The sequence below is a fragment of the Loxodonta africana genome, chromosome 3, assembly GCF_030014295.1.
Source record: "Loxodonta africana isolate mLoxAfr1 chromosome 3, mLoxAfr1.hap2, whole genome shotgun sequence".
Classification (NCBI taxonomy): domain Eukaryota; kingdom Metazoa; phylum Chordata; class Mammalia; order Proboscidea; family Elephantidae; genus Loxodonta; species Loxodonta africana.
The window spans coordinates 121,471,563-121,543,651 of record NC_087344.1 but is presented as its reverse complement, the minus strand read 5'-3'; the positions used below and the strand labels follow the sequence as shown (position 1 = coordinate 121,543,651).

The 72,089-nt window shown below is 38.6% G+C and overlaps 1 protein-coding gene across 2 annotated transcripts; it reads right to left on the bottom strand.

The window, feature by feature from the left end:
* Positions 1-14,417: 14,417 nt before the first annotated feature.
* On the bottom strand, positions 14,418-61,897 carry PTGFR (prostaglandin F receptor). 2 transcript variants are annotated; one of them, XM_003411219.4, is made up of 3 exons: positions 61,763-61,897; positions 59,359-60,228; positions 14,418-18,931 (listed from the first exon to the last, which is right to left on the bottom strand). In XM_003411219.4, exons 2-3 carry the CDS (start codon positions 60,154-60,156, stop codon positions 18,629-18,631), a joined length of 1,101 nt encoding a protein of 366 aa, XP_003411267.1. In that variant the 5' UTR covers positions 60,157-60,228; positions 61,763-61,897; the 3' UTR covers positions 14,418-18,628. The 2 variants fall into 2 exon arrangements, with proteins under 2 accessions (XP_003411267.1, XP_023405214.1); XM_023549446.2 differs by lacking the exon at positions 61,763-61,897 and having other exon boundaries at positions 59,359-60,347.
* Positions 61,898-72,089: the final 10,192 nt, after the last annotated feature.

The following is a 72,089-nucleotide window of genomic DNA, read 5'->3' as shown; positions in this document are numbered from 1 at the left end:
AGGTATTTCGTAACATAGGAAAGGGTGGAATACTTCCAAACTCATTTTATGAAGCCAGCATATCCCTGATACCAAAACCAGGTAAAGACACTACAAAAGAAGAAAATTATAGATGTATATCCCTCGTGAACTTAGATGCAAAAACCCTCAACAAAATTCTGGCCAATAGAATTCAACAACATATCAAAGAAATAAATTAACCATGACCAAGTGGGATTCATACCAGGTATGCAGGGATGGTTCAATAATACAAGAACAATTAATGGAATTCATCATATAAATAAAAGACAAGAACCACATGATCTACTGATGCAGAAAAGGCATTTGACAAAGTTTAACACCCATTCATGATAAAAACTCTCAGCAAAATAAGAATTGAAGGAAAATTCTTCAACATAATAAAGGACATTTATACAAAGCCAAAAGCCAACATCATCCTAAATGGAAAGTATGAAAGGATTCCCCTTGAGAACGGGAACCAGACAAGGATGCCATTTATCACCACTCTTATTCAACATTGTGGTGGAGGTCCTAGCCAGAGAAATTAGGCAAGATAAAGAAATAAGGGGCATCCAGATTGGTAAGGAAGAAGTAAAATTATCTCCATTTGCAGATGACATGATCTTACACACAGAAAACACTAAGGAATCCTCAAGAAAACTACTGAAACTAATAAAAGAGTTCAGCAGAGTATCGGGATGCAAGATAAACATACAAAAATCTGTTGGATTCCTCTACACCAACAAAAAGAACATCAAAGAGGAAATCACCAAATCAATAACAATTACAGTAGCCCCCAAGAAGATAATATACTTAGGAATAAATCTTACCAGAGATGTAAAAGACCTATACAAAGAAAACTGTAAGACACTACTGCAAGAAACCAAATGAGACCTACATAAGTGGAAAAACATACCTTACTCATGGAAAGGAAGGCTTAACATTGTAAAAATGTCTATTCTACCAAAACCATCTATAGATACAATGAAATTCTGATCCAAATTCCAACACCATTTTTTAATGAGGTGCAGAAAGAAATCACCAACTTCATATGGAAGGGAAAGAGGCCCCAGATAAGTGAAGCATTACTGAAAAAGGAGAACAAAGTGGGATGCCTCACTCTATCTGATTTTAGAATCTATTATACTGCCACAGTAGTCAAAACAGCCTGGTACTGGCACAACAACAGGCACATAGACCAATGGAACAGAATTGAGAATCAAGACATAAATTCATCCACATATGAGCAGTTGATATTTGACAAAGTCCCCAAAACAGTTAAATGGGGAAAAGACAATCTTTTTAACAAACAGTGTTGGCATAACTCGATATTCATCTGCAAAAAAATGAAACAAGACCCATACTTCACACCATGCACAAAAACTAAAACAAAATGGATCAAAGACCTAAATATAAAATCTAAGAGGATAAAGGTCATGGAAGAAAAAATAGAGACAATGTTAGGATCCTTAATACATGGCATAAACAGTATACAAAACGTTACTAACAATGCAGAAGAGAAACCAGATAACTGGGAGCTCCTAAAAATCAAACACCTATGCCCATCCAAATACTTCACCAGAAGAGTAATAAGATTACCTACAGAATGGGAAAAAGTTTTTAGCTATGACATTTCTGATCAGCATCTATCTCTAAAATCTACACAATACTGCAAAAACTCAACTACAAAAAACAACCCAATTGAGGCGGAGCCAAGATGGCGGACTAGGCAGACCCTACCTCGGATCACTCTTACAACAAAGACATGGAAAAACAAGTGAATCGATCACATACATAACAATCTACAAACCCTGAACAACAAACACAGATTTAGAGACGGAGAACGAACTAGTACGGGGAAGCAGCAATTGTTTCCAGAGCCTGGAGCCAGCGCACCAGTCAGGTATGGCACAAGCACAGAGACCTGCTCCACCCCCCTGAACTAACCCCGGGAGGGGGACCAGCCGGTTCCACGGGCGGCGTGGGACGCAGCCGGTAGGAGAAGTCCCCGGGAGGCAGTGACTGGTCTTGGAGCAGAAAGAGCAGCATCCGAGCCGGGGAACCGTCCCACAGGGATTTGGACTGGACGCAGGTACGCCATAAACACGGAGAGTTGCTCCACCCCCCTGAACTAACCCCGGGAAGGGGACCAGCCGGGTCGCGCGGGCGGCGTGGGACGCAGCCAGTAGGAGAAGTCCCCGGGAGGCAGCGACTGGTATTGGAGTGGGGAGAACAGCGTCCCAGCCGGGACACTCGGTCACGGCACAAGCACGGGGAGCTGCTCCACCCATCTGAACTAACCCCGGGAGGAGGCCCAACTGGTTCTCGAGAGTGGCACGGCCACGCGGCTGGAGGGACGAGAAGTCCCCGGGAGGCAGCGACTGATTTTGGAGTCGAGAGTGCACCGTCCCAGTAGGGGAGCCTTGACGCTGGGCTTGGGGCTGGAAGCAGAGGATCTGACCGTGACTCCAGTGCGCCAGACCCCCCGGGGGCAATCTCCACACAGCCAGCACACATAGGCGACGCGCCCGCAGGAATCTCAGATATAATAGTCATTCCAAGCAAGACAAGCAACTCTGGCTATATTCTGAGGTGCTACTCTCCTATCTCTCTGTTCCCTCCCCCACCTTCCCCAGGCGGCTTCATTAACATCTGAATAGCCTGAGCCAGAGGGAGAACTCTGATAGGGATCTGACTGCATTTTTTTTTTTAGCGGATTTTCTGGAAAAACTAGTTTCCCAGTGATGGCTCGGAGACAACAATCCATATCAAACCACTTAAAGAAGCAGACCGTGACAGCTTCTCCAACCCCCCAAACAAAAGAATCAAAACCTTTCCCAAATGAAGATACAATCTTGGAATTATCAGATACAGAATATAAAAAACTAATTTACAGAATGCTTAATGATATCACAAATGAAATTAGGATAACTGCAGAAAAAGCCAAGGAACACACTGATAAAACTGTTGAAGAACTCAAAAAGATTATTCAAGAACATACTGGAAAAATTAATAAGTTGCAAGAATCCATAGAGAGACAACATGTAGAAATCCAAAAGATTAACAATAAAATAACAGAATTAGACAACGCACTAGGAAGTCAGAGGAGCAGACTTGAGCAATTAGAATGCAGACTGGGACATCTGGAGGACCAGGGAATCAATACCAACATAGCTGAAAAAAAATCAGATAAAAGAATTAAAAAAAATGAAGAAACCCTAAGAATTATGTGGGACTCTATCAAGAAGGATAACCTGCGGGTGATTGGAGTCCCAGAACAGGGAGGGGGGACAGAAAACACAGAGAAAATAGTTGAAGAACTCCTGACAGAAAACTTCCCTGTCATCATGAAAGACAAACGGATAGCTATCCAAGATGCTCATCAAACCCCATTTAAGACTGATACAAAAAGAAAAACACCAAGACATATTATCATCAAACTCACCAAAACCAAAGATAAACAGAAAATTTTAAAAGCAGCCAGGGAGAAAAGAAAGGTTTCCTTCAAGGGAGAATCAATAAAAATATGTTCTGACTACTCAGCAGAAACCATGCAGGCAAGAAGGGAATGGGACGACATATACAGAACACTGAAGGAGAAAAACTGCCAGCCAAGGATCATATATTCAGCAAAACTCTCTCTGAAATATGAAGGCGAAATTAAGATATTTACAGACAAACACAAGTTTAGAGAATTTGCAAAAACCAAACCAAAGCTACAAGAAATACTAAAGGATATTGTTTGGTCAGAGAACCAATAATATCAGATATCAGCACAACACAAGGTCACAAAACAGAACGTCCTGATATCAACTCAAATAGGGAAATCACAAAAACAAAGAAATTAAGATTAATTAAAAAAAAAATACACATAACAGGGAATCATGGAAGTCAACAGGTAAAAGCTCACAATAATCAAAAAGAGGGACTAAATACAGGAGGCATTGAACTGCCAGATGGAGAGTGATACAAGGCGATATAGAACAATACAAGTTAGGTTTTTACTTAGAAAAATAGGGGTAAATAATAAGGTAACCACAAAAAGGTATAACAACTCTATAACTCAAGATAAAAACCAAGAAAAACGTAACGACTCAACTAACATAAAGTCAAACACTATGAAAATGAGGATCTCACAATTTACTAAGAAAAACGCCTCAGCACAAAAAAGTATGTGGAAAAATGAAATTGTCAACAACACACATAAAAAGGCATCAAAATGACAGCACTAAAGACTTATTTATCTATAATTACCTGAATGTAAATGGACTAAATGCACCAATAAAGAGACAGAGAGTCACAGACTGGATAAAGAAACACGATCCATCTATATGCTGCCTACAAGAGACACACCTTAGACTTAGAGACACAAACAAACTAAAACTCAAAGGATGGAAAAAAGTATATCAAGCAAACAATAAGCAAAAAAGAAGAGGAGTAGCAATATTAATTTCTGACAAAATAGACTTTAGACTTAAATCCACCACAAAGGATAAAGAAGGACACTATATAATGATAAAAGGGACAATTGATCAGGAAGACATAACCATATTAAATATTTATGCACCCAATGACAGGGCTGCAAGATACATAAATCAAATTTTAACAGAATTGAAAAGTGAGATAGACACCTCCACATATGTAGTAGGAGACTTCAACACACCACTTTCGGAGAAGGACAGGACATCCAGTAAGAAGCTCAACAGAGACACGGAAGATCTAATTACAACAATCAACCAACTTGACCTCATTGACTTATACAGAACTCTCCACCCAACTGCTGCAAAATATACTTTTTTTTCTAGCGCACATGGAACATTCTCTAGAATAGACCACATATTAGGTCATAAAACAAACCTTTGCAGAGTCCAAAACATCGAAATATTACAAAGCATCTTCTCAGACCCCAAGGCAATAAAACTAGAGATCAATAACAGAAAAACTAGGGAAAAGAAATCAAATACTTGGAAAATGAACAATACCCTCCTGAAAAAAGACTGGGTTATAGAAGACATCAAGGAGGGAATAAGGAAATTCATAGAAAGCAACGAGAATGAAAATACTTCCTATCAAAACCTCTGGGACACAGCAAAAGCAGTGCTCAGAGGCCAATTTATATCAATAAATGCACACATACAAAAAGAAGAAAGAGCCAAAATCAGAGAACTGTCCCTACAACTTGAACAAATAGAAAGTGAGCAACAAAAGAATCCATCAGGCACCAGAAGAAAACAAATAATAAAAATTAGAGCTGAACTAAATGAATTAGAGAACAGAAAAACAATTGAAAGAATTAACAAAGCCAAAAGCTGGTTCTTTGAAAAAATTAACAAAATTGATAAACCATTGGCTAGACTGACTAAAGAAATACAGGAAAGGAAACAAATAACCCGAATAAGAAATGAGAAGGACCACATCACAACAGAACCAAATGAAATTAAAAGAATCATTTCAGATTATTATAAAAAATTGTACTCTAACAAATTTGAAAACCTAGAAGAAATGGATGAATTCCTGGAAAAACACTACCTACCTAAACTAACACATTCAGAAGTAGAACAACTAAATAGACCCATAACAAAAAAAGAGATCGAAACGGTAATCAAAAAACTCCCAACAAAAAAAGCCCTGGCCCGGACGGCTTCACTGCAGAGTTCTACCAAACTTTCAGAGAAGAGTTAACACCACTACTACTAAAGGTATTCCAAAGCATAGAAAATGACGGAATACTACCCAACTCATTCTATGAAGCCACCATCTCCCTGATACCAAAACCAGGTAAAGACATTACAAAAAAAGAAAATTATAGACCTATATCCCTCATGAACATTGATGCAAAAATCCTCAACAAAATTCTAGCCAATAGAATCCAACAAGACATCAAAAAAATAATTCACCCTGATCAAGTGGGATTTATACCAGGTATGCAAGGCTGGTTTAATATCAGAAAAACCATTAGTGTAATCCATCACATAAATAAAACAAAAGACAAAAACCACATGATCTTATCAATTGATGCAGAAAAGGCATTTGACAAAGTCCAACACCCATTCATGATAAAAACTCTTACCAAAATAGGAATTGAAGGAAAATTCCTCAACATAATAAAGGGCATCTATGCAAAGCCAACAGCCAATATCACTCTAAATGGAGAGAACCTGAAAGCATTTCCCTTGAGAATGGGAACCAGACAAGGATGCCCTTTATCACCGCTCTTATTCAACATCGTGTTGGAAGTCTTAGCCAGGGCAATTAGGCTAGACAAAGAAATAAAAGGTATCCGGATTGGCAAGGAAGAAGTAAAGTTATCACTATTTGCAGATGACATGATTATATACACAGAAAACCCTAAGGAATCCTCCAGAAAACTACTGAAACTAATAGAAGAGTTTGGCAGAGTCTCAGGTTATAAAATAAACATACAAAAATCACTTGGATTCCTCTACATCAACAAAAAGAACACCGAAGAGGAAATAACCAAATCAATACCATTCACAGTAGCCCCCAAGAAGATAAGATACTTAGGAATAAATCTTACCAAGGATGTAAAAGACCTATACAAAGAAAACTACAAAGCTCTACTACAAGAACTTCAAAAGGACATACTTAAGTGGAAAAACATACCTTGCTCATGGATAGGAAGACTTAACATAGTAAAAATGTCTATTCTACCAAAAGCCATCTACACATTTAACGCACTTCCGATACAAAGTCCAATGTCATATTTTAAGGGGATAGAGAAACAAATCACCAATTTCATATGGAAGGGAAAGAAGCCCCGAATAAGCAAAGCACTACTGAAAAAGAAGAAGAAAGTGGGAGGCCTCACTCTACCTGACTTCAGAACCTATTATACAGCCACAGTAGTCAAAACAGCCTGGTATTGGTACAACAACAGACACACAGACCAATGGAACAGAATTGAGAACCCAGACATAGATCCATCCATGTATGAGCAGCTGATATTTGACAAAGGACCAGTGTCAATTAACTGGGGAAAAGATAGCCTTTTTAACAAATGGTGCTGGCATAACTGGATATCCATTTGCAAAAGAATGAAACAGGACCCATACCTCACACCATGCACAAAAACTAACTCCAAGTGGATCAAAGACCTAAACATAAAGACTAAAACGATAAAGATCATGGAAGAAAAAATTGGGACAACTCTAGGAGCCCTAATACAAGGTATAAACAGAATACAAAACATTACCAAAAATGATGAAGAGAAACCAGATAACTGGGAGCTCCTAAAAATCAAACACCTATGCTCATCTAAAGACTTCACCAAAAGAGTAAAAAGACCACCTACAGACTGGGAAAGAATTTTCAGCTATGACATCTCCGACCAGCACCTGATCTCTAAAATCTACATGATTCTGTCAAAACTCAACCACAAAAAGACAAACAACCCAATCAAGAAGTGGGCAAAGGATATGAACACACATTTCACTAAAGAAGATATTCAGGCAGCCAACAGATACATGAGAAAATGCTCTCGATCATTAGCCATTAGAGAAACGCAAATTAAAACTACGATGAGATTCCATCTCACACCAACTAGACTGGCATTAATCCAAAAAACACAAAATAATAAATGTTGGAGAGGCTGCGGAGAGATTGGAACTCTCATACACTGCTGGTGGGAATGTAAAATGGTACAACCACTTTGGAAATCTATCTGGCGTTATCTTAAACAGTTAGAAATAGAACTACCATACAACCCAGAAATCCCACTCCTCGGAATATACCCGAGAGATACAAGAGCCTTCATACAAACAGATATATGCACACCCATGTTTATTGCAGCTCTGTTTACAATAGCAAAAAGTTGGAAGCAACCAAGGTGTCCATCAACGGATGAATGGGTAAAGAAATTGTGGTATATTCACACAATGGAATACTACGTACGCATCGATAAAGAACAGTGACGAATCTGTGAAACATTTCATAACATGGAGGAACCTGGAAGGCATTATGCTGGGCAAAATTAGTCAGAGGCAAAAGGACAAATATTGTATAAGACCACTATTATAAGATCTTGAGAAATAGTAAACCTGAGAAGAACACATACTTTTGTGGTTACGAGGCAGGGAGGGAGGGAGGGTGGGAGAGGGTTTTTTGTTGATTAATCAGTAGATAAGAACTGCTTTAGGTGAAGGGAAAGACAACACTCAATACATGGAAGGTCAGCTCAATTGGACTGGACCAAAAGCAGAGAAGTTTCCGGGATAAAATGAATGTTTCAAAGCTCAGCGGAGCAAGCGCGGGGGTCTGGGGAACATGGTTTGCGGGGACTTCTAAGTCAATTGGCAAAATAATTCTATTATGAAATCATTCTGCATCCCACTTTGAAATGTGGCGTCTGGGGTCTTAAATGCTAACAAGCGGCCATCTAAGATGCATCAATTGGTCTCAACCCACCTGGAGCAAAGGAAAATGAAGAACACCAAGGCCACATGACAACTAAGAGCCCAAGAGACAGAAAGGGCCACATGAACCAGAGACCTACATCATCCTGAGACCAGAAGAACTAGTTGGTGCCCGGCCACAATCGATGACTGCCCTGACAGGGAGCACAGCAGAGGACCCCTGAGGGAGCAGGAGATCAGTGGGATGCAGACCCCAAATTCTCATAAAAAGACCAAACTTAATGGTCTGACTGAGACTAGAGGAATCCCGGCGGCCATGCTCCCCAGACCTTCTGTTGACACAGGACAGGAACCATCCCCGAAGACAACTCATCAGAAATGAAAGGGACTGGTCAGCTGGGAGAGAGACGCTGATGAAGAGTGAGCTAATTATATCAGGTGGACACTTGAGACTGTGTTGGCAACTCTTGTCTGGAGGGGGGATGGGAGGATAGAGAGAGAGGGAAGCCGGCAAAATTGTCAAGAAAGGGGAGACTGAAAGGGCTGACTCAAGAGGGGGAGAGTAAGTGGGAGTAGGGAGTGAGATGTATGTAAACTTATATGTGACAGACTGATTGGATTTGTAAACGTTCACTTGAAGCTCAATAAAAGTTATTAAAAAAAAAAAAACCCAATTAAAAAATGGGCAAAAGATATGAACAGGTGTTTCACTAAAGAAGACATTCAGATAGCTAACAGATACATTATTATTAGCCATTAGAGACATGCAAATCAAAACTACAATGAGATTCCATATCACTTCAACAAGGCTGGCATTAATCCAAAAAACACAAAATAATAAATGTTGGAGAGGCTGTGGAGAGATTGGAACACTTATACACTGCTGGTGGGAATGTAAAATGGTACAGCCACTTTGGAAATCGATTTGGCGCTTCCTTAAAAAGCTAGAAATAGAACTACCATAGGACCTAGCAATCCCACTCCTCGGAATATATCCTAGAGAAATAAGAGTCTTTACACGAACAGATATATGCACACCCATGTTTATTGCAGCACTGTTTATAATAGCAAAAAGATGGAAGCAATCAAGGTGCCCATCAAGGGATGAATGAATAAATAAATTTTGGTATATTCACACAATGGAATACTACACAACAAAAAAGAACAGTGAGGAATCTGTGAAAAGTTTCCTAACATGGAGGAACCTGGAAGGCATTATGCTGAGTGAAATTAGTTGCAAAAGGACAAATATTGTATAAGATGACTATTATAAGAACTTGAGAAATAGTTTAAACTGAGAAGAAAACACTCTTTTGTGGTTACGAGACGGGGGAGGGAGGGAGGATGGGAAAGGGGTATTCACTAATTAGATAGTAGAAAAGAACTACTTTAGGTGAAGGGAAAGACAACACACAATACAGGGGAGGTCAGCACAACAGGACTAAACCAAAAGCAAAAAAGTTTCCTGAATAAACTGAATGCTTCGAAGGCCAGTGTAGCAGGGGTTTGGGAACCATGGTTTCAGGGGACATCTAAGTAAATTGGCATAATAAAATCTATTAAGAAAACATTCTGCATCCCACTTTGAAGAGTGGCGTCTGGGGTCTTAAACGCTAGCAAGGAGCCATCTAAGACGCATCAATGAGTCTCAATCCACCTGGATCAAAGGAGAATGAAGAACACCAAGCACACAAGGTAATTAACAAGCCCAAGAGACAGAAAGGGCCACATGAACCAGAGACTACATCATCCTGAGACCAGAAGAACTAGATGGTGCCTGGCTACAACCGATGACTGCCCTGACAGGGAACACAACAGAGAACCCCTGAGGGAGCAGGACATCAGTGGGATGCAGACCCCAAATTCTCATAAAAAGACCAGACTTAATGGTCTGACTGAAACTAGAAGGGCCCCTGTGGTCATGGCCCCCAGGCCTTCTGTTGGCCCAGGAGAGGAACCATTCCGAAGCCAACTCTTCAGACATGGATTGGACTGGACAATGGGTTGGAGAGGGATGCTAGTGAGGAGTGAGCTTCTTGGATCAGGTGAACACTTGAGACTATGTTGGTATCTCTTGCCTGAGGGGAGATGAGAGGGTAGAGGGGGTTAGAAGCTGGTGAAATGGATACGAAAAGAGAGAGTGGAGGGAGAGAGCGGGCTGTTTCATTAGGGGGGAGAGTAACTGGGAGTACGTAGCGTGGTGTATATAAGTTTTTATGTGAGAGACTGACTTAATTTGTAAATCTTCACTTAAAGCACCATAAAAATTATTTTTAAAAAAATCGGGCAAAGGTCAAGAACAGGAAATTCACAGAGGAAATGCAAATGACTACTATGTGTATGAAAAGCCTCTCATCTTCATTTGCAATGGGAAATCAGATTGGTGAAGGTAAAGAGATGGCTAAAAACAGAATAGGTGAAATCAGGCATGGGGCATTTTCTCTCAGAAGTAAATGGGAGTACAAATTGCACAACTTAACAGTACTTCACGTTTGGTGAAGTAGCGGATTGCAAAAGTGAGATGGAGTGGCTCAAAAGCCACAACGATGAACTCAGAAGTCACAACAATCATGAAGATGGCACAGGACCAGCCACAGTTGCATTCCTTTATACATAAGATCACCATGAGTTAGAGCCAACTCAACAGCAACTAACAACATCGACATGGAAAATAAGCATGCCTTAATCCAGCAATTCCACAAGCCTCAAGGATAGACATATGAGGAGGTACATGTTCAGATGGGAGTATTTGAAAGGGGAAAATAACTGGAAACACGAAATTTAACTCTGTCAGTAGGAAAATTAAATTATGGTACATTTACATTATGTAATATTTAGCTGTTAAAAACAGTATTCTGACATGGACCCACTATGGAAATAGAAAAGTTGTATAACACAACAGTACGTCTACTATAATTTCACTTTTTAAAACTTAAACTACATAGGTAAATACCAGTGCAGGATTGGCTCATTTAACAGGGGACTCAACGACAGAATGCATCTTTGTCAATTTGGGTTTTACCAATAAGACAACGAAAATAACTCAAATGAAATTAAATATGGAACCCCAAGACCCTCCTTATCTAAGTGCAAATTTAAAGTGTACTTCAAATCCAAAATACAGTTCCTTTAGATTTCAATAATTCTGCTTCTATTATACCATGAAAAAAGATAAATATAAAAATCATATTTTTATTACTTTTTCATAAATCGTCTAGATTGTTGACTAAATATACTTTAACAAATGAGTTTTTGATTGTGTTAAAACTTTCAAAACGCTTCATCTTCATTGCATATCATATTTTTATCAGATTGTTTTTCAGATGATATACAGAGAGGACAGAAATACAGTTCTACTAGAAATTCTTTGCCATAACTCCCTGTAGCAACTTTGAAACAGAACACGTGGTATATATGAACTTACACCTCAAAATTGCACGATTTAATTTCAGCCAAATTTCTGATTTATTTCATGTGCTGCCATGTTTGGGTTCAAAATGTAGGGATGGGTTCCCATTCTGAGAAAATGAAAAGAAATGTAGCTTAACCTTGCTCCAGTGCTATTATACTTCTTCAGGTTGTCTGACAGTTCGATAGAATTCAGTGGCACAGGGGATATCAAGGTAAACATATTCTATCATAAGGAAACTGAAAGTACAAAAATACATTTCAGTCATTCTCATCTACTAGAAAACCAACTATTTCAGACCATGTGCAACTAGGTATGCTTGGGGATTGTCCAAAAATGTCTTTCTTCCTGTATTTTTAAGAACCACACTTTTCCCTTTTTATTCTACAGTGGTTTTTATTTTTTTAATCATGTAAGATTTCTGTCAATTACAAACAGCATACGTGGCATTCGTTCTTACTTATCTGTATGATTTCAAGAACCTGTTTCTCAGTGCTTACAAAGATGAGTCCTAAATGTTTTCATCCCATGATTTTTGTTAAGGGAGGGGTCTCAATGGTTCCCCTTTGAATGCTATTAGGAAGACAAGACTGAAAAATCTTCACCTAACGTGGAAGTCCTTAGTGCTGTCCACTAATTATTTTCTGTTCTTCACCTTCGTGTCTCAAAAGATTGCACTTACTGCCCCTCACTGAAGTTAGTAGGGCCTATCACCCTGGTGGCACAGTGGTTAAGAGCTCAGCTGCTAATTAAAAGGCCAGCAGTTCGAATCCACCAGCTGTTCTTTGGAAACCCTATAGAGCAGTTCTACTCTGTCCTATAGGGTCGCTATGAGTCGTAATCAACTTGACGAGGAGTTTATCACTTGCTTTGGCCCAGAACATGCGACCACAAGTGATGTGTATTATCTCAAGGTTCAAACTCTAAGAACACCAGAAAACCAAACCAGTAGCCTTCGAGTTGATTCTGACTCATGGCGACCTCACTTGTGTCAGAATAGAACTGCACCGCATAGGGTTTTCAGTGTCTGTGAGCTTTTGGCAAGTCATAGCAACGCTATAGGACAGAGTAGAACGTCCCCATAGAGTTTCCAAGGAGACGCCTGGCGGATTTGAACTGCCAACCTCTTGGTTAGCAGCCTTCGCACTTAACCCCAAAGCCACCAGGGTGTCCGATGAGTCAGAATCAACATTACAGCAGTGGGCTTGGGTTTGGGTTTGGGTGACCTTTTGGAAGTAAATCACCAGGGCTTTCTTCTAAGGTACCTCTGAGTGGGTTCAAACTTCCAACCTTTTGGCTAGTAGCCAAGTATGTATGCTCCAAGAGCCAGTGCATAATTCACTATGCTCTTTTTTTTCCATCCAGAAACATACAAGATTGTGGCTGCTTTGTCATTCAAGGTCTCTGAGTGACCACAATAAGTAGAGCTCCCCATCTGAGTGGACAAGTACCATCCAAACCAAAACCTGTTCCTATCGGGTCAATTCTGACTCATAGTGACCCTATAGGTCAGAGTAGAACCACCCCATAGGGTTTCGAAGGCTGTAATCTTTACAGAAGCAGGCTGCCACATCTTTCTCTCACAGAATGCCTAATGGGTTCAAACTGCCAGCCTTGTGGTTATCAGCTGAGTGCTTAACCACTGCACCACCAGGCTCCTTACAAGTACCATACCCAACCAGTACCATAAGTGAGATATACAACTTTGTGAATTAAAAGCATGAAGATTTTGGGGTTGTATGTTAACACAAACATAACTCATATCCTGACCAGCACGTGTAAACTGCCACATTTCGGAAATTATTAGATTCATCTGAATTATGACCTGCTTAAATTTTTTTTTAGATAATGTGAAAGGAGCCCCGGTAGCACAATGGTTAAGTGCTCAGCTAACTGAGAGGTCAGTGGTTAGCTCTGCGGGAGGAAAGACCTGGCAATCTGCTCCCATAATGATTACAGCCTAAGAAACCCTATTTCTACTCTGTCACATGGGATCGCTATGAGTCAGAATCAATGCGATGGCACAAAACAACAACAGATAATGTAAGACACAAGAAAAAGAGAGACCAGATAGAACAAAGTATGGACAAGGAAGGGCTAGTGTTATGAACTGATTCATGTCCCCCAAAAAAGATATGCTCAAATCCTAAGTCCAAGTACCTGAGAATGTGACCAAATTTGGAAATAACATCTTCGGAAATGAGATTGGTTAAACTCACATGAGAAATTTACTGAAGTAGTAGGGTGGGCCCTAATCCCATCTGACGTGTGTCCTTATAAGAAGAGACACACAAAGAAACAGAAAAGACACAGAAAGGACAGCCATGGAAGACAGAGGTAGAGTTTGGAGTCATGGTGTCACAAACCAAGGAACACCAAGGATCGTTGGCTGCCATCTGAAGCTAGAGAGGCATGGAACAGATTCCTCTTCAGAACCTCAAAAGGAATCTACATTGCCAACACCCTATATTCAGGTTTCTATTAAGCCACCCAGTTTGAGGTATTTTGTTACAGCAAACCTAGAAGACAAATACAGGTAGCAAAAGGTAATGATGCAAAGCAATTTAAGATTCTTCCCATCTAATAAATAAAGCTGGGAGTTTAGGTTCAAGAATCCCAAGTTTTTAGATGACCTTCATAAAAATAACCACTCTTGATAAACACTAGTCCAACTTTATTACAAAATCATTTGAAGTTTTATTCTTATCAAAGCACTAATATTACATGAGTTGCATACGGATGCAAGCAACAAAATATACATATCACCATTTAATCTCTTATACAATCCAAGAAGTACAAAGAGCACAGAATGTATTTATTCACATGACAAAGAAAAGCAGGTTTCATCAACTATATTAAAATGTGTCAGTAGCAAGTTGAAGTCCAACATTATTTAGTAGGTGGTAAAATACCTGACACCCAGATGAAGATGAAGAAGGAAATGTAACGATCCCATGCCTCATGTCCTGACCTTAGACAGTTTATTAATGCGAGCAATGATGGTGATACAGGTGAAACTGGCAACAGGTCTCACAAAAAGCCCACTCTCCATGTTTAAAAATTGCTCTATTGTTTGGGTTCTAAACTCAGACGACGCACAAAACTAAAGCAGCTTTTTCTTTGTAAGTCTGAAAGTGAGCAAACGAGACTGTTTGTTACATAACACACACATATATATGTTAACTTTTAGGCATTTTCCACTTCAGCGATACAGATAAGGAGAAGCAACTTTCTTCAATTAGAGAAAAATGAAAAGAGCCTATTTCTACTACCTAGCTAAGCCCATCAGCAAAATTCTAAACCTTTTTGGATATAATTATGAGTCAGCACTATCTGTCCCTGTCATCATTATCGTCAAAACCCAGGTGTTTTTTTTTTTTTTTTTAGTCTCATCTTTTAAAACTCTCACTTAGAAAAAAATCCAGTCTCCAGGAAGATTATGATGAAATATTATCTGAAGTTGCTTGAGGAATACTTTACCCAATAGAAGGGAAATTCAGTTTCTTTGACAGTCTGCTTATAAATTTAATGACAGAGCTTAAAACATGGCACACTGGTAAACTTGTGAAAAACTATTTGTACTATTTATTTCTAGAAGTCTGAACAAATATACTTTCACTTTGAACATTTATATAAAAGTTTTTGGTGGATGTTTTACCCTATTTTTCATTACACAATAACTTGCCAAACTACGCTGCTACCTATACAATAACAGAAATAAAATTCTTAAGTCACATGCACACATTGTTGTGCTCATTTTTTTTTTTTTTAATTTTCCTTGGAAGGAAAGCCTAAATGAAACAAGCTATATGCATATTCTTTTATAATTTTTTTTTTTTCCTACTCCTTGGGCTTAATATCACTACAGGGTCCCAATGAGTCAGAATTGAATCAACAACAATGGATTTGGTTTTTTGGAAGATGAATTCAGTTGCATTAAACCTATGCTCAGATAACATAATATCCCTTTCAGGATACAGAGTGACTCCCCTATTACTCCCCAAACCCTTCATACTCATGTGTTCACACATGTGGTCATGCCACAATCTCACAATGTGCAGATACATATGGCCACGGTGACATCATGGCAACAGAGCAACAATGCTGCCAACTGGTTGGAAGCCTCAAGAATAGGCCTGGAGCGTCAGAATGAGGGTTTCTTCTTCATGTCTCTCTCCAGTTGCTATACACAGAAATGTTCGCTGTAGCATTCTACTTAGTACAAAGAGAAAGGACAGAGCTTTGTTTCCTTGTGGCTCATTTTACAGGGACATCAACACCCTTAAGTAGTTGTGGGAAATAAATATCTCTTCTGAACCATCTAAATGTTCTTCTGGGCTTTAAGTGCTCTTGCAACACGTGACAACATTTAGGTAATATAACAGCAAACACAAATTACAATGACTTTTTTTTAAAGCAAGTACACTGGATACATATAGTCACACACATATGTGCATTATATATATATGTATATATATCCCACAATAATCAATATGTAACTAGAACTGTCAGTTTAAATTACAAATGCACAAAAATTTATAATTCTATATTCATTTTCACTAAGAAACTCTTGTCTACAATTAAATTTGGCAAGTATTTTTCAAGCATCTACGTGCTCTACACATGAGAGCGACCTAGATTTGTGTGATTAATCATTCACTGGTCTTAAATTAAGACTATCATGTGCCTCTGTGTGTGTGTGTGTGTGTGTGTGTGTTTCCCCTCTTTAAATTCACAGGCAAAGTTATTATCTTTAAATCTTCAGTGAGGTTATTTGCTCAATTTCTTTTGCTTTATTCATGAGAATATACTGAAATTCACAAAAGGTAACAACTACAAATGCAAATTACCAGTTACAAGCAGGAATTTAAGAACATAGTCATTTATGCCTACTTGAACTACACAAATTTCTTGGAGAATCTAGAATCAGTCTCACAGGAAGATTAGTTTTAAAATGGACCCAAATTAACAAAAGCAAAGGAATCATACAATAATGAACTTTCCTATTAAACAGCAGAACTACCTATCTTACCCACTAATGGACCCAGGATATTCTGAATGATTACTAAAATTCCCTGTGTTGAACTACACAAACAAGTGGAAAAAAAAAAAAAAGTTTGCATTATTAACGGGAAATTTGGAGAGATTTTTATCCTTTGGTCACCTGATTAACCATATTAACCCAAAAAACCAAATCCATTGCTGTTAAGTCGATTCTGATTCACAGTGACCCTACAGGACAGAGTAGAGCTGCCCCACAGGGTTTCCAAGGAGCGGATGGTGGATTCGAACTGCTGATCTTTCGGTTAGCAGTCGAGCTCTTAACCACTCCACCACCAGGGCTCCGATTAACCATAATAATGATCCGCAAATGCCTGGCTAATTATCAATCCTCCCCTTGACCCTGGTAAGACAGGCTTTAGAAGAGGCCATCCTACAGATCTAAGTAACCCACTAGCAACGGAAATTTCTGATGTCCTTGTGTGTTTGTGTATGTGTGTATAAAGCAGGAAGAAAGACACTAGGCCACAGACATTCTTTGGATATTATGTATAGATTGTGTTTCTTTTGTTCGCTGACACAGAAGTGACAGCTGAAGATAAAATGCCTTTTGCCATTATTCTTTGCACTTGACACTTGAGTTCAGGTTCTGTTTGTTTGCATTATCCATTACAGATGGTAGAGCTTTAGGAGCTGCTATAATGCAAGTCATCTGCGTATGTGCTGAGTTAGAGCGTTCATTTCTCTAAAAAGTATTTAATGTGCATCAGTGCATTAGAATTTTCAGAGGAAAAATGGATTATCTGAAAGCTGTGTAAATCTATGACTTTCCAAAAACCTTTCAAACAACAATTCGCTTTTGTTGTTAGTTGCTGCCAAGTCTATTCTGACTTATAGTGACCCCATGTGTTGCAGAATGGAACTGCCCCACAGGGTTTTCAAGGCTGTGACCTTTTCGAAGCAGATCATTAAGGCTGTCTTCCAAGGTGCCTCTGGGTGGGTTCGAACCACCAATCTTTCAGCTAGTAGTTGAGCACTTAACCATTTACACCACCCAGGCACTCCCAAACAATAATTTACCTACATAATAATAAATGCAGGCAGTCATAATTTAATTGTCAAACATAACAAGGATGGGCTAACTCTAAACAGGCTTGCAAGGTTAAGCCACAGTGAATCCCACGTGATGTGACTATGCATGTATCGATTGAGGCTACACAATGAGGGGTAAAACAGACCAGATGAAAAATTTCATTGTACCTGATCTATAAGGAACAGCTACAAAGCGGAGATCCCAAAGTGGCCATTTCAATGTACAGGTAGCATCAAGATGTTCTCTGGCAAACAGACCAAGTAAATGCTTTAGGCCTCAGATGCCCTCGTTCCAAAAGCACAGATAAGTTCACAAACAACACAGAGAAGCTCAATTTTTTTTCTGATTTAACTCTCATGGAATCATGTCATGTTTATGTCCAGTTGACACCAGTGGTGTATCTACGGAAAATAGCGCCTACAGCAATTAGTGTTAAATTGCTGAATCATCTCTCACAGCTGAAGATGGAAACTGTGATGGCCAACAGAAACTGCTTATCCCCTCTCGCCTAAGCAGAGCCCAGGGCATGCACCCTACATGTCTTGCCTTAGATACGCCTCTGGTAGACACAAAGCAAGTGGAAATATGCAATTATCCAGTTAATTTAACAAATTTGAACAGCCAAATCTGGCAAAAGTGCCCCCAAACTACATGCTGAGGTCTGAATTTTCCAGTTGGGCTATATATATATAAATCCAATTAACTGAAACATTGCCAATACTTTCCGTAGTTTTGTCCTAGACCTCCACTGACTCACTGTCCTATTAAACTAGGTTCTTGCTGATTTACTTTCTCTGCAAGTGGTGACTCAGAAATAGCAGCAACCTTTAAGGAACTTTTAAGGGAGCTAAGCTCCCAAATATGTAAGCTGATGACATGCACTCCACAGCAGCGTCTGGCAATCTTGTAGAGATTCTTAAGGACAGCCTTCCGCAGAAGAATATATACCCAAGGATCTAAGATCTGATTCCATGTAGCCATCCGGAGAGCAAAAATTGTTGTTTCACAGGTCTCCGAAGAGCGATTTCCATTAATTCCAATGTTGGCCATTGTCACCTGGAAAACAAAACAGGGAAATCAGTTGATAAAGACATGTTTTTGATCCTATGGTTTTGCTTTGTTTAATACTGAGGTGATATGCACAGATATAAGATTAACCATTTTAAAGTGGACAATTCAGTGGCATTGAGTACATTCACAATGCTGTGCAGTCACCATCTCTATCTAGAGTCCTAAAGTCTTTTAAGATAACTAGGTATCCTACATGGTATTTATTTCACTTTCTATAAAGTTTCTTTTGCAAAACACTGACCAAAAAAAAAAAAAGAATGATAGTTGAAACACTGATTACATATATTTGAATCCTTTGAATTCAAACTGACATCATAACTACAAAAATGATAACTTCTATAGTAAGTCAAATGCACACAAACAGAATGATCCAAGGAAAGGCAAAAACTAATACCAGTAACTGATCTTCTCTGACTTCTGGGAACTGTAAATTCAAAGCCAACATACATTTGTATATTTCAATTACAAAAAACTGGAAATATATTTAATTAAATAAAGTATAAATAAGTTAACACAGAGAGTTACAGAAATGAATTTAGAGTGTCTGATATTAATTTGCACATGGTACCTGACATTGTCTTGAAATGTTACTTTTTAGAATTTTCTGCTCAGCAATTACAATGATACAAATGTCTCAGATTTCATATTCCCTTTTCTATACCCATCACCTCAATCTTAACCTGTCTAATATATTCCAAAAAGTATCAATTGAATTTCTAGGGGTCTTGAGGGCTTCTATGAGCTTTGCTTTGTATGACTCCCTTTGTTTTGAACTATTCCCCCTTTCTCTCCGTGACAAAACTCCTACCCACCCTTCAAAACCTATGTTAAAATGGCTCTCATCTCCATGAAATTTTCCCTAGCTTCATCAAGATGAATTAAGTTGCTCCTTCCCCTATGTGCCCACAATACCCTGTTAATACCCAGTGATATCACTTATCTATTATATAATTATGCATTTATCTATATATCTATGAGTATGTCTCATTTTCTTTTTATTTGTAATACCCAGTACAAAGCCAAAAACTAAAATATGCACAGTAAGTGTTGGAAAGAATTGTTATGTGTTATGTTTATTCATTGAGACTATTTCTAGAAGCACAGAAGCTAATCATCGGAGAAACATCTGACCATCTATCACAAAAGCCTAGTATTCTGAGGTTTAAACATTTCTTAAAGTTTTAATGCAATAGCATCTACTACTGAAGGATTCCAGGGTTATTTATGCCTCTAAAAGGAACTGCATCTTGCAGTCCATGCAGATCCCTTGGGAAATGGTCCTTTCCCTCCAGGCTCTCTTCCTCGGAGCCTAAAATTCTGTAGGTATATAAGGCTGACCAGGTTTCCAATACAGAAAAAAACAGCAGTCCCTACACAACAGTACCTGGGTCAGGTACAGACTCTTGTACCACTACCTCCCAAATCCACTGGATTGAAGAAATAAGCCTATATGAGTCCAGTTCAGTTTAGGAGAAAGCAGGGCAAAGACTTGGTTGGCAGTTGGATTGAGATATTTTTACTTTATATTTTTTCTTTCCTCTCCACATAATCTATTGATTATCTCCTAGGTGCCAAGCAATGTGCTAGGTACTGAGAATACATTGATGAACCAAGCATACACTGTGCTGGATTTCTGTTTTGTTTTGTTTCAAGTATGAGTGAATAAATATTTCTTTTTTCTCACAGGTAATAAATGTATGCATGAGTAGACATATTCTTAGGGAGAAGACCCTGAGTGATGCAAATGGTTAAGCGCTTGACTACTAGACAAAACGTTGGCAGTTTGAACCCACCCCCAGAGGTGCCTCAGAAGACAGGCCTGGCACTCTGCTTCTGAAAGGTCACAGTCTTGAAAACCCTAGGAAGCAGTTCTACTGCGGACATATGCAGTCGCCGTGAGTAGGAATCGACTCGATGGCAACTAACAACAACAACTGTTCTTGGGGGTGTCATAGCCCAGCCAAGACACCACTGTGTTCAACTGAGAACAGCGTAATGGCACAAAACAGCTGGCCCTGGTTTAGAAATGTGCACATTAAAAAAATGCTTGAGTTATACAACCTGCACTTCTCTGACTCTCCTCCCTTCTCTGCAAACAGTTGGTCACCAGCCATAAATCGACACTGAGGCTTCTCTCCAGGACACGAGAGCAGTGCCCAGGCATCCACTCTCACTCTCCCTCCCAGCCTTCAAGAGAGGTTGCTCTAGGGCCTGACTGCAAACATACACTAACCTACTTCACCACCAATAAAGCTGTGGGAAGAGTTTTATGTAAAAGAAAGTTTGTGGGTATATTACTGATAATAGGGAAAATTCGGGACTACCTAAGTCTACACTAACAGATAAATTATTGTAATTTCGTATAATGAAGAAATATTCCAGTGTTAAAAGAGTATTTAATAACTTACGGAAAATGTTTGTGATTTAGTGTTAACTTAAAAAAAAAAAAGTTACCAAACTACACTGACTGTGTGATCCTTATTTTGAAACAAAACAGATAAGTAATTTCTGCTCTGAAAAAAGACTGGGCTATATATCAATGCTTTCAGTGGTTAAATCTAGACACTGGAACTACAGCAAATTTTTATTTTCTTCTTCGATTTACCACTAATTTACTGATTTTTTAGGTAGACTATGCACTGTTTTTATAATTTGTGCTATTTTTTCCAACTAATTTGTTGAAACTACTAAAAAATTAGAACTAATGGGGGAATTTGGTGTAGTGGTTAAGTGCTATGGCTGCTAACCAAGAGGTCAGCAGTTCGAATCCGCCAGGTGCTCCTGGGAAACTCTATGGGGCAGCTCTAATCTGTTCTATAGGGTCACTATGAGTCGGAATTGACTCAGCGGCAGTGGGTTTGGAGTGGGTATGTGTATATAGAAGACTGTGAAGATGGCACAGGACCAGGGAGTGTTTCCCTCTGTTGTACATGGGGTCACTATGAGTCAGAACCTAAGAACAACAACAACAACAAATGTATATATGAAATAGCTCTGGTACCACAATGGTTAAATGCTTGGCTACTAACCAAAAGGTTGGCAGTGCGAACCCAGCTAGCAGCTCCGCAGGACAAAAGACCTGGCGATCTGCTCCCTTAAAGACTACAGCCTAGAAAACCCTATGAGACAGTTCTACTCTGTCCTTATAAGGTCATTATGAGTCAGAATCAACTCAAGGGCATACAACAATAACAACGATGGGTAAATGAGTGAAGTGGCAATGAAGGTACAACAAAATTGAAAAAAAAAAAAAAACTTGACCTGATAGGACTGGCAGGGCGGATGGGACCTGGGGTAAGAACAAGGAATGTCTGCATGCTGGCCCAACAAAATCATTTTGAAGCCACTTTCCCTAGATTCTGTCCAGGTCCTCCTCACAAGCCTTAGGAGCACTCTTCTCTGGCTGGCCTACCCAAACTTGAATCCCAGAGAGCTCTGTACAGATTCTCATCACACACACACACGCATACACACACACGCACACAGCCTTTCATATTGTTTCCAAGAGCAACTCAGCACATGGAACATTATATGTTATTTTTCTAAAAATCTTCTCTTGAACCTTGGCATGTGACAGCTTTCTATCTTTGTTAAGGATTAGAATCCTAGGGCCAACAATTTGGATATTTTATGAAAAAATTGTTGAGTTAGCCTGATGCCTCTGAGTCTGAAAGGACAGTAGGCACTACAGATCAGAGAGAAATAATGAAGTCAAAGAAGTGCATGGGAAGGTGAGTTTATGTTCACAGCCAGGTGGAAAAAAGCAAAATTGATAGATAATTTAATGAAATCTCCATTCATTTGAGCCATCCAATACAAAATTATATTAACTATTAAGGTCACCTAAATTAATGAATTCCAGGACACTTCACTCATAGATAACAGATGCCATGCTTGCAAAAGATTTAGTCTAAAAGTTACTCCATCGCCCCCCACCCTATGTCTGCATACCTTTTGGCCAGAATCTGGACTCCAGTTATCGTCAACAGATAAAAACAATGGCAAAGCAAGAATTATGCAGCTGTTCATTTTGGTATTCATAAAAGCAAGTCAGTCCAGCAGCAAGTGGTTTTTGTATGTCTACTATGTACCATGCATTGTGCTAGATATCAGAAATGCGGAAAGTCAGAGAAGTTCTACCTAACTTATATTTTGCTTATTTATCTTTTTATTACTGTTTCTAACACTAAAAATATAAGCTTCTTGAGGGCATATATTTTTGTCTGATTGGTTCTTTGCTATATCCCCAGCTCCTGGCATACGGTAGGGCAGTCACTCAGTATTTGTTGAATGAATGAAGTCCCTCTGAGGAGAGACCAACATGAAAGCCAACAGCTTCAATGTTGTAGATAGTATAATAAAGAAAAATAAAAGGTGCACAGTCAGGGTTGTTTACTACTACATGATCACAGATGTAGTCATTGAAAATTATAAATTTTTGCAATTTTTCTAGTATACCAAAACTTCAGTTATTCTGATACTACTAATTTTGAATTTATGCAGATTCTGATATAGTTTTTTTCTGAATTATTAATGTCGCACTATTTTTTGAAGGACATTTAAGTGAGTACATAAAACTATCTCTGGTGAAATGTTCAACTTCTTTAGATACGTAACTGTTTTCTAGAATTTTTCCAGAATCTATTTCCATACAAACATCTATGGCAATTATACGTGGTTCTCAATTAGTCATTGAAGTATTTCCACACATTGTTCATCTTATTCCAAGAAGCAGGTCATTCCTTTCCTCCTTTCCATCATCATGAAGAATCCCTGGCTGGCGCAAATGGTCAAGCACTCAACCACTAGCCGAACAATGGGCTGCAACAACGGGCTAAGCATAGCAACAATTGTGAGGATGGCGCAGGCCTAGTGATCTGCTTCCAAAAGGTACAGCCTTGAAAACCCTATGGAGGAGTTCTACTCTGCACGCACAGGTTTCCATGAGCAGGAAATGCCTTGATAGCAACTAACAACAGTATCATCATGGAAGAAAGCTGGTTCAGGACAGTTTCTCCGGGGAACGAATGCATACACAGAAGTACAATCCATTGATCTGCAAATTATTGCCCCTTATAACAGTATCACCATAGATGAATCTTTAAGTTTCACACTCAGATAATCACAAAGACAGAAAGCTAATTGGGTTTGTAGCATCACAATTCAGACTTCCAGAATGACAAAAAACATCCTCTGGAGGCTTTGCCAAGGGACCATCCCGTTATGTCTCCACGTTTAGAGAATTTTAAGGTATGTACTAATTTGGATAACTAGTGGCTGAAGAACTATGCATAAATGACTTTAAAATGCCACAGCATCTATGAGGATATAAAAATAAATTTCATTTTAATATAACTTCAGTGCACTTTTGGAGAAGGCACTTTACATAAATCACTGAAGCCATGTCAATTTAACAGGCGACTTTTAGAGCTAAACATAATTTGATGATGTAGCTCTATAGCACTTCTTCTTCAAATAGAATGCTTTACATCTGCAACAGTAACTATGAGAACCTTCAGGAAAAAATGTACTATTTTGCAACTCCATAATAATATGCTTTTTGGAAAAAAAAAACTAACAAATTGAAATGCAGAGGCTCACTCAGGGTACATCCTTTCAAACAAAAACTTTTTCCATATCTAAATCATATAAATTTCTACATCATGGAATACAGAAGCTAATAATATTTAAATCATTGCCATTACTAAATACACAGGAAAATTAAGAGAATATTTTACATATAGTCAGTGATTTGGAAATGAGGAAGACACAGAAATGTTATAATAGCAAAGAAAAAAAAGGACAAAAGCATATGGTATTTCTTATACCTTAGCTCTTGGATCACTGTGAAATGTTGCCCACCCCCAAGTTCTATGTCACTGCTGCAAACATTTGTATACCTTAATTTTTTTTTTCCTGCTTGATTTATTGCTAGAGGATTAACCAGTGGCCCGAATGGAAGCATTTTCTGTCCCTGCTTAACGACTTCTAAAGTTGTGGTGAAGTGAGAAAACAGGACACAATTTTAATCATTACTGTCTCCTTTGGAAAGAGACAATCCTAAATTGTCACACTTTATAGGCATCTTCGCTCATTCACACTGGGTGAGAAAATAATGTATAAAATGAATAGTGGGAAAAATTTTAAACTGAGCAGTTTAGGAAAAGAAAAAGCATGTGACACCTAACAAACCAAGAAGTTAACCTTTCTAGAAAAGGTTCATGACAAACATTTGCAGAGTCCATGTATTTTCATTCATTATCCCAGTCTCTTCTTGACTCTGAACCTGTTTAGTAGACAGATTTCTGCCCGAAACTCCGAGGAATAAGTGTCCACAATCCCCTGCTGCTAGTCCTTACAAGATAACATTGTAATTTCTTTTTTACACTTTTCAAAAGAATAGAATTTAGCCATTTATCCCAGAATACTAAATGCTAACAAAATATTAAAAATAAATATGATTTATATATATGTTATGTCACATGTGATCATTTCTTTAAGGAAAAAAAAATAGGAAATGCAAAAGGACTACAACCAAAAGATGAGTTCTACAATGTAAGCAGAGATTGTAGGAGGTTACAATAAAAGCGAATTATTCATAATTGAATAAGAATAACTACTTAGTCAAGAGAACATCCTTATTACAAAGAGCATTGCAGAACTCTATCATAGAACTTGACCACTCTCAAAACACAGGCTAGTACTAGTTCACAAGAACTGGTCATTGAGCAGTTAGGGGAGGGCCAATTTTATACCCTGACTCAGGGGAAAGGCGGAAAACCTCCTTTAAACCAAAGTAAATTGTTGTAACACCTAGGAGCAAGAGATCTATCCACAAATAATAACTAGAACTAAGTATTTTCCCCTGTGCTAGGAAGGTTCTTTTTATGTATTAGCTCAAATAATCCTTACAACCACCTATAATATATGTACTATTGTCATCTACATTTTACAGATAAGAAAACTAAGGCTCAGCAAGATAAGAGAACTGCCTATGGTAAGTGTCAGGGTGTGAATTAACCAGGGCCCAGCCTTCCAATTACTATGCTAGCCTGTCTAGAAGCCCAGCAGTTTGCTTGCTCAACCTTCTTGGCAAACTTCACCCAGGACAACAGAGAAAGCTTTCTGAGGAGTGGAAGACACTTACACTGACTGAGGCATCTGCCTGGAAGAACAGAGACCTCAAAGCAAGGAGGCTTAGGGAAGGAGATCCTTGGGATCCTCTGTAATGTCAAGATGACTAGCTTTCCCACTCTTGCCCCTGCTCCTGGCAACACCTCCACCCACCTGAAGCAATGGTGGGAATGAAAGGAGAAAGCAAGGCAGAATTGAGGTGCTGCTCCAGCTGTAAAAAATGCCTGAAGAAGCCCTTTTATTTCTCCCTTCATATTAAAATATATATGCTCTTCCCGGGAGACAGGCAGAGGATGATAAGGGAGGGGCAACCAAACAAAGTTTAAGATTGACCATCATCTCCAAGTCAGAAGGGTCCGGGGAATTCAGTAGTAGTCACTGCCTACAGTAATATGTGTTTGTGTGATCACTACCAAGACCCAAGTGCATGCTTCAGAGAGTAAAGCAGAAAGTAATTGCAGGAATTCTGAGAACAAGAGGAAAAGAAATGTGCCTTCATTTATTCCACATACAAAAGATTGTCTATATCACTTCACATGACAAGTCAGAACCACAAGATTGAAGAGATGCAGAAAAGTTTCCTTTATCTAGCGCAGTGTTCTTCACAGAGCAGAAATTCCGTGCAGGTATCATTAAGTATCAGCTGGAAAAGACTCGGCAATACCTCATGACATGCTGTTCCATTTTAACCGTGGAAGTTGGTGAGAGTTCTCCATTATCATGAGTTATTCTGCATATCCTAGTTTTGCTCTCCAGAGCATCACAGAACAAGTAACTTGTTAAGTGTCAGCCTTTTAAGTGCTTTAAAAATAACACTCCCCCCCAAAAAACCACTGCTGTCCAGTCGATTCCAACTCATAGTGACCCCATAAGGTTTCCAAGACCATAAATCTCTATGGAAGAAGACTGCCACATCTTTTACCACAGAGCCACTCATGGTTTCAAACAACCAACTTTTCAGTTGGCAGTCGATTATTTTAAGCACTGTGCCACCGGGGCTCCTAAAAGTAACACTGGTGTTATGTATTTCTCTGTTTCATCAACTGTTCCTCATGTAGCATGGTTTGCAAAACCCTGGCGGCTCATCTCACACTCTAGTACCTCAATCTTCTTTTTTAAAAAATGCACTGGCTTGAAATAAACTTAACACTCTATACATGAACCAATGAGTACAAAGTTCAGTGGAACAATTCCTGTGATCTGGACAAACTACTAAGATCTGTGCCCCCATGATTATGTCAACTTTCTTTCCTGCATATGCCCTTGTGAATTGATTCTAGCTCTTAGTACATGATAGGAAATAAGTTTATTATGTATTAATTTTGCTTTGGTGGATACATAGAGTAAGATGACCCTCGCTTTCTCTGTTTGTTTTCAGTCAATTCAAAGACTTGGATGTAAGGCTATATGAATATTCATACACAAATATGCAGTTATAGTTGCATGTCTATGACTCCGTATTAATGGATTTCCTGGGTAGTATGAATTTTCAATTCTGTAGCCTTGGCTGTCAAAACTGACCCAGCATCCAATTAAACATTTGGGGTGCATTTGCACCCTTGCTGAGAGCAGATGCACATGTCCTTGGTCCACTTGCATGATGCCTTTGAAACCCACGCCTTGCTTTCCCTGCCCTCTCTTGTTTAGTGTCTCATCACTTAAAAACCAGACCATTATACGGTTCTAACTAGATTTCCAGCCTCGGTCATTCAGTTTATTTAGTTTGTTTATCAGAAATATTATAAATGCTGAAAATGCATCATTTTCCCTGCCCTCCCCTCACTAGAAATGATCTGTGTCCTCCTCCTGGCCTATCTAAATCCTGCCATTTTTCTGATCTCATCTTCTCCTTCCCTAATCTTTCTGTAGCTCTGTAATCCTTCCTTATTCTACACTCCCATCATGCTTGGTACCACTCCATTATCACTGATAGACATAATATCAGTATAATATGTAGAATATATCATAATGAGATAATGTCAGTATATGTATAGTCTTTGATTATAACTCCCTTGAAGGTGGGAACTGTGTCTTTAACTTTCTCACATCCTTCTCTTGGACCATATATGGGATAGATGGGAAGAGACTCTGCAATTTGGAATAAACAGCCAAATACAAATTCAGAAATTAGGCGATTTAAGCATAAAGCACTCAGGCTATTCCAAATCCAAGGAGTCAAGAATTTAAGGGGAAAAGCAATAGATGTAAAGGCAAATTTATATGAACTTGTGTTTCAAGGAATGTCTCTTACTCTTTGAAACTGTTCATCTATAGTCTTCCCATAAATGCTTGTTTACTTAAGAGTAAAGGAACCTGGAGCAGTTAAAGTGAGTTTTCACTTTTTTGAAGTGATAAATCATAATCTTCCCATAAACCTATGCTGCCCTTCTTAAGGAAAGCCTATGGTCTCCGATCAAAATTGAGAATCATGGGCGTGAGTGGAAAGGAGAGGCACAAATTCAGAGACTCTACCTAAAACAGATCCCAGAAGAGTTTAGAAGCTTGGAGTGGGTGTGGGGGGTGACTGTCAAGGGCTACAACAGAGACTTCTGTGTGTTTTCAGAAGACTTTCTCTAGGTTAAAGGAGTTCAGCCATCCCCACAGCTTCTGCACTGTAAATTGTTAGATTCAATCATTGTTAAATCAAAGAGACTATTCAACTAGTTTAAGTTAACTCAAGAGAAGCTTCAGCCATCCTCCTGCTGACCATTGAATAGTCCTGCCAGGATGTGGTATCTCCAGCCACAGAAGTGCGGGAAGCCCAGGTCCAGTGTGGTCCTGGGGTACAGTGGGAATAACGAACTCCTTTACCCCAGTGTGTCTTCAAGGAAGTGAGAAGTGAAAGAACATGGTTGTTACCAGGAAAAGGGAAGGGAGGTGCCCTGTTGGCAAATATGAACACTAAAGCCCAGAGAAGTTAACTTGCCCAAGTTCACACTGCTGATAAGTGGTAGAAGCAGAATTTAAACCCAAGTCTATCTGGCTTCCAAGCTTGTGACTGTCCCACTATACCATTTGCAACAACAAGGTCATACCATACCATACCCATTGCTGTCGAGTCGATTCCGACTCGTAGCAACACTGTAGGACAGAGTAGAACTGCCCCATAGGGTTTCCAAGGAGCGCCTGGTGGATTTGAACTGCCGACCTTTATGGTTAGCAGCTGTAGCACTTAACCACTACACCACCAGGGTTCCCAATAATGAGACCAGTAGTGGTAAATTATATTTATGAACAAGATGATAAAAAACAATAATAGCTAACATTTAGTGGGTATTTACTATGTTCCAGTCACTGTTTTAACACTCTATATCTATTAACTCATTTAATCCTGATAACAACTCTATAAGGAAAGTAGCATTATTCCCATTTTAAGATGAGGAGGCTGAGGCAGAGAGCCTAAATAAATTGTCCAAAGTCATCCAGCTAATATGTGGTGGACCTGGACAGTGGGAGATGATGGGCAAGGATTCAGGTATTGGCCTCCTAGCATTAGTGGGTGTCATTTTTAACTCTCCAGGTTTCTATTTCTATCTGCCTATCTCTAGCTGTCTTTCTAGCTGATTCTTGCACTCTGTCTTCCAATATTCCTATTAATATATCTCACCAGTATCTTTTCCTTGTAAATTAGCAATCTATGTGAATAAATGTTTTGTTCCAAATCTCCAGTGTCCATAACAAGAGATGTGACTAGCAAGTAAGTCAGATGAGTTAAGCACCACTTACCTAAGGCATCCTTCAGAAGAATGGCTGTCAAAATGATGAAAGGACAGAGGAGAGCTATCTGTTCCATAATGGAAACATATTAAAACCAAGTTTAACTAATAGATTTAAAATGACAGGATAAGATAATGTTCATTATTTTTTTTTTTTCCTTCTTTATACCTTCTTCCAGATAAATGGCACTGATTTTCATTTCGGGGTCTCTTTTCTCTCATTCTTAGGGATGGTCTTCGGAGGTTTTTTTTAATTCCATATATATATATATATATATATATATATATATATACTGGCCTAACTGTTACCTTTACTCCTTAATTTCTCTTCTTTAGCCACATTGACAACAACAAATCAGTAGGCAAACTGTCAAAGTCTTAGGAGAATAACACATGCTTATGAAAATATGTTTGTATGTACGTCCTGCCTTGTCACAAAAGTGATTTGAGGCATTTTACTTAAAGCTATGCTTTTAATGTCATTTTAAACCGTGGCTTTTTCAAGCTGAGATCATCTACATCAAACCCATAGTTAGGCTGAGATAATATTGGTTGAGCTGTAATTACTGGTAAACATATAAGACATTTTCAGCCTCATCAAGAAGTGTTTATCCATAACTAAACTAATCATTGCTATTTCATCTATGAATTAAAGTGAAAACATTAGTATGAAATCAGTCATAGTGCTGGAGTCAAATTGTTTCAGAAACAAAAGATTACTTTATTCCACTATTGGCAACACTGTTTTAATAGCAAATGCAGACTGTACCAGCAAGTGTTGCAGTAAAACGTTCATCCTGAAACACATCATTATTTTTCCAGAGTGAAATTTCCAACTGGCATACTTCATTTATTATTACAGTCATTTGGAAAGATTTTCTGAAGCATTTTTTAAGCTCTAATATAGTGATTTACTATGTAATGGGGATTTTTAATGAAATGAGTATCCCTTTAAAGATCAAAGATATCCATATTTTTAGAGAAAACCAGTCTTTGAACAAGCCCACTTAAGTCTATAGGCCAAATGCAAAGGCCCTCAGTAACTTTTATAGCTTAGGTATTATTATAACCTCCTTACAGATTAACAAATTGAGATGTACAAATTTTAGATAACTTGCGCAAGAAACTTAGCTAGAAGGGAACTGGGCCAGAATTATCACCAATGTCTATTTAATTCCAAAGCACAATATCAGTATAGTTTTAAAATGAAAACAGCATATACTTCTGGCCAAAATAACTCAGATTTTTTTGATTAACCAGTGAATTTATTTAAACATAACTCAGTTTCATGGTGGTACTTCATTCAGTTGATCTGGTTGTTTGGTCAGGAAGTTAAAACAACTTGTTGATCACTGACTTTTTTTAATTTTTGAACTTGGTTTTTTGGAATTATATAGGTACGATTTTAACTTTTCTTCGGAGTACCTCATTACCAAACTGAAATACATGTTCCTTAGTTATAAGTCCCATGTATGCCCTGGTATTCTTGGCATAATGGCTTTAATGGCTGAAATCTTTTGATCAAATTTACCTTCTCTCATGTAATTTTCTGAATACATATCCTAAGGGGGCAGTGGTGATTCATTCGGTGGTAGAAGTCTCACCTTTTGTGCAGGAGACCCAGGTTTGATTCCCGGTCAATGCACCTTGGGCACAACCAGTCTCCATCTATCAGTGCAGCCTTGAGATGTTGATTGCTAAAGTGGCACTTTTAAGGTCCTCTTTACATTTCTGCCAATGTACATAACAAAAGGGGCAGCCTATGCTGATACTCACTTATTCAGTAAGAATTTATAAAGCATATACTACCAATCGAGCACAGTAATAGGCACATAGAGAGATCAAGGTTAATTCATCAAAGATCCTATTTGGTAATGGGAGGGACTTCATTCCTCATAAGAAAATGATTGCAGCTGTGCAATGTCCTATAATCGAGGCCATGCGAGAGCACAGAGGAGAAAGCTGAGAGATCATGGAAGGGTCTTCCCTATCTGAGTAAGGAATCTGGCCTTTATTCTGTAGGCATGCTAAACCGTTAAAGGCTATTAAAGCATTTTAAGCAAAAAACAAAAAATTCTCCTATGGCATGCATAGGACAAGCCACTTGCCTCCTTGCTTAAAGCTCTTGACAGAAATGCTTCCTCATCTTGTTGCTTTACTTTCTACATGGCTCAGCAACAATGGTCTTGTCCAAAGCTGTGAAGAGGGCCAGCTACACCTCTTAGTAGGTTTCAGTGTCTGTCATGGGTGCCTTGTGATAAAGAATGTAGAACTGATTCCTACTCTAAATAGTTAAAACATGGTTCCATAATTCTTGGCCCAAATAAGGGGCATGAAGGAACTTGAACCAGCCAGAGAGTCAGAGAATCAGGCACCCAGATCTCAGAGACTAAGCACACTCAAGAAAAGTCCCCACCCAACACCGCCCACGGGATGACCAAGGCACCATCTGTGGATAAATCAAGTAAGCGATTCTGGCTGCAGAGGTCCTGCCAAGTCTAAGTTCTCCAGCTCTGTAAGGAACAGCAGGGGCAATACCGCTCCTTGTGTCATCCTTTACTACTCAGGATTCTAGGCACTGAAGGTGACACAGTCCATCAAAATAAACACACAAATATGAATTAGTTGTACAAAAAATAATAATAATAAATTGAATCTTTGTTAAGAGGCCTAGCACTTAAGAAAATAGGCATAACACTCAGGCAAACCCAAATTGAAGGACATTTCACAAAATAACTGACCAATTCTCTTCAAAAGTGTGAAAGTCGTGAAAGACAAGGAGAGAACGAGGAACTGTCACAGACTGGAGGACACTAAAGGCAATATGGGATCCTGGATGGATCCTCGAAGAGAAAAGGGACATTTAGTGGAAAAACTGGTAAAATCCAGATAAATTCTAGATAATAATATTGTTTATTATATTTATACTTATTATATAACATATAAACCAAAACCAATTGCCATCAAGTTGATCATATATGTATCTATTAATATTTAGTAATATTTTATCAACGGGAATGTATTAGTTTTGATCATTGTAGTATAGTTAGGTTAATCTTACAAAAGATTAATTCTTCATTTATAAGTTAACATTAGGAAGCTGGAAGAAGGGTCTACAGGAACTTTCTATAATACTTTTGCAACCATTTGGTAAATCTAAACTTTTTTGAAGAAATATAGGTTTTAGAGTCAGAGTCCTGGGTTTAAAATTTGGTTCTATCACTTAATAACAATGTGACCTCAGTTAATTTCCTTCTTATCTCTGTACTTTAGTTTCCTCATCAGTAAATGGAAAAACAAAAACAATTTTAATAAGGTTAAAATTAAATAATTATTTAAATACTCAGTATTGCACCAAAACCAAAAAAAAAAAAAAAAACCCATTGCTGCCGAGTCTATTCCAATTCATATCGACTCTAAAGGACAAAGCAGAGCTTCCCCATAGTGTTTCCAAAGCTGTAATCTTTACAGAAGCAGGCTGCCACATCTTTCTCCTGTGGAGTGGCTGGTGGGTTCAAATCACTGACCTTTCAGTTAGCAGCCAAGAGCTTAACCATTGCACCACCAGGTCTCCCAGTATTGTACAAGGTACATAATAAGTTCCCACGAAATTACATTAGAAAATATTTAATAATAACAACTACCATAAGCATGGTTAATATTCATAAGTAAGTCCTAGATGTAATTCAGTAGGAACTTAGTACACCTACTCCTCATTTATTGACTATCTCATTACCTAACATTTCCCATTTATGACAATAGTAAAAAATCTACTACCTGACTATTTTGCTTATTAACAATATCCGTCTGGCAGTAACCCTTTCATGACCAGTAGGACACATAGCACCCACCTACATTTTCCACCTTTCACATCCAGAGGGATATGTCCCACATAATATTTGTGATCTGATATGATCATTCTCCATTATTTTATAACACTGAACTTTGGAACCTAACCACGTCAGTAAGTGAGGAGTAGATTATTGTACCAGGTATTTAATAAGTTCCTACTAAATTACTTTGAGTCCTTACTTATGAATATTAACCATAATTATTATAGTTATTACTGCTATTATTATTTTCTGGTCCTGGATCAAGAATTAATAAAAGTCCAGTAACACTGGATAGTATGAATTCATTCACTTCTTCATTTTGTTGTAGCTAGATGGAGTACCCTTGCTCTAGCATATTCCAGTGCAAACCAACCCATCAAGTCTTGAGTATATGCAGTTGCTCAATGTGGTGTGGGAGGGGTGAGGTTTGGTGGGCTAGGTACAGGAATCGAGAAGGGTACATTAGCCTTGGACATGTGGCTTCATCAAGGTATATCATTTTCTTCTAATGAGCTGATGACTATACTCAATAGCCCCTATTACACTGGCTGCCTGAAAAGCACTGTAAAGATTAGGCCATGCAATCACTATTGTGTATTGTCATTTGCAACTAGATCTCTCTGTTCCAAAACAGTTGCTGATATATTACTTTTTTTTTTTTTTTCAAAAATATTGTACTGACATGCCAGGTATACAGTTTTCAAGAATTAGGAGTGTATCAAGCCAACAGTTGAGCTAATAAATCACCAGAGTAACTGAAAAACCCTGGGGCTCTCTTCTTGAAACAATAAAATGCAGACAGTCCCCAGCTAACAAAATTTTGAAATACCATCCATTGACAAGTTATCATTTTAGAGCACAGAATAAACATGGCTCATCATAATAACAATGTAGGGTCTACTTATTATATAAGTTAGTTTAAAATACTGTGCCATTAACACTAAAAATTAAAATAAAACCCAGTTGTAAGATAAGTAATCCTCACTTAAAAATGAAACATTTTCTAAATTGACCTTTAAGTCATATCTAAAAGTCAGGTATATTCCCTACCTCCCCAGATTCCCTATTTCCTAGTCAGTCCAAAGATACTTCTGCTTATTTTCTTACCTTCTCCTTTCCTCAAAATCTATTCTCTCGCTCAGATTTCTGTTCTTGACCACTTCTTTATGAGTTCTGAATTGAACTATTTCTCCTCTTTCTTCCACTGCTCCACAGTGCTAACCATATGGGATTTACTCTCTACATACATTATTCCATAAATGTAAAAGCTTTTTGTTTGTTTATTTGTTTGTTTTTAAATAAGTGAGACCACTGGGGTGGAAGGAGCATGCATATTACTTAAATCTTTCTGTAGGGTGAATTGACAAAATACATCACAAGTCGTCTTGGTTTCTTAGTGCTTCTATAACAGAAATACCATAGATGAGTGGTTTTAAAGAACAGAAATGTATTTTCTCACAGTTCAGGAGGCTAGAAGTCTGAATTCAGGGCATCACCTCTAGGGGAAGGCTCTCTTTCTGTCCACCCTGGGGAAAATCCTTGTCTCAGCTTCTGTAGCCCTGGCGTTCTTTGGTGCCTTCGTGATCTCCACATGGCATCTCTCTTCCCCCGATTTGTGCTTGCTTCTCTGTGTCTAAACTGCCCTTTTTGTATCTCAAAAGTCATCAGACTTAAGACACACCCTACAGTGATATGGCCTCATTAACATAAAAAAGAAAGCCCTACTTCCAAATGGGATTACATCCACAGGTATAGGAGCTAGGATTCGTACATATTTTGGAGGGACACAATTCAATCCATAACACCTTCATAAGGTAATTCCCCTTGAACCTAACAATTTAATGCCTATGAATTCATTCCAAAGAGTAAATAGAAATAGTGTGCAAAACTCAACAGGATGTTCATCTCAATGTTGTTTAAAATATGAAAAAATGGAAGCAACCTACAATAATCAGGGATTTGTAAAATAGATTATAGTATCAACTTGACAGCACACAACAACAACATACCCACACTAAGAGAAAAAGATCATTACAAAATAATAGTATGTATTTCAGTTAGAGTAACATGATAATTATTACAATAGCTAAAACTTCTTACCTATTTACTAGGTACCCTCTGAGATAGGTATTTCTAATAATCCTAATTTAATGATAAGAAAAAGAGAGAAAAGTAGGCTAATTAACTTGTCTAGGTTCAACTAATTAGTAAAGATATGACTCCCAAAGTCACACACTTAATATAGCCTCTCTATTTTTTTTAATACATGTGTATATGATTTAAGAAAAGGCACGGGAGAATATAAATGAAAATGTGACAGTATTTAACAGAGGTTGGGTATGAACTTGTGGTAAGCAGAATTTCTAAAATGATCCCCCCTTCTCCTCCCCAGAGATGTCCTACCCTAAGCCCTGGACCTGTGAATACGATACGATACCACTCCCATAATAATGGTATGTTATATGGCACAGTTGATCTTAAAACGGTAAGATTAAGTAGGTGGGCCTAATCTAATCACATGAGCCCCTTTAAAAACAGATTTTTCTCTGGCTGATAGCCTGAGATGCCAGAGAGATTCAAAGCATGAGAAGGACTCTGTGTACCTTGTTTGCTGATGGAGGGGGACATGTGAGAAGAAATGCTGGCAGCCTCTAGGACCAGAGAGCAGCCTACAGCTGGCAGCCAGGAAACAGGGACCTGAGACCTAGAGCCCCAAGGATCTGGATTCTACCAAAAACCTGAATGAGCTTTGAAGTGGATTCTCTCCCTAAGCCTCCACGCAAGAGCCCAGCTTGGTTGGTACCTGGATTTTGGCCTTGTGAGACCCTTAGCAGAGAACCAGTTGAGCCCATTGGGACTTGAGACCTATAAAACTGTGAGATAATAAAGGGACTGTTTTAAACTGCTAAATCTGTGGTAATTTGTTATGCAGCAGTAGGAAACTAAAACAGGACTTATGGGGGACTTAAAATTAGTAAAAGTTCTACATCAAAAACCTATAACAGACATTATACTTAAATGGAACAAATATAGATGCATTCCATTCAAGCTCTGGAACAAGTCAAGGATGCCCACCATTGCTATCACTGTTTAACAGAGTACTATAATTCCTGGCCAATGCTGTGATAAATAAATAATAAGTATAACAATTAGAAGAAAAGAGATAAAACTTTTGTATCCTAGAAAACTGATCAGAGTGAAAAAATCACTGAACCCAATAAAAGAGTTCAGGAAGTTGCTGAATACAAGACCTACTTAGAAAAACCAAAGCCACTTCTCTACGCTTGCAATACCAACTATAGAATAGAATGTTCAAAACATTCCAAATAACATGTAAACTATAAGTTACCTGGGAATTTACTTAACCAAGACCTTTAAAGGGCTTTAAAATTTTAATGTCTTCTTTTCTGTATTTTTAAGGCTTTGCTAATAAATATACCATCTCATTGGCCATATTCAAAATATTTGGAATATTAGCACCAATCGATGAGAATGTCACAGGTTATATACAAGTAGTTACTCATACAGGTGTGTACCAGCTGAATAGCAGACTTGCACCTTGAAATTGTTGAGTGATTATTATGTGTTTCTCCCTGAACTGGCTGGGAAGACAAACGTTAGACTTCCACTTTCCCCATGAAGAATTTTTCTCAATTCTTTTTCCCCCCTGTGGTCAGGGAAAGCACAATTACATCAACAAGACAAGAGGATTACTTAAAAAATTGCAGGGAGCAAAAAACAGAGTTGGCGTAGAAGTGACAAGGGCCAAGAAGGAAGCTAGGCTATGGAGCTGGAGAATGGAAGTGAAGAAAGGGGAACTAGCCCACGTACCTGCACCTGACCAGCAGGCTGACTACTCTGTCCTGCCTCGGGGACAGGTTATAAAAGTGTAGCCCTGATTTCTTCTCTCTGCATGAACTCAGAGTTGTTCCCAGAGCACGAGTGCTGGGGGCCTTGCATTGCCTGCTTTCAAATATGAAATGTCAAGGCTAAAAATCCCTCATAGAGCTTGATTTTCATTACCCACAGTGTAATCAAAAGATGACAATTAAAGCAAATCAGCATACTTAATAAGTGCCTTTATAAGGTCCACCAGAGGGGTATGTAAATTTAACTTAAAAACAACTTAAGAGGCCAAATTATTTTCACTTTATAAGCACACTCAAGGTATGATTGATCCCAAACTGAAAGCAACTCATCACCATACGGCACTAACAATTTACTCATATCATTAATAAAAGTCTAAATAATCCCAACAGGAAGCCTGAAAAAGACCATCAAAGATAATCAAAACTGTCTTCATTCCCTTAGATGATCATCGACTAAAGTCCAGGAAATTTCTTCTTTGCACTAAGTGTAAAATTACAGTTTCAGTTTAACTGCTCTCTTTCCAGTATACAAATTCTCTGTGATTTTTTCCACCTAGCTACCAAGTTTTGTGGAATTATTTGCAACACCAGAAAGCTGATTCCTTCCACTGTGGTTATATAGAAATTGTATTCCTAAGAGGTTATGCAAATAATACCACAAAAATGCCCTCGCTTAAAATAACATGACTTTCTCCAGAAATAAGCAAGAGGAAATAAACATACGTAATCAGGAAGACATTAGACTTTGCATTCAGGTAAGATTTGATAAACAGGATAGGCTGAAAGAGCCTTCTTCAGAGTTCCCTGTTGAGTTCATCAGTGAAGGATACAAGATTCGAAACCCTTCTACCCTTGAACTGGCAGAAGTCCAGGATCCCAAAAGGTAATGGTGTCTGGCTGGCATCTTTAAGAACTGACTTTATTAAACCCATCCATATAAACACATCACAAAAAGAAAGGAAGTGGTGCAAACCAAAAACGGCATTTACTACAAGTTTATGGAAAAGAAATCAGTGTGAGGAAAAGATGAGGTAATCTAACATAAGAAAGGCAAGAAAAAAGAAACTTTGTAAGTCAACAAGTAAACCAAAAGACATGAAATCATCTGCCTGGTGATTGGTAGTTAAGAGGCTACTCCATTAAACCCAGAAACCATCAGAGACCACCATGAACCTGAACTCAAGAAGGCTTTGATCAAAACTTCTCTATACTAGTCCCTCGGCATAAATCAAACACAGATGAAGTTTCTGGGCAAGCTGCTCTTTCGAAGGCCATGGGCACTTATTCACAGGGTTCTTTTGTAATGGAGCTGGTTCTGTCCATGCCTACCCAAACAAACTATAAATTCCATGGAGGTTAGGATCCCATTTTAGCCATGTTTGTATATCCATGTCACACATGTGCAAGTGCCTATGGCAGACACTCATGCATGTTTTTCAAAATACCACTGAGCTTTACTAGGACACCAAATGGCATAATGATCATAACAGTAACAATAACAATTATGCAGCTCCTTTTATGTGAAAATTAATATATTACCTGGTCAAGTCTTTGGCATAACCTATATTATTATCCACATTTTACAGAATTTAAAACTGAGGCTCAGAGAGAGCCTCAAGCAATTTGCCCAAGGACAGATGGATAGTACATTCAAAACTAAACCTGTTGCCGTCAAGTCAATCCCGATTCATAGTGACCCTACAGGACAAAGTAGAACTGCCCCATAGAGTTTCCAAGGAGCACCTGGTGGATTTGAACTACCGACCATTATGCTGCCAGGGTTTCGCATTCAAACTCAGGTGGAGAGAAATGTCTCCACACTACAAGAGGTTAGAGGAACTCACCTAATTAGAAATAAAAGTTCAATCACAGAACTGAAGAGTCTCTACGAATCCGAATCTATTTGACAGCACGGGGTTTGGGTTTTCTTGTTTGTTTGTTTTATGCATATAGTAGGTTCCTGATAAGTACTTGTAGATGAATACAGAGCTTAAGTGGGAAACTCAACCAGTTTTCCAAATCAGGGAATCCTATTGAGGTCCTTAGCTGTGTCATTCAACTGGAAACGAATAATGACCTTTTTTTCCCAACAAGAAAAGCTAGAGAGTAGTCAAGAACCTTGACTCAGAAGACACAATCTCTTCTCAAATTAGAATTGGCTGAGGTTAGTTTGATGGGGGCCATCTCTCTCTTTCTCTTCCAGAAAGATTCACTTCTGTGGGGTGCTTACATTTTAAAATATTTTAAGGCCTTGTAGAAAAATTCTGCAAAATAAATTGATACGCACTGTTCATATTTTATATAGTTTAAACTGTGGGAACTATGGTATTAAAATCAATGGTGAAAAAAAAAAAAAAGAGTTTTTAATTCCAGAGTCTGACCCTGGAATAAGCCCCGAAAGGGATGTCAAACTCTTGGTCCATGACCCACTGGACATAGAATAAATGCTCTTCCATAAATGTATATACATTTGAGTTGTTCATACTGCAATGGCAAACACAGTAATGGCTGAACATTTCTCTTTTGTAGTAAAATAAGTATCAGGTTACCTCAAAGCTGATTTCTTTAGGGTCGAGAAACAGAGAACGATTTGTAACAAAAACATGGAGTTACCTAATTTTTTTTTTTTTTTTTTTTTGTGAACTTGTGCAAAACCAAAACCAATAATAATAAAGAGAAATTAGAAGGGAGCCAAATGACTTCATCTCAAATAAAAGCAAAATGCAGGTGGATAATCACATATTCTCTACAAAATGAATAAATGCCCACCAAAATACCCTTTGCTAACCCAACCAAACCACGAAACCCTTTGCTGTTGAGTCGATTCCAGCTGATAGTGACCCTATAGGACAAGACAGAACCGCCCCACAGAGTTTCCAAGGCTGTAATCTTTGTAAAAGCAGGCTGCCACATCTTTCTCCCAGGACTCATAGACAAACCAACAGAGAAGATATATTGAGATGATTAACCAAGTAGAATACATAAGGCATAACTAAATAAGTTTCCTTGAAAATTTTTGCCACAAAATATAAATTGTATTTTAAGCCTTAAGGAGAAACACCTTGAAAGTGTCTCCTTTGTAACATCAGAGTTAATATTTTATTTAATATTGACATATCATTTGCCTTACTTCCCAGTAGAAGTATAGAAAAGTAATATATGCATTACTTATGCATCAAATAAAATTTCAAACAAATAATTTTCTGCTACATGCCTACTCTATTATAATCCATCCTCCACCCAGCAGGCAAAGTGATCACTTTAAGCCATGAATAAAATACAGTAAAACCTGTGAAACCCAGAACCTGTATAAGGCAATGTCTTAGTTATCTAGTGTTGCTATAACAGAAATACTACAAGCAGATGGCTTTAATAAACACAGATTTATTCTCCCCCAGTCTAATTGGCTAGAAGTCCGAATTCAGGGTGCCAGCTCTAGGAGATGGCTTTCTCTTTCTGTCAGCTCTGGAGGAAGGTCCTTGTCATCAATCTTTCCCTAGTCTAGGAGCTTCCCAGTGCAGGGACCTCTGGTCCAAAGGACATGCTATTCTCCTGGCTCTTGTTTCTTGGTGGTATGAGGTCCTCAAGTCTCTCTACTCACTTCTCTCTTTTATATCTCAAAAGAGATTGACTGAAGACACAACCTAATCTTGTAGATTGAATCCTGCCTCATTAGCATAGCTGTCACTAATCCTACCTCATCAACATCATAGAGGTAGGATTTACAACATGTAGGAAAATCACATCCGATAACAAAATGGTGTACAATCACACAATACTGGGAATCATGGACTAGCCAAATTGACACACTAATTTGGGGGGGACACAATTCAATCCCCAACAAGAAGAAACCTGTCAGAGAAGGAAAACTCAAATATTTTCCACTAAAATGGGCATTAGAAAAGTGGTAAGACTGCCCCTGCCAAAGGCAGAAAACTTTCAAGACCCAGAAAAACAAGGCAGTCCTGTTCAGTTCCAGCTCCCACAGGCTCCACTGTAGTATCTTCTACTTGTTTAAAACCCTCCAATGGCTTCCAATCAAATTTTAATCCAAACTCGCCATGGTCTACGGGGTCCTAAACAATCCGCTCTGCCCCCCTCAAATCCTGCCACCTTCACCTGTGCTTCTCGCATTTCAGTTAATGGCCTCTAAACTGTCCCTCACCACAAGAAGCTGGGCTTTGTACTGGCTTGTTCTTCTGCCTGGACCATCCTGCCCCCACATCTGACCTTCCCATGACATTCAGAGCTAAGCTCATCCTCTGGACTTCCCTGACCACCCAGTCTAAAGCAGCCCCATCCCCACCTTCAGTCCCAGCACTTATCATTATTTGAAATCACCCTGTTAATTTTTTTTTGTTTACTTATTGTCTATCCCTCTCCCATTAGGTTCCAGCTCCCTGCAACTAACTCCCAGCTCTGCTTCCAGAAGAATTTAACCTCCATGAGAGCAGGGATATTGCCTGTCTTATTCAGTACCAGAACCCTAGCACCTAGAACAGTGTCTGGCACATGGAAGGCACCGAGAAAAAGTTATCAAAAAAATGAATGAGAATTTCTAAATGTATTATATTTATGGTTGTTTTAATTGCTTTTTTATAGTTAATTCTCACTAAGGCCATATGATTGGTTCTCTTTAAAAATCAAAGCTGAAGACATCCTCCAGCTGTAAGCTGGATGGAGGTGACTGCAAACAGTACTGTCTTGATAGAAAAATCATCAAATTTTGCAAGACATTTGGGATAAACAGGCAGTTCAGTGACAGCTGAACATATTTTCAAGACAAAAGTTTGTTGTGTTGTAATCAAAATTCTGAAGCAGGCTCCTCATGGCAGTCTCTGGTTTTAATCAAAGTCTGACTGGTCCCCACAAAAGACTCAGCAATGACTTTGTTCGCCTGGATGAAACTTTAACCTTCCAATGGCAGACGGGGAGAGAAAAACATTTTTCAAAGAGTAAAAAATTCTGTACAAATTTTTTTACTTTGGAATTTTTTTAATTATCCGGATAAACGAGGACCCACTTAGGTTGGGGCAGAGGAAGGTGGGAGATTAAGGGTGGGATCAGTCCTCTAAATAGGAGCAAAGAGGCAAATTTTCTTTTTTAATTTATTGAAGGCAGCCTTTTTAGGTAGTGTTTAAATATTGCTCTCAATCAAGGCTATGTCCATATAACAACGGCATTTAAAAAATCTTCCTGTTAATTATGTTCGTCTTTCTCAAAACATACCAATGGTTGTGAAGATGTCTCATGACTGGGCAACATATTGTTCACTGATTTGACTCAGAACCAATTTGACAACACTTGAATAACATTTTTCTCAGTCACAATCAGCTCAGCGTCTAAGCGTTTTCTTTGTATCAGAGCTCTTCCCCATGAATTCTGACTTAACTCTGAAGACTTTTTAATTTTAGCTAAACCTTCAGTTATAACATATGGCCAATGATGTTGTGCAATTGCTCACAGTGCTGGAGGGAAACAAGGTCAAGTCTTATATGACTGCATCCTTGGTAAGCCCTCTAACTAGTCATAAATATTTTCCATGTCTGAGGAAATATACAACTGGAAAATGTAACAAGAATTCAATGAGGTAACATCTGTAACGTGCTTAGAATACTGTCTGGCAGAGAGATAATTAATTCATCAATTAAGCCTTACACTAAAATCTACAAAATTTTATGAAACACAATAAAATTTCTAAGCAAGATCTTTAAATTTAAAATGATCATCACAGTGATATTTTAATAGTTATATTTTTAAACATTTTGCTCTTTTTTTCCAAAAATAACACTTTAAAAATACAAGCCTAATGTGATATTTCTATGTGCATTTACTTATCATAGCTATGAGGATGCCATTTCATTCACGAACGTCGTTTGTGATTAAAGGATACTAAAGGACAAGCTGCATTTTCCTTGAGCCTTTCCAAGTGGTGTACCAGGCACCAGAGGAAATTGTAGAAACACCAGAAGTTGACTGTCGCTAAGGAGCTCTTTTTCTGCTTGAGAGATTAGACAAACAGTCGAAAAACAAATAGAGCTAATGATAACATTATATAGCCTATACTGTGCCCATAGAAAGAGAGATAAATCAGAGCTAGAATCATGACAGCAGGTTTCATGGAGAAAAATATTACAAACGTAAATGCAGACAAATCAAGAAATTCAGAAATGTAATTCTCTATTGAAAGAAAATTATGCGTGAATCAGTGCAACGGGCTATGGTAACATATTCTTTTTAGAGAGCTTTTTAGCCTCCAGTCATGTATATATTTAACTTAACTTCATGTTAGACCATGTAACTTTGGCATTTTATGAAACATTGAATTTTCTTCATAAAATTTTGAAGTAAAAATACTTAGTTACTTAATGAGCATCCAAGTGTTCTGATTTTAAATATAAAATCCAAAACCAAACCAAACATGTTGCCATTGAGTCGATTCCAACTCACAGCGACCCTACAGAACAGAGTAGAACTGCCCCATCGAGTTTCCAAGGAATGCCTGGTGAATTCAAACTGCCGAACTTTTGGTTAGCAGCAGTAGCAATTAACCACTATGCCACCAGGGTTTCCTTAAATATAAAAGCATTATTAGATAAACTATTTGTATGGTCTTAAACTCATGATAGCACATTAATTTCTCTGTCTTGTCCCCTCCTCTGGGTGGTTGGAAGGTCTGTCACTGAGTTGGGAGGCCTAAGGCTGGGTTTTTCCCTCTACCCACCGCAAAGAAGTTTCCTGAATGTTTCCCACAAATCCCAGTGGCCTTCAGTGGACAGGAAAGTCAGGTTAATTCCAAAAGAGAGATTTTCACCCTTCAAGCTGAAATATTTTGAGGGTGTTTTGGCCTTCTAGGGGGGTGCCAGAGAAATTGGGTTCTATTACTTTGCTGAGTACTTGAATCTACAGGGCATTTGTCTTAGTTAACTAGTGCTGCTATGGCAGATATTACACAAATGGGTGGCTTTAAGAAACAGAAATTCATTTTCTCACAGTTTAAGAGGCTAGAAGTCTGAATTCAGGGTGCTGGCTCTAGGAGAAGGCTTTCTCTCTCTCTCTCTGTCAGCTCTGGAGGAGCGTCCTTATCTCTTCTGAGCTTCTGTTCCTGGGCAATCTTCACATGGCTTGGCATCTCTCTTCCCCCATCCCTGCTTCTCTTGCTTGCTTGTTTAATCTCTTTTATATGTCAAAAGAGAGTGACTTGAAACCACAGGAATCTCATTGCTGTCAAGTGGATTCTGACTCATAGCAACCCTACAGGATGGAGTAGAACTGCCTCACAGAGTTTCCAAGGAGCACCTGCTGGGTTCAAACTGCCGACCTTTTGGTTAGCAGCCTTAGCTCTTAACCACTACGCCACCAGGGTTTCCAATCACAGGCATAGAGGTTAGGATTTATAACACATACTTTTGGGTGACACAATTCAATCCATAACAGCATTATTCAGAAATCATTATAAAGCATGATTTTTAACTGATTGGCTCTTGTCTCTTTAAACCGTTTAGTAGATAAATATTCTCTAGGTAATTTGAACTTGAGTTTTGGGAATCATGTAAAAACAAGCCAGATGTCTAAGAAAAAGGTAGCACTGACACTGTTGTTACACCTAATGTCAATTCAAACTCAAGAGAGGCATTAAAGACAGGGCATTGATACAGGCAAAACGGGTTATCCATTCATCTTTACAGTGAAACATAAAATGTCTTGCTAAATCAACCATGTGGAAACCCACATCAATTTTTAAACTATCAAAATAAGCAGACTGGCTTTTGTATAATGACCATTTAGCTTATACAGACAAACCTAAAGTAGGCAATTAGAAGAAGGTCAATAACACACAGTGGAAATTACTCCTTGACAGACTGCTGCCTTCTCCATTCTCCAGGAAACCTTTTAGCAGGCTGGTCTTGGCATCCATATCCATAGATCAGCCAGCTATGAGCTTAGAGACACATACACTAAAAAGGAAAAGATGTCTTCCAAATGCCATGCATCACAAGTGTTTGGCATTTTTTTTTTTCTTGACTGGCAGCAGTAATTCTTTATTTTTCCTTGAAATAAGAAACAGTCTACCCTGGCCATCAGGATTTTCAGTGGAGAAAAGAATCATCACCCATTCTACAATAGTTTCAAAACCACCTCATGCTATCAAAGTTGATTAAAAAAAAAAACCTTACGGAATTATTTTTTAATTATTTGGTACATTGGTTATTTCTTTTTTATTCTGAGATAGTATATGACAGAAATATTGATATTGTCAGTCATAAAAATTATATTTTTGATGAAGCCTATAAAGATTAAACTATATCAGAAATAAATTCTCTGCTCACTACAATGAACCCATGCACAGTAATTCATAATGATTGTTAGCTACACACTCCTAATGAGGACCACGAGGACTGAGGACAGGGGCAGTGCATCAGGTAACTTTGGACTGAAAAAACGCACATGGAAAGAAACTATTGAGCAAAACCATGAAGTTCTCAGGCACACACTAGAGGAAAATACTATTACCAAATTTTGGGTCAGGTGTGCCTGACCCAAGCCGTGATGTTTTCAATCACCTCATATGCATGCGAAATGTGGACAATGAATAAGGAAGACCAAACAAGAATTAATGCCTTCAAATTATGGTGTTGCTGAAGAATATTGAATATACCATGGACTGCCAGAAGAACAAACAAACCTGTCTTGAAAGAAGTACAGCCAGAATGCTCCTTAGAAGCGAGAACGGCAAGACTTCGTCTCATATGCTTTGGATATGTTATCAGCAGAGGCCAGTCCCTGGAGAGAGACATCATGCTTGGTAAAGTGGTGGGTCAGTGAAAAACTGGAAGACCTTCAAAGAGATGGATTGACACAGTGGCTGCAACAATGGGCTCAGGCAAAACAAAGATCATGAAGATGGCGCAAGACCAGGCAGCGTTTCGTTCTGTTGTACATAAGGTCACTATGAGTCTGAACTGACTTGACAGCACCTAACAACACAACAAATTTCAAAATACCAGCAATGTAATAAAAACAGAAAACAGATTTTGCCTAAGGAATTTTTGTAGAAAACAATAAAAAGATAAATATGATGCATGAAAAGGTAACTATTTTGAAGAATAAACCAAGGAACTCTGATATACCTATTATAGGCATTTCATAAGGAAAGAACAAAGTAGGCAGAAGTATAAATAGAAGATAAAAAGAAAATTTCTCTGAGGTTAGAACAAATCCTGAGTACAAGCAAAAAGTAATAAAAATATGCCCTGCCCACACTGAGATAAATCCCAAGAATAATCTTACAAGCAACCAAACACAAAGGAAATAAGTAGATCGATTTCAGACTTCTCTTTTATAAAGTTAAATGAAATAAAAAATATTCTTCCCTAACCCAATTAAAAAAAAGATACATGTAAATATGTTTATTTCAGACTTCTCCTTTATAGAACTTATATGAAATAAAAAATATTCTTCCCCAATCCAATATCAGATGCATGTAATTATGGGGTCAGAATTGACTCGACGCCAATGGTTTTTTCTTTTTTTTTTTAATTTGTTTAGGTGTACACATATATATGCATTGGAGCCCTGGAGGCGCAGCAGATAAGAGCTCAGCTGCTAACCAAAAGGTCTGCAGGTGGAATCCACCAGCCACTCCTTAGAAAATCTGTGGGGCAGTTCTGCTCGTTCTATACAGTTGCTGTGGGTCAGAATCAACTTGCAACAGGCTTTTTATACACATACATGTATGTATGCTCACAGCATATTAAGCCAAAAATAAAAATGTAAAAACACATGCAGTTTGAGCAAAACAGTGTACCCAGAATGCTAATAGTGGTTATCTCTGGATAGTAACATTTAAAAAACCAAAAACCCACTGCCCTTGAGTTGATTCCAACTCATAGCGACCCTATAGGACAGAGTAGAAGTGCCCTGTAGAGTTCCCAAGGGGCGCCTGGCAGATTTGTACTGCCGACCTTTTGGTTAGCAGCTGTAGCACTTAACCACTATGCCACCAGGATTTCCAAGTGACATTTAGAAAGGTTTATTTTATTTTATTCTGTAGTTTATGTTTTTACAAGAAGATTTTACAGTTAAAGAAAACATTGTTTTTTTAAAGTAACTTAGAATATAATACCCGAAATTTAATATTCCTCAATAGGTCCATAGAAATAAAAGGAGGTCTTGTCTTTCCAATCAAGTTCCTAACGCATAAGTGCCTCTCTTTCTCTTACACTGCTTTCTGTTCCTCCATTGCCTTGTCCCTGCTCCTCTTTCCCCTACATTCTGCCTGTCATTCATGTGGTTTTTATTTTTCCTCTCACTTTCTGGATCTCTACCATGAACATAAATGCAAGAAAAAACACAGAGGAAGACTGTATATTAAAATAATAATGATAACCATCACCACCACAACAGCCACTGATGCAACAGCAATTTTATGATTCTAATGCTTACTAATGCACCTTTCGGCCCAGGGGTTCCCCCGCTATTACTAAGCATTTAACTCCCTGCTCCCAGGCAGAGCCAGAAAAATACAAATAATTATATTTATCCCCATATTAAAAATGAACAAAGAAGGGAAAGGAGAATTCATGTAAGTGTTAGAGGTTGGAGAGAACAGTGCAAATATCATGGATAACGTGAAGGATACAGGGAGCACAAGGCTTAGAATGTGGCTGAAAAACATTTCCCCAGGTCATGTCTCTGTCTCTATCCTTTACACTCCACCAGAGAGACACCCAGCCTTTTGCTCAGCAAATGTCTGCTGAAAGAATAAATCAATGAATAAATGAATGAGTACATAAAAGCATAAATGACTTTTTTTATTTTCTTCATTTCTACTATTAATGTTCTTAGCAATTCAATTGCTTTTCTTTATTTTTACCCCTAGAACACATTCTTAACCTAAATTCTAAGAGTTAATGACTTTTGTAACCATTTATTTCTCTTCTACATCTTCAGCCACTTTAACTATCATAATAAAAAAAGTGTAAAATGACTAATTTGAATTCTTAAGTTTTTAGTATTTAATTTTCCTACTACTCATGTTCTGTTAATTGGAAAATCCTTTAACTTTAAATATTTATTACTATCTGCTAACCAAAAGGTCAGCAGTTCAAATCTGCCAGGTGTTCCTTTGAAACCCTGTGGGGCAGTTCTACCCTGTAGTTGTGGGGTCTCTGTGAGTCAGAATTGACTCGACAGCAATGGGTTTGGTTTTTTTTTTTTTTGGTTTGCTATCCCAATGCAGAACCCTGGTGGCATAGTGGTTAAGAGCCACAGCTGCTAACCAAAAGGTCGGCAGTTGGAATCCACCAGGCACTCCTTGGAAACCCTATGCGGCAGTTCCACTCTGTCTTACAGGATCACTACAAGTTGGAATTGACTCGACTGCAACGGGTTTGGTTTTTTTGTTTGTTTGTTTGTTATCTTAATGCTGTTAAAGTCTGTCCCAAATACTAAAGAGTTGCTTATTTGCACATATTCCCATCTCTAGGTATTATATATTACATTATTATCCCTTTTCTCCCTGGTTTTGAGAATTTGTATTACTTGACTTTGAATCACATTATTTTCAGTTATCTTTTTTCTAAGTGATATGTTGTTGTGCCGTCAAGTCAATTTTGACTCATAGCGGCCCTATAGGACAGAGTAGAACAGCCGCATAGTTTCTTAGGCTGTTAATTGCCAGGTCTTTTCTCCCACAGAGCAGCTAGGGGGTTCAAACTGCTTACCTTTCAGTTAGAAGCTGAGACCTTAACCACTGTGCCACTAGGGCTCCTTTTCCAAATGATATACTATGGAAATTTTTCCTTTTTATCAGTTATCAAAAATAACCAAATACATTCAGAACATAATACCTGCCATCTCGTATTTTAGTATCCTATTCATGTCCTCTTTTTGATTTTCTATAAGAACTATTGCTTAAGGACATAGATACTTGTGAACATTTAAGTCACAGTGATTATATTGCAGCATCTAGAATAGTTCCTGACACATGTAGGCACTCAAAAATTATCTGTCCAATAAATGAACAAATAATTACTTGTGGATCACCAAATCGAGAAGTGACAGTTCCATCCCTCCATCCCACAGCACTCAATATTTAATATTATTTAACAACTATTAATATAGTGCCTTTGATCTTCTCATTGACAAACTTATTGACTGGCGATTAATTATAACATTATTACTTAATAGTAACATCAACAATAATCATAATAGTATAATATCTAAAACATAGGGTATTACTGTATGTCAAGCACTATTTTAAATGCTTTACATATATTAATACATTTAATCCTCACAACTAAGAAGTGGGTACTATTACTATGCTTACTTTACATCTGAAAAAATTGAGTCACAGAGTGGTTTTGGTCACATAACCAGGAAGTGGAAGAAAGAGAACCCTAACCTCAGCTCTTAATCACTGCACTCTGTTCTCTCTCCAAGAGTAATAACTTAGGTCTTAGACAGTGTATGTCTTACTACTTTAAGTTGTAAGCTCTTTGAGGGAGGAGCTATAGTTTTTACTCCTGGTACCACTCGCAAGCTCAAGCGTAGTTCCTTACACATAATGGTCTTGATAATTTTAGGCGAATTTTAATTTGGTTACAATTATTTATAAATTAATTAATACTTCATAAGACTAATGAGATTTATTTAATAAGAAGAATAAGAATCCTTTAATGTTTAAGCATTATTTAAGAATAAGAATTATTTAATAAGAATCTATTATAAGCTAACAGTCTAATCATTACTAGAATACGATGCAAAAGAGTATCAGGCAACATCTCTACTTCTGATGCGACAGTGAATAAGGAGTAATAATCTGAAACTTCAAATGGAAATGTCCAAAAAAGTTTTCTGAAGCTATGTGCTCCCAATCTTTCTCTCCCCTGCAACCAACCCTTCTTAATGGTGGAGAAAATGGAAAACATCTGAACTATAGACAGATGATTATTTTTAATTGAGATGGTTGGTGGCAATAATAGCAACAGGCTTTTTGAGTACTTTTTATTTTATTGAGCATTTACTATGTGCCAATCATTCCATTGTGAGCTTTTAAAAATGAGCTTTTAGGGAGCCCAAATCATTTAATCTGACAGCATCTCTGAGCAAGTACCTTTATTATAATCAGTTCACAGACGTGCAAAATTGGCTTAGAATAACTTAGGTCACAGCTAAGAGGGTGTGGGGCTGGGATTCACACCCGCGGCCTGTACTCTGAACAACTACACTGCTCTAAAGGGAAGGTCTGATTTGAGATGGTGCATAAGAAACTTGCTCCTTGTACATAACCTGTTTCTGTCTCCTTCACCATCACACCACAACCACACAGTTTACACATTACACAGTCTGAATTTTATGTGGAGATTCAATAACTTTGGAGGAATAAGAAAAACCACCTCCCAGTCTGTATAAAGCCACAACTATAGTCACTGCTCTGTGGCATTAGCACCCTTACACCCAGGACAGAAGACGGACAGAATGACAAATTTACACAAGCTTTGGACGGTAATGTTGATAAATATCAAAAGACAAATTTCTTCTTTTTAAATGGAGTCCTCTCTGAATACAGGTAAATGACACTGATATACCAGGTCAGTTTCGGTGTGTCTATGAATGCCTTCCAAAACCAACATAAATGGAATGTATTTTATACAGCTGCTGTAAGGATAAGTCTTAAGCAAATAAAGTTAAAAGTGTCAACCCTGAGAAATCTGGGGCACATCAACATCTTGAACTGTTCTTCAAATGTTTTGGGGCTTAATAAAAAGCCCCAAACACATTAAGCCAGAAGATTTTTTATATCCATGAGGGCATAAATTTAATCCACATGTTTTTGACTCGTTTACACTTAAATCATTCAACTAATGTTTTGTAAGTGCCGTCTCCATGTCTATGATATCTTTGGGCCCTTTTAGAAGTCTTTTCTCCTTAAAAACAGGAAGTCATGTTTTGCCAAGAGTAAAGGAACTTAAAATACCAAATTACTGCAGACCACTGTGCAGATTCAAAGCAACAGACTTTTGTGTGAATTTCCAACCGAGGAGTGTTTTCTTCTTTAACTGATTGCCATTTTCTGACCAGTTTTACACTATACACTTCCACAGAGGGAGGTGATGCTACAAGTTTAATTTCAAAGGCCCAAAGGCCTAAGCCCTGGTGGCACAGTGATTAAGCGTTCAGCTGCTAAACAAAAGGCTACAAGTTTGAATCCACCAGTTGCTCCTTGGAAACCCTATGAGGCAGTTCTACTCTGTCCTATAGGGTTGCTTTAAGTCGGAATCCACTCAAAGGAAACGTATATATAGCACAGGGAGGCACTGGTGGTTCAGTGGTAGAATTCTCACCTTCCATGAGGGATACCTGGGTTCAACTCCCAGTCAATGTACCTCACGCAAAGCCACCAGCCCTCTGTCAGTGGATCTTGAATGTTGCTGTGAAGATTAACAGGTTTCAGTGAAGCTTCCAGAATAAGATGGACAAAGAAGAAATGTCTGGCAATCTACTTTTGAAAATTAGCCAGTAAAAACCTTATAGATCATAATGGCCCAATTTGCAACTGATCATGGGGATGGCACAGGTCCAGGCAGCATTTTGTTCCACTGTGCATGGAGTCACCACGAGTCAGGAGCTAACCGGACAGCAGCGAACAGCAGCATACACAGCACAAAATATCTATCAAATCACCATAAACCTATGCATAATAGACTTTATATTTAAATAATTCATGAACAAATGGACTTCTGGAAGACTGTCCTAAATAGCACTCTGCAGGAAATAGATTTTAAGACCGAGATTTGCATGCAGAAAGTTTACTGGGGTGTGTGAGGCGTCAGTGAGGGAAGCAGGATTGTGCAGAGAGAGAAGCTGAGCGGCAATGATGCTGCAAGAAAAGCCTCAGTAGATTTCTCGGGGAGTTCTGGAGCTTGAGTGGCCCTTCAGAAATGCCCCAAATGAAGCAAAAGAGTTAATGCTTTGTATCCCCACACCCACCTATCACCAGACACAGGCTGCTCCCAGAAAAGGGTACATAACTGTGCGCAAGTAAGATGCACCCAAAACGGGGGTCTAAGTGGGGCTCCACAGTATCCACTACAAACATCTGTTGGAGTTTTCCAAGAATTAATCCGACCAGAATATAAAACATAACCAAACTTTTAGTCTCATTAACAATACAATTTGAGCCCTATATATTCATTCAAGGCTTGAAGTAAGCAAGCCCTTTATCCAGAAAAATTTCAGCAATTACCACAGAGATATTTTATTTTATGACACTGAACAAACAATGTCTGGAAGTCTTTACTCAAAATAATTTTCTCCTCTTGTTCCCTGAGATGACTCCCTCAAAGATAAAGCACCAATAAAAAAATAAATACATTTTGGGGGAAAAAAAAAAGTGTGGGGCAAAATTAAAATTAATTCAAATTTATATTGCCTAATATTTTCCTTTGCCTTCAATGCTTCCCATTCAATATGTAGATCATTAGTTCATTCACTCAACAAACTGGTTAATGGCCCACTGTGTGTAGAAACTAAAATACAAGCTAAGAAAATAGCCCCCAAGCCTCACTGAAATTAAAAGGAGAAATCAACATGTAAGAAAATAATTGTAACACCATAATAATACCAAACCTAGCTTATCCATGAAATTTCTCTGAATGCTGGTAAAATTCCTAAGTTCTAGCCCCAGAGTCAAACTTTAGAATGTCTAGGATTCTCCAGGACTTCACCTCTTAAACTGATACTTCTGGGCGATTTCTGAACAGACCTTCCCTTCTCAGACTTCCCCAATCCGTTTCACAATTAGAAGTATTCCCAAGGCCTACCTACCAGCTCCTGCCCTCAACAGAAAGTGGATCCAAAGTGGCGATGGGTGCGATCACCCACTGAGCCCTTCTTTAGGTGAGATTCATTCAGCAAATACTTACTGACCCAACACTGTGCCAGGCACTGGTCTAGGAACTGAGGATCCACAATAAACAAGGTCCCTTCCCTCAGGAGATCCCTTCCCTTACATTCTAGGAGCAGACACCAAATAACAACTAAATAAACAAAGAAAGAAACTCATGTTAGCAGATACTGCTAGGCTCTACAAAGAGAAATAAAGGAAGGGAATAGAGAAGAGAAAGGTACTTTTTAAGATAACCTAGATAGGTGGCCTTCTAAAGAGGTGATTTAAGTAATCTGAGAAGAGTGAAAAGGACTGCTCACTAAAAGGCCGGCAGTTCGAACCCACCAGGAGCTACACAGGAGAAAAGACCTGGTAATCTGCGCCTGTAGAGATTACAGCCTTGGAAACTCCATGGGGCGCTTCTGTTGCTGTCGTTGTTAGGTGCCATCGAGTTGGTTCTGACTCATAGTGACCCTATCTACGAGAAAATGAAACAATACCCAGTCCCGTGCCATCCTTACAATCATTGCTATGCTTGAGCCCATCGTTGGAGCCACTGTGTCAGTCCATCTCGTTAAGGGTCTTCCTCTCTTTCACTGACCTTCTACTTTACCAAGCATGATGTCCTTCTCCAAGGACTGGTCCCTCCTGATAACATGTCCAAAGTATGTAAGATATACTTCTAAGGAGCATTCTGGCTGTACTTCTTCCAAGACAGATTTGTTTGTTCTGGCAGCCCATGGTATATCCAATATTCTTTGTCAACACCATCATTGGAAGGAACCAATTCTTCTTTGGTCTTCCTTATTCATTCTACTCCGTCTTATAGGGTCACTATGACTCAGAATCAACCCGACAGCACTGAGGTTTATTTGAAGAAGAATGAGGGAAAGAGTCAAGTGGTTGTGAGAAAAAAAAAGTGTTCTAGGCAAGAGACAGAACACCAAGGCTTGGACATGGGAATGTGCTCCCAGATCTCCCAGAACCGCTTGTCTGCCAGCCTCTGTCATTGACCCACACCACTGACTTTACACCCACCCAAACCTGAAAGTAGCCTGAATTCTCATCACGTAAACTATGCTAATACATCTCTACAATATACTATTTTTTCTGGATGTTAATTTTGAGTTATATATTTCGGAGCTGTTTAAGGATTTCACACAAGTAGAACCCAGGTACCAGTGTGTCCTTTATTCAAACAATACCATTTCTGTTTTCCTAGTCCAAGCAAAGGAGCATTCCCACCGCACGAAGGAATCAAACTAAAGCAATTTATGAAAAGATTGCCTCTAAAATCAGCAACAATCCAAGAGTAAAACAAAAAAACCCTGTTTTACAAAATCTGACCTGAAACTCTAAAAGTCCATTTTCTTTTGAGAATGCAACCCATTAGAGGTGCAATCGAATTTTTTTTAATTTGGAAAACAATTTAACAATTATGCAGGTGTGTATACACACATTTATGTATGTATATGTTTATATGTTTCCCAAATTTTGTTTTAACTTAAAACATGTAAGTGTACATCCATTAACTATCCTTTTAGTGTTGAGGCATGTTCACAAGACACACATACAGATTTCCATTACACAGTTCTTAAATATGATGAATATGATGATGAGGGCTGCCTTTCAAAGAAAACACTCTTCTCTAGTAGTCAAATGTTCCATGATGTCACTCTGTCCCTTCATTTATCGTTAGCCTGCTACGATCAAATCAATATGATGCTGATACCTATAGTAATTTCAGTCAAAGTCCACCTAATTGGTCACCCAGTTCTTTGGTCTGTATCTGACAAACACCTTAGTGGCCAAATTTAGTCATTCAGTGACTAGTTTAACTACATTGACTAGAAATATTAGTGCAAGAATTACAACCTTAGAAAAATCAAATCCAAATTCTACATATGCAAGAGAACACATCTCATGTGTAAACTAACCTACGTAAGAAATTAAGATGCTCTTCATGTACGAACGTTATACTTCTTTTCTCAATTCAGAATGATCCTCTGTCCTTGAAGAAAAGGCAAAACAAAGTATGGCTTTCTAGTAAAAGACAGCTCAGCTTAATACTGTTCTAAGTCCAAAATTGCTGACTTAGGGAACAGATTTAAAAATTACCGTCTGGTTTAGTATTTGCTTAACTCATAGCTGCAAAACTCAGGATCCTCATTCTGGTCAATCCTTACCAATCTCTTCACATTCATACTACTTAAGTTACAGTCAACCAGTCAACAAGTATTTATTGCTCTGCTGATCTGACGAAATACACAAAGCAACAATAATGAATTTCTTTTAGGATTATACATTCTGGAAATGGTGCATTAAAAAGAATCACTACCCATATAGAGGCAGAAGCAAAGAAAATCAAGAAAATGTTACTTGAAATTGCTTGTAAAGCTCTTTTTTTTTTTTCCTCATAATAGAAGCATCAAAAGAATGTTTTCAAGATTTGTTTATTTAGGACAACTGATTCACCTAGGAAACGCATGAAACAATATTATGATTGTTGTGTGACTCTCAAAGATTTTGGAACTAACTTGTTGCTAAAAGGAATTGTAAGCTAATAAGTGCCTTCTGTAGCTTCCTGAGTTTTTTCAGTTAGGATTATAATTAAATTAATTTATATAAATTGTGGAACCATGTTTAAAACTACAAAATCCAGATATTTTAAATTTTTAAATGCCATAAGATATTTGATGTATCTTAAGCTACTATTATTTTTATACTACATTTCTAAATCTCAGCTTCTAAAAGGATACATCCCTTTGAGAAAACAAAAACACAGAAAAATAAAAGAGAATTCAAACAATGTCATAATTATCTCAACTCTGAATTGATTAAAACCCAGTTGACAAAATTAAGTATCCCCTTTATTTTTAGCTACAAATTTAAGTAACTTTAGAAATTATGCCTCCATTGGTAAGTTTTGCTGTAAAGCACCCTGTCAAACACAGACACGATGCTTATTGTCTCTTTTTCATGTATGCACCTATATCTTTATTTCATTTTCAGGCTTGAAAATGACAGTGAACACAGCTCAAAGAGTGTGTGCAATGTTCATTCAGATTACAAATCCAGAAATTCATCCTTATCAATCATAGGGAAAAGGCATATGGTGTAAACTAGGGCATTGACCTGCATGCTGTCACCTTTGTCATCATTTATGGGAAACTAGAAACTTTTTTTTTTAGGTTTCAGAGGTGCTTGAAAAACTTAAAAAACTAGTAAAATACAGGTTGGGCAGTATAACTATGGCTCAGTCATTAGCATCTAAGCAATTCCCTCTAGGCTTTAAAAGAAGAAATGTTTCAACTGAGGTGTTAAGGCCAGGTGTTATTTGGGGATTCTCAAATCTGAATTTTTTACTTGGGTTCAACTTAGACCTGTCTGATGATCTTAACCTAATCCCAGAGGCACTTATGTCCAGACCTGCAAAGATAAAAATCCTCTAGTCAGAAATTGGCATGAAGACCCAAGTTTCCACAAGAGAAACCAGGAATGCAAAGAATGCTGGAAACAACTCAAAATATCAATGCCTCAAGGAGTATCTGTGGTGTACCTACTATGTGTCTAACACAGAAAAAATTTTCACACTAAAAATAAGTACTTTAGAAGTACTGATACATCTGTGTCACAAGATATTTCAATGGTTCATAATTAAATAGAAAATAGACCACAGAAAATCTTTCATGAAAATGAAACTATGTTTCCACCAGGACATATATCCAGAATCTGAATTACATTATAGTATCTATTCTGGAAGTAAAGGAAACCAAAAATTCAGGAAAGAAAACTAAAGAAAAACACAAATTCAAAATATTCATGGCAACACTCCAAAACTTTGCTACCTTCCATAGTCTTACAGTAGTTAGTCTACCACTCCTGCTTCTCAAAGCCAACAGCCAGAACTAAGTGGAACTTTAAGAGTAACTCAGAAGTAAAAACTAAAACACAAGTAATTACCTCAATTGACCAGATTAGCTGTCACTCTTTTAGTTCAGTATTTCATTGTTTAAGGTTTTAGTCATTTCTTTTCTCATTTTTTTCATATTATCTTTCCAACTCCAAGTTAATTTTGATTGTACTCAAACTCATTATTTTATTTTGAAAAACTACTTTATTTTAAAATGTAACTAAGAATAAAGAATCATCACTCCAAGGAAATATACTTTGTCAAGTGATATAAACTCTTCAAAAATGAACACTGAACTGATCCCAAGTGTTGTTAGAACTGGGCTGTGTTATACTGATTAAAATGACTATTCTATGAGCTTGCAAACCCTGGTGGCATAGTGGTTAAGAGCTATGGCTGCTAAGTAAAATGTTGGCAGCTCGAATCCACCAGGTGCTCCTTGAAAACTGTATGGGGCAGTTCTACTCTGTCCTATAGGGTAGCTATGATTCGGAATTGACTCAATGGCAATGGGTTTGGTTTGGTTTTTGGCATGAGCATAGATCAGATCTATGCCTGGGTTCACCTAAAGCCTCCAAAATTAACAAGTAGGCCCCCAAGGATTGACTTGCCAGTGACAGGCCCAGCCTCCCCTTAGTTGGAGTCTTATGTACTGGCCAACTCAGCATGGGAATATATTTAAATGACTTAACAATTCAAGAAGCCAATTTTTCATTGTGAGGCAATAATATACATAAAAAATAAAGAAATATTAGGAAAGTAAAAAATCCTTTGTAAAATAAAATTGACTCTACTTTAGCATCTCTCTGCACCAGCAGCTCACACGAATTTTTATGTGCATCAGAATCATCTGAACTGCTTATTAAAATTCCACTAGCAAATATTCTTAGACAGGGGGCCTGCTGGAGCCTAGAAAACTGCATTGGCAACCAGCACCTTCATTCTACTGTGCAAGGTAGATACCTTCTCATCACCATGACCTTTATCTTACCTCTGTGTCTCACCTCCACTTTTCTATCACCTGTGTTACCCTCTCTGAGTGCCAGGCAGTTTCCCTACTGCCACACAAAGTAGAATGAAAACCATCTTCGCTGTCACTAGCTCCCTATAGAAGACTTTTTTCTCTTTCATTGCATTTTGACACTCTGTTCATCATAAAGTAGGATGTTGGAGAAAGACATGGTCATACTTATCAATTATGATTTGTTTTGTCTTCTAACTGGCAGGTAATATAAATGACTTAAATTTGTTTCTAAGTTTTTAACCTTAACCTTAATTTCCAAATCAAAATACCAACCTGTCACATATAGTTGCTGGTAAAAAAAAAAAAAAAAAAAAGTAATTAATTAATTAATTAAAAATTTAAAAAGAATGAAATGACTGCATGGGAACTTGGAAAACAAATAGCAGAACAGTCCTTTCATATTCTTCACTTTTCACCATTATGTGCTCCAAATTCTGTACTTGATCCTGGCTCTGCTGCCCGTCACACCTCCCTCTGCAATACCTGCATTGTTTCAAGGTCAGTGAACCAGTGATTTCTTAGCCTGACTTCTATATATTAATATTTCTATTCATGCCTGCCTTTGCAAGTGGAGAAGCCTGGTCATCCCATGCTTAGAAGAACAAGACAGCTAATATGCCTTGTTTACAAATTAAAAGTCTATGTGACTTACTGGAGTCCATTCCAATGTTATATTTAGTAACTTTTTTTTCACATTCTAGACACTAATCATACTCAGTATATTGAAAACATGTTCCTTCTGTTAAAACTATGCTACACTGCAAGCAGATAATACTCTCGTTAGAATTATTTAGCAATATATTTAATTCTATTCAGGTTTGTGGGAAGATGATCATGTGCGTCATAAATAGCTTAATTCTAAGCCTGAGCAGAGTGCTGAAATAAGTTTTGCTTAGGAGTTAACTCCAGCATTTACAAGACTGAACAGCATTTCCCATCAAGACTAACAACTTTTAAAAAGAAGACCAACCTTGTATTGAAAATGGATAAAGTGAAGAAAGCAAAAACTGGTCAAAATATTAGGCTCTTACCAGAAACGGACTCCAGCAAATGCAGGAGACACACATGATAGCCAGGAGCTGGATGACCATTTCGAAATGATGAGACCTGCCTTGTCTGTGCTGCTGACTTTTATATTTGACTTTTAACAATGTAATTCCCGTGATGGCATTGCACAAGAATGAAACACCAAGGGCTAAGAGCCCCAGAAAAGAAAAAAGTAGAAGATAAAATCTATCTTCCCAGTCTTCGACGTGTTCTGTTTTGTAGAAACACCAGGTCCTCGACGCTTGAATCGTATAGTCTCGAAGCCCAAGGATGGGCAGCAAAGCTATAAAGATAGCAAATAAGCACACTCCACTCAACACCATTTTCACATGTTTAGATGTAATTTTCGTAGAATGAAATATTGGTTTAGTGACTCCAATACATCGCTCAATGGCCATCACACTGCCTAGAAAAAGTGGGCACAGACCAGAGAATACCATGGAGATACCAAAAATACTGCAAAGGACATTTGATTGGTCAAAGCGGATCCAGTCTTTATTAGAAGCATATACAAATACTGCTAGAGCTCCATTGATAAGATGGCCAAAGAAGTCTGTGATCACCAGGCCACTAGCCAAAAGTAGAAATGATGCCTTGGACTTCTGTCTAAATCGCTGGTACGCCTTCATGAGAATGGCAATGGCCAGGCTGTTTGATAAGATTCCCACTGTCATGAAGATTATTGAAAAAAATACCGAAAGCCGATTTTCCGTCTGGCAGGTTGTGTTTGAAAGGAGTCCAGCTGCAGGAAACACTGATTGTTTGGAATTGTTCATGGACATTGTTGTGGAGATAGAAGCTGGTCACTCAAGTCATCTCCCTCTCAAATCAGTGCAGGCTTGCAGTCCAGACATCTGTAACATAAAGAGAGGGAGGCTATGAACACAGCGGTGCTGCTCGTCTGACATTTAAGACCCAAGCACCACAGCACCCTGTGATGGGAATCTGATTTATCCGACCTATCACAAGCAAGGTTGCATCATACTGAAAGCAGCACACATCTGCCTGCGGTTCCACACTTCATTGTCAAAGGAAAGAAGCTGCCAAAATTGAGGCCTCGTGGTTAACCTCTGTGATCTACCTGCAAATGGGCACCTCCTAAATGCCTTCAGCTGACACTTCACTGACACTTTAAAACTTTAAGGTTTAAGAAATCACTACTGTCTTTAAAATGATGATAATTTATTTAAATACCCAGATGAACTTTTCAAGTTTCTACTGTTTTCTCTGATGGGCTTTATCTCTAAAGTACAGATTATTTAGGTGAACTAAAGGCCTGAACTAAAGGCCACCTGTTTGTCAGGCAGACATAACAGGCTTCTCCAAACTTTGGGGGACCGAGGGAGGGAGGGAGGTGTAAGGAGAAGAAGGGAAAGAGAGGAACTGGCAAGCTCACTGATGTTACATGGGCCCCTCTGAATACATTTCTAAAGCCTTAGTCTAATAACAGTAGATCACACCCACTGACCCACGGAGGGCAGAGTGGGGAATCTAGAGGAAAGTTTTCTGGCCCAGCTATCACCTGCGTGGAGATCTTGGTTCAAGAAGGGGATGGCAGCAGGCCATGCTCACTCTGTCCACATCTATCTCTGTCCACATCTGCCTAGATGCAGCTGATTAAGTTAAAGCTGAAGAATAGCAACATCCAATGCGAGTATTTATTTGTCGCTCTTTCCCTAGTGGGGAAAGGCCTGAGTCACGGACACTGGATACCCGCGACCACAGCTACTCCGCCTGTGCTAATTCGTTTGGCGTTTCCCGAACAGCTTTCCGGGAGGCTGGGAATTCCGGAGCCAGCCTTTCCTGGGGCCGGCCCGAGCGAGGCCGCCCGGGCTGCCCCGAGGGCCGACGCTCTGTCCAGATCTTACTCACAGCTCGACTTTCGCCCGTTACTTGCCCCCCGCCCCCCGCCCCCGCTCCCCCAGCCCCCGCCCCTCGTCTCTGCTTGCAACATCCTCCCAAACCTCCTAACTTGCTTAAACTTTCTGTGATTGCTCAAACACCAGAAAGCTGTTTTCCCTCCCACCCCGGGGGGCGCCAAAGGCCTGCGCCGGCCCCTGCGGGGGCCTGAAGTGTCGCCTACAGGGGAATCACGGGACAGAAGGGCACCTCTCCTTTTGCCCATTCAACCTCTTCTGAGACTCCTTCTACCTGGACCCCATCCGCGCAGCTCAGAATCGGGACATGTCAGCCTAGGGACCCCATCTCTCTCTGCGAGTCTCCCCAGCTTGGAGAAGCTGGTCCAAACCTGTTGCCAAGCTCAGGTTAAGTTACCCTGACAGCGCTGCCAGCTGAGCGTCCAGAGGGGTGAGTGGGCTGGTTAAACCTTGTTGGGATTGAGCACCCGAGCCTGGCGCGTGGTAATCCAGCCGCTGGAGGGGTGGTTACCTTGGTATCCCCGGCCGCCGGCGAAGCTCTAAACAGAGCAGAAGAGCGCGCTCCTCGGTGCGCCATCCCGCCCCTGACTCCACCTCGACTCAGCCACAGGTTACTCCCCTCGCAGGGCCGCGCTCCCACCTCGGGTCCCGGCGCGCGTCCCCTCTTCACGCTCTTCGGGCGCGGAGCCTGCCAGGCGCGCTCGCCCTCCCCGAACCCTCGACACCTAAAGGCGCTCGCAGCCAGGGCTGGATGGAGGGCGCGGATGACCTCCACGCCTTCCTCTCCTCTCCTCTCCGCCCCTTTTCCATGAATCCAGAGCCGGGCCAGGAAAAGACTAGAGCTCGGCGTTGAGATGCAACATTCACCCCATCAGCATCGGAGCTGCCCTCTCAGCGGCAGGACCAGCTAGGAAAAAGTTTTGTTTTCAACTCATCTGAGGCCAAAAGGGCCATCTCCTCGGAGGCTGCAAGATAGGAGTTTGGGGAGCTTAGGAAGGCCCGAGAAACAACTTGTTGACAGCGTGTTAGACTGTTAGAACTGTAGCTTGCGGAACGCACTCGTTCCAGGTGCAGCTCGAAAAGGATAAAGAAACCAGACGACGTCCCGGAGGACTTGAAAATAAATATTCAAGGCAACGGTTGTAAATGGAAACACAGCCTGAAGGTTCACTGGCACAGAGGATTGGACTATATTTCTAGCTTTCTAAGGAATGTGAGAAAGGAAAGGGATGAACACATTGTTGAAGGACAGACACATGGAGATAACGGATTAATAACATTTTAGTGATTGTAAAAGCCCCATGATGGGGGGATTTCTAGTGCTATGCCCAAAGAAATGTGCATCTAACAAATTTGGGGGAAATCATTTTAGCGTTGATCGTTGTTGTTAGTTGCCGTCAGAAAAGAACATTCAACTGCTTCATTAGGAATTATGATTTGAGCAGTTGTTGCACTGTCGTGGTGGCTTTTCCTAATATCATTTTGATCCATACCTAGTAATGATGCTATACCTTTTTTCCAACTAAACAATTATGTGACTGTGTTACTGACCTTTGCTCCTTTTATTTTAGTAAAAAGTTGCCAACGTCTAGGTGAAAAAACAGTGGCACACAGAAATAAACTCCCTTTTCTCCAGTCTAAAATCAGAAGGGGCCTCTAAATTCCTGGAAATTGAAAAGGATCATAAAATGCTAAAGTGAGATAAAATAAATTAGCCATTAACTATAGAAAGAACGATTGCACTGTTCTCCTCTGTGGTAGATATTGGGATTTTTTTTTAATTATATAATCCTAACTTGTAAAATAAACTATTAATTAGATATGGTCAGGGAATTGAACATTTTGGTTAATCAGATATTCTTGTTAGTAGAGCAATATTATATGTGGATGGCCAATATCCAAAGAACAAGTATATAATAAACCACACTGAAAACGTGAATGGCACAGCTCCCTCCATAAGATTTTCAATGGCTGTAGTCTTTACGAGAGCAGTTCTCCAGGTCTTTCTTCCAAGGCACTGATAGGTGGGTTCAAACGGCCAACCTTTAAGTTAGTAGTCCAGCACAAAATATTTGCATAACACATAGCACTGTGACACATGCCCATTGCCCCACTGCCTTTGAATCAATTCCCACTCATAGCAACCCTGTAAGAGAGTAGAACTGCCCCATAGGGTTTCCAAGGAGTGCCTGGTGGATTTAAACTGCCAACCTTTTCCTTAGGAGCGAAACTCTTAACCACTATGCCACCAGAGTTTCCATAGCACTGTTTAATTTTTCCCTTTAATGATTAACAGCACTAAATCAAATTACATTGCAACTATTTGTTTACTTACATCTCTCACTGAGTTCCTGCAGAGGTCTTATTCATCGCTCCATCCTCACCTAGGTCAATGCCTGGCCGCTTACCAAATGTGGCTTCAATTAAGTGCTGTAGTCAGCATTTCCAAATACAACAATTCAGGATCTTGACACCTCTCAGGCTCTCACTGGAGCACCTCACTAACATCAGCTGCTCTACCTACTGGGGGGAGGGGAGGAGGATCTCTCAATAATGCAGAGTCAGATCATAACATTCATAATGTAATATCTTCCAAACTATAATACTTCATATTTCAAAGTATTACATAAATGCATTTTTAAAAAAAGATACCTACTGTGCAAGTTGTTGTTGTTGTTAGGTGCCCTTGAGTTGAGTTGGTTCCAACTCATAGTGACCTATGTATAACACTGCCCAGTTGTGTGCCATCCTCATAATTGTTATGTTTGAGCCCATTGTTGCAGCCGCTATGGGAGCGTCTTCCTCTTTTTTGCTGACCCTCTACTCTACCAAGCACGGTGTCCTTATCCAAGAACTCGTCCCTCCTGACAACATATCCAAGGTATATAAGACATAGTCTTGCCATCCTTGCTTCTAAGGAGCATTCTGGCTGAACTTCTTCCAAGACAGATTTGTTTGCTCCTTTGGCAGTCCATGGTATCTTCAGTATTCTTCACCAACACCATAGTTCAAAGGTGTCAATTATTCTTCAGTCTTCCTTATTCATTGTCCAGCTTTCTCATGCATATAAGGCAATTGAAAATACCATGGCTTGAGTCAGGCTCACCTTAGTCCTTAAAGTGACATCTTTGCTTTTTAACACTTTAAAGAAGTCTTTTGCAGCAGATTTGCCCGATGCAATATGTCATTTGATTTCTTGACTGTTGCTTTCATGGGCCTTTACTGTGGATCCATGCAAAATGAAATTCTTGACATCTTCGATCTTTTCTCCAATTATAATGATGTTACTTATTGGTCTGCTTGTAAGGATTTTTGTTTTCTTTATGTTCAGGTGTAATCCATACTGAAGGCATTGTCTTTGATCTTTGTCAATAAGTGCTTCAAGGCCTCTTCACTTTCTGCAAGCAAGGTTGTTAACGAGTCTTCCTCCAATCTTCTTCATATAGTCCAGCTTCTCGGATTATTTGCTCAGCATACAGATTGAATCAGTGTGGTGAAAGGATACAACCCTGATGCACACCTTTCCTGACTTTAAACCACGCAGTATCCCTTGTTCTGATCAAACAACTGCCTCTTGGTCTATGTACAGGTTCCTCACAAGCACAGTTAAGTGTTCTAGAATTCCCGTTTTTCACAGTGTTATCCATGATTTGTTATGATCCACAGAGTCAGATGCCTTTGCATAGTCCATAAAACATAGGTAAACATTTTTCTAGTATTCTTTGCTTTCAGCCAGGATCCACCTGACATCAGCAATGATATCCCTCCTTCCATGTCCTCTTCTGAATCCACTGTGAATTTCTGGCAGTTACCCTGTCAATGTACTACTGCAATTGCTTTTAAATGATCTTCAGCAAAATTTTACTTGGGTGTGATATTAAAGAAAATGTTTGGTAATTTCCACATTCTGTTGGATTACCTTTCTTTGGCATAAGCATAAATATGAATCTCTTTGCATGTATTCTTTTTATTTTGATGAAAATATACATAACAAAACATACACCATCTCAATTTCTACATTTACAATTCAGTGACATTGGCTACATTCCTCAAGTTGTACAACATAAACACACTGCCCCCTAAGCAAGAATTTCCTCTTTCCCATTCCTGGTAACTTCAATGTCGATTTTTTTTTTTTTTCATATAAGTGAGATCATACAGTACTTGTTCTTTTGCAACTGACTTATTTCACTCAGCATGTTTTCCGCTTTCATCACTGTTGTAACATGCATCAGGATTTCATTTCTCTTTATGAATGACTAGTATCCCATTGTGTATATATACCATATTTTGGTTGTCTATTCATCTGTTAACATTTCGGTTCTTTCCTCTGTTTGACTGTTGTGAAAAGTGCTGCAATGAACATTGCTGTATAGGTTTGCATGTATTCTTAAAGTGTTTTTTAGAATCCATTCCTTAATACAGACACATTTCACCTGAGTACCTATAAAAGATTCTGAATAAATGTTAAAATAAAATTAGAAATAAATAAATCTCAATAAATTAAAGATTCTCACACCAAAATATCTTCTCCTCAAGGCAGAAAATATACTAATGGAACAAAATACTAATGTGTAAGGAAGAGTCAAAGTAACAAGCAACTACACTCAAAAGAAATACAGTGTGCATATCTGGACTTGTGGAACCCAAATCTGAACCAACCATAGTCAAAGTTCTCAAAGACAGGCCAGCAGATGAGAAAAGCTATCACATCAAATATTAGCGGGGTGGGGGGGGGGTGGTAAGTGCTGATAAACCCTTCTACAAAATAGTACAGTTTATTTTGCTACTTCTGAATGTACACTGACAAAGTTATTCATGTATACACTCATTTAGTAATTTATTTGTGCCAGGCAGTGTTTCTAGGGTCCAGAGATACAGCTGTGTGAACAAAACATACAAGTCCCTGTTATTGTGTAGCTTCAAGGCTAGAGGAATGGGTTTACTTTTCTGACATGCATGCCCAGAACTTTGATGTGCTTGTAGGCATCCAGGATATCCTTTGTGTAAAATGGAGGCAGAGTTGATGCCCAGCCTTTCCAGAAGAAAATATATCCATGATAGATGTGTAGGTTTTTGGAAACCACCTTCATTTAGGATTAGAAGCAAGACACCTTGCTCAAAAGATGTACACACTATAACTATTGTCAGAGAAACAGGAACTTGGTGACACTGAGATTCAAATAAAAACACCATAAAAATCCAGGGAGTGCTGGAAGTTGACTTTTATAGTTTAATGAAACAGTTCAGAAAAGCTTTTCTGGCATCAAGATTAATGGTGGAAACATGACTCAATGTGGTAGTAATGAAAATAATAATCACTATCTTTCATCTTTTTATTTTTATTGTGTAACTATTGATGCATAAAAGTATATATAACATAAACGTATTTGTAAGTTGTGAATTATAATCATAAAATAAACATCCTTGAAACTACTTAAAATAAAACATTACCAATAGGGTTACATCCATCTGTGTGCCCTTCATTCCAGTCTCCTGTATCTCTCCCCCAGTGATAACAGAAACAACCACCATCCTGAACTGTATGTTTGCCATCATTCTACAACTTATGTATATTGTTTTATCACATAGGTGAAATGATATGTCACTTAATATTATTTGTTTTTTAGATTAGCCTTCTTCAACTTGCCTTTCTCATACAAAGTTTATAAGATTTATACATATTGTTGAGAGCAATAGTGGTTTATTCACCTCCAAAGTTCTATTATATCCTAATACATCACTGTGCATTTTTTTATTTTTCTGTGAATAGCTACTTAGGTTATCTCAAGTTTTTTGTTCTTATATTCTATTATAAATATTCTCCTACTTGTCACCTTGTGTAAGAGTTTTTTCTAGGATATATACCCTAGAATAAAATTTCTGTATCATAGAGTATTCAAATGTTCAGCTTCTCAAGATAATTCTAAAATGTTTTTCAATGTGGTTGTGTCAATTCACACTCCTTCCAGCTGTGTGTAAGTGTTCCCCTTCATCTACATTCATGACAACACTTGGTACTGCATAGCTTTTTAATTTTTGCAGTCAGGTAGTTGTAAAATGGTATCACATTGTGGGTCTAAATTAGGTTTCCCTGTGCCATTCAGGTTTTTCTTCTTTTGTGAAATCTTTTTGTCTTTTGTCCAATATTATGTTGGGTTGTTTGCCATGCTCTTATTGATTCTTTTTATATTCTAGATATTAATCCTCTATGAGTTATGTTTTACAAATGTGTTTTTCTAAATTACAGCTTGTATTTTACTTTCTTTAAACTTTTTTACCAAAAAAATTAATAATTTTAATGCCATCAAAATTAATTTTTTTTAATCTCATCTTTATGGCTCGCAATTTTTATGTTGTATTTTTTAAAAATTCCAGGCCCTGAGATTCTAAAGATATTGTATTATATATTTTCTGGATGTTTTAACATTTTGCCTTTCACATTTAAATTTCTACTCCTTCAGATAATGATTTTGTGTGTGGCGTGAGGTAGGAATCCAACGTGTTTCCCTATAGGGATAACCAATTTTCATGGCAACATTATTGATAATCCCTCCCCACATACACTAATCTAGAATTCCACATCTTTCATATATCATGTTTTCATATATGTATGGGAAAACTACCATATGTTGACTGCCTGCCAGATAGTAAAAACTATACTAAAAAAAACCCACTAAAATTATACTAGGTGCTTTAATCATGGCGTAACGCTCAAATCTCTGAACAAATCTATGAAGCCCAAGTGGCCATCATCTGCAATCTAAATTACAGCATCAGCCTCCTGCTAATCATCTCCTGTCTTGCTTGACTCCAGTCCATTGTCCTCAAGCAATCAGATTGATCTGGTGAGGGTAGGTTCCAAGACTTGACTGAGTTCAAATCCGAGTACCTCCGCTTATAACAAGTTATGTAACCTTAGGAAATTACTTAATCCCTTTATGACTTGGGTTCCTCATTATAACACTGAAAAATAATAATACTACTCATAGACTTTTTATGACGATTGAAGTGCTTCAAAAATGCCTGATGCTTCACGTATGGTGTTGTTTTTGTTGTTAGTTAATTGCTCCCAAGTTGTTTCTAACTCATGGTGACTCCAAGCATGCAGAGTGCAACTGCTTCATAGGGTTTTCAACGTTGCGTACTTTTGGAAACAGATCACTAGGACTTGCTTCCAAGGCTCCTCTGAGTGGGTTTCAACCAGCAACCTTTCAGTTAGTAGTCTGGCATCTAACCATTTGTACCACCCGGGGAGACTTCATATATGGTACATATTATTACTAAGGTTTTAAAATGCTTTCTAAGAACAACAAAATAGTTATGTCTGTCCCCAACTTAAAACCCTGAAATGAAATGGCTTCCCATTTCCTATCATTCTCCAAGTATGCTCTCTGGAGCCTCTGTTCATTAGAGGTTAATATTTTTTAAAGAGATTAATTCGATTTGGGGAAGCTATAAAGCAAATGTTAAATAGAATTCTTCACCGTAGAACATTAACAGATATTAATGTGCATTGTAAGTCTTCTGGGAGGGAGAAACTGTTCAGTGAGTCCTCCTGGACTCTGGTCCTACCAGAAAGTACTATTTGGGAAGTGCTATTATGATCCTTTTTTTTTTTTTTATTGTGATCCTTAGGATAAACTCTGAATTCTTTAACATGGTTTTCAAGGCCCTTCCTAATCTATCCAACTACTTTCTCTCCAGGTTTAACTCTCATTCCTCATCCCCTAGAACTCTATGCCTCAGGAACAGTGACATTCCTTCAGCTCCTGAAACCTATCTCCTGGCCTTCATACACACAATTCCCTCTACCTTTAACAATCTTCCTCCAACTCCTCAAGCTTTCCTTGACTCCTATTCAGTCTTCAGGGCTCAGCACGGGGATCCAAGTTAGTGTGCTTTCTGTAATCCACACTAACTGCAAGTGTATCATGTTCATTGTGTTTCCAGCACCTTGCACATGCTGTGGTAGATGTTCAGGAATGAATTAATGAACAAACCAATGAAGTAGGTAGGGATTATTACTCACATGTTACAGATGTGGAAACCCAAGCACAAAGAAATAACTTGCTTGATTAGAAAGGCAAGTGTATGTGACAAAACCCTGTCTGTATGACCACAAAACCAATTCTCCACACTGCCTCTGGGTCAAATAACGCATAAACTGCTATTCTTTACACACAGGGTTGTTGTTGCTTACCCTCGGTGGCATCACTAGGGAGGTATGGGGGGTGCGGACCTCACCAGGTGACACTGTCAGAGAAGGTGACACAAAAATGATTGTTATAAAGTTTTTGTACAGCGTTTCAGCAGAAATTTATTATTTTTTATAAAAATATCCCTGCAGTTAGTTATAACAACAAAAACATTTTTCGTAAGCCCAGCTTACATGTATCAATATACCTACAAGGCTAAAACTCTATGCTAATTTACTTCTTGAACCTTCTAATGCCCTCCAGTCAGAACTGTCTTTATTACCCAATTACAACGATGCTTCAAATCACGTGGTTTTGGCTGCACGTACTACAAGCATGTCCTGTTGTTTTTGCTGCTGATGTTTTTATAGTTGCTAATTTTGTCAAATTTTCTGATGTTTTAGCTGCAATATTGTGGTGATTAGTATTTGTTAGCCTATATCAATAACTTGAGAATGAGGTAGTAATTAAGGGAAAAGAACGAGTGATATATGGGAATTAAGATGTATGAGTAACTTTAGTATGAAAAACATTACTAAGGATTCTGTATGGTCTGGTACAGGAGGAGGCCCGTGGGTGGCTGGGGCGAGTGACACCATGAGTTACTACACTGGGTGAGCCAACCCTAGTGACACCACTGCTTACCCTGCCACTGGAAAGACAGGCACCTATATTGTTTTTCTTTTAGTGTAGACAGTTTTACAGTAACCACCTACACTCTTTTACAATATCCAGGACCAACAGTGGCACTTTTTTTTAGCACTAATGTTTTTGTTAACTTTTCATAACAAGAACATCTTAGAAAATCTGGGATGTACAAAGAAGGAAAAAGTTGGGAGGAGGCAGAATAGAAAGCTAAAATTTTTGAATACCTTTTTTTTAATCTGTGCCAAGCACTGTGACAGGCTCTTGTAACGTACACATTAACCCCACCAGGTGGTTATTGTTAGCCTTATATACAGAGCAGAGACAAGGACACTGAAGACCAGAGAGCATTAGTTATATGGCCAAGGTCTCACTGGTAAAAGTGAGATACAACCCCAAACCACGAAGTGCTCAGCTCTTTCTGCTGATTCAGGGAACACAGGGAAGAGTGCAGGCCCTCCTAAGTCTCCTCAAATCCCACACCTCACCTTTCCTTGGTGTCAGTCACTATCCAACAAATTTGTTGAACTCTGAAAATGAGCAAGGCATTGTGCTAAAGATGTTAAAGGTTCAGAGATAATGTGGTTACAGTTTCCACCCTCCAGAAACCTAAAATCTAGCAGGGGCACCCTAGTTCTTATTAGTAACCCTCTATTTTTACTTTTCTATTTCACCTTCATCCTTTTCCAGGCTCCCATTTGCTCTATTAGAACATTACCTTCCTGACTTAGCTGACTTTAATATTTGACAAAGATATTGAGGATTTAACTAAGAGAAAATTTAATCTACCTAGTTAACTATTTTTTTTTTAATGGTAATCAGCAGGTAGAACACAGGATAAATAATATTTGATGAGGTTGAAAGTAACAACCAAGAGTTTTTTAGGTGTGGCTGAAAAAAAAAAAAAAAAAAAGACCAGACTTACTGGTCTGATGGAGACTGGAGAAGCCCCTAAAGTACTGAAGTCATTCCTGAGGTTCACCAAGATTAGACAGGCCCATAAAACAAAACAAGATTAAATGAGCACACCAGGCCGGGGCAAGGATGAGAAGGCAAGAGGGGACGGGAAAGCTGATAACGGGGAACTCAAGGTCTTGAAGGGGAATGTGTTGACATGTTGTGGGGGTGGTAACCAACGTCACAAAACAGTATGTGTATGAATTGTTTAATGAGAAACTAATTTGTTCTGTAAACCTTCATGTAAAATACAATTTAAAAAAAAGTTTTTTTGTGTGGAGAGAATGGACTAGATGCAGCATCATAGAAATGTTAGCCTGAAGGTACTGGGCCTCCCAAAGCAGCGTGCTGAAATAGAGGACAGTGCTGTGGAAGCAAACTTTGCCTCTGTTATAGGTTTAATTGTGTTCCCCAAAAAGATGTTGAATTTCTAATCCCTAGCACTTGTGATTGTGACCTTATTTGAAAATAGGGTCTTTGCAGAAGTAATCAAGTTAAAATAAGGTCATTGGGGTGAACTCTAATCCAATATGAAGAGAAGAAACATAGACACAGACACACAGGGAGAATGACAAGCGATGAGGGAAGCAGAGATGAGAATGATGCATCTACAAGCCAAGAAAAGCCAAGGATTGCCAACACCACCAGAAGTAATAGAAAGCCATGCCACAGATTCTTCTGTAGAATTTTCAGAGAGAGAAGACCTCGCTGACAACTTAATTTCAGACATGTAGCCCCCAGGACTGTAAGAAAATCGACTTCTGTTGGTTTAAGCCACCAAGTTTGTGGTAATTTATTATGGCAGCTCTAGGAAATTAATACAGCTCCTTTCACCTTTTTGTTTGTGATTGCATATTAGAAGATTTAGATCTATCTTTAGTCAAAGGGTCGGCAGTTCGAATCCACCAGGTGCTCCTTGGAAACTCTATGGGGCAGTTCTACTCTGTCCTATAGGGTCGCTATGAGTCAGAATCGACTCAACGGCACTGGGGTTTGGGTAGTGAGAGCTGAACTAAACATTTTACACGTATTTATCAA

Coding starts and splice junctions, on each gene's coding strand:
- PTGFR (XM_003411219.4), bottom strand. CDS start 60,156: ATGTCCATGAACAATTCCAAACAATCAGTGTTTCCTGCAGCTGGACTC. Junction 18,932..59,358: donor TTTGCTGGAGTCCGTTTCTG/GTAAGAGCCTAA, acceptor TTTGTTTTCCAG/GTGACAATGGCCAACATTGG.